This window comes from Chlamydotis macqueenii, chromosome 4 (assembly GCF_036417535.1).
Source record: "Chlamydotis macqueenii isolate bChlMac1 chromosome 4, bChlMac1.mat, whole genome shotgun sequence".
Lineage (NCBI taxonomy): Eukaryota > Metazoa > Chordata > Aves > Otidiformes > Otididae > Chlamydotis > Chlamydotis macqueenii.
Genome location: NC_141559.1, coordinates 64,567,174 through 64,631,270, shown reverse-complemented (window position 1 = coordinate 64,631,270; position 64,097 = coordinate 64,567,174). Strand labels below are relative to the sequence as shown.

At 40.4% G+C, this 64,097-nt stretch overlaps 2 protein-coding genes across 3 annotated transcripts; one reads left to right on the top strand and one right to left on the bottom strand.

Annotated features, from left to right (window-relative positions):
* Window positions 1–10,961: 10,961 nt before the first annotated feature.
* SEL1L3 (SEL1L family member 3) lies at window positions 10,962–46,877 on the bottom strand. Its single transcript, XM_086746583.1, has 24 exons — window positions 46,376–46,877; window positions 41,551–42,118; window positions 39,868–39,994; window positions 37,081–37,202; window positions 35,683–35,798; window positions 32,946–33,001; window positions 31,841–31,973; window positions 31,117–31,249; window positions 30,221–30,367; window positions 29,594–29,805; window positions 27,897–28,076; window positions 26,651–26,770; window positions 26,138–26,278; window positions 25,456–25,518; window positions 23,761–23,937; window positions 22,021–22,148; window positions 21,301–21,384; window positions 19,261–19,351; window positions 19,065–19,149; window positions 16,773–16,882; window positions 15,429–15,556; window positions 13,659–13,761; window positions 13,491–13,563; window positions 10,962–12,259 (listed from the first exon to the last, which is right to left on the bottom strand). Exons 1-24 carry the CDS (start codon window positions 46,445–46,447, stop codon window positions 12,093–12,095), a joined length of 3,336 nt encoding a protein of 1,111 aa, XP_086602709.1. The 5' UTR covers window positions 46,448–46,877; the 3' UTR covers window positions 10,962–12,092.
* Window positions 46,878–46,885: 8 nt separating this feature from the next.
* Window positions 46,886–53,226, top strand: SMIM20 (small integral membrane protein 20). Of its 2 annotated transcripts, none has more exons than XM_086746584.1 (3): window positions 46,886–47,236; window positions 51,060–51,143; window positions 52,444–53,226. In XM_086746584.1, exons 1-3 carry the CDS (start codon window positions 47,128–47,130, stop codon window positions 52,479–52,481), a joined length of 231 nt encoding a protein of 76 aa, XP_086602710.1. In that variant the 5' UTR covers window positions 46,886–47,127; the 3' UTR covers window positions 52,482–53,226. The 2 variants fall into 2 exon arrangements, with proteins under 2 accessions (XP_086602710.1, XP_086602712.1); XM_086746586.1 differs by having other exon boundaries at window positions 46,947–47,236; window positions 51,087–51,143.
* The last annotated feature ends 10,871 nt before the right edge of the window (window positions 53,227–64,097 follow it).

Sequence of the window (64,097 nt, the reverse complement as noted above, 5' to 3'; positions counted from 1 at the left end):
TGCTGAGCAGATTTTCTGTTTTTTTTTTTTCAAGATAAATTGAAGGGCAGTGGAAAGGAAGAGGCAAGTCAGGACAAGAACAGCCCCTTGTTATGTTTTTCTCGTGAAGCCAGAGAAAGCTCGGGGAATGGAGGATAAGAAATAGGGGGCAATAGCTGATCCCAGAGCTGCTGGAGCAAAGGAAGGGAAACCCGAGTACGGTTGTTTCTAGTGAAAGTACCTGGCAGTAAAGATTGGGTAGAAACCTTGTTCAGAGACCTGGATGGGGAGACTTCAGGAGCTTCTGAGTTTCTGACTCGGGTCAGGGTTGTGCAGGGCTGACGGCTGGCAGGACAGCCCACACATAGACTGGGAAAACTGCTGGCTAACAGTGGTATGAGTGAATGGCCAGAAGTAATTTGTTGACAAGAGATCAGGCCAGGTTCTGACCAAAGCATTTGAGAATCTGCTACTTACTGACAGTACTGTTCTAACCAATTACACACCAAGATAAACGTGCAGGAAATATCACCGTAGCAAAGATCTTGATGTGCTGGAGGATCATAACCTGATGTTTACTACCTGAAAGTCTTTTCATTAAAAATGTATGCAGTATATTGGATTACAGAATCAGAATGGGATTGATGAACGCTATGTTATGGTTAACTCAAGTTTGTGAGGCAATACAGGGTTTAATATAGCAAAAATCCCACCTGTTTTGCTTTGCCTTGAGCGGTAGAATTCCTGTGCTGGAAGGAAAGCTGAAGCACCCATATTTTTAGTATTACACTGCCTACCTTCAGGCATCCAAACACCTCTGTGCAAAGGAAGGAAAGTTGGGTAGCTGAGAGAGGAACAACCACAAGGCATGGGTTGCATGGCTACATGCAGAACCGTCAGCAAGCTGCTGGTTCTGCATGTAGCCACCTGTAGAAATCTTAGCCCTGTAGTGGTTTCTGCAGGACTACGTAGCAACTAAGAAAGCACTTATGAGTACAAGCAGTGACCAAAACACTGGCTTTGGGTTAGAGTAACACGAGAGTGTAAAAGAATTCTTGAGAATACTTATGAAGCGTTACAAAGCCAAGCTCCCATTCATATCTCCTATGGCACAAGTACAGGTGACGCTGACAGGACCTTCACATTTTCTCTGACTTATCAATAATTTGTTGGGGCAGGGCATTTTTCTGTGGAGTGAGAGATGTAGACATGAACCTCCTTGGACTAAGAGGCTGGTGAGTGCCGCTTCATCTTCTGTAGGTTCTCCAGTTACAAAATTATTTTCAATAATTAAAAAACTGCCTTTTTACAAAAAGACAGTAGTATAATCACACAGTCCTATTAATGTGTTAGGTATACATCTTTTATTTGTTTATCTACTAAAAAAAAAAAAAGACAGCAGTAGAGTAGCAGATTTTTGGACATGCTAGGCACTGGAACACCTTCACACAGACAAGTTTTTGGCATTGACAGTAACTAGAAGCTGTAATCACAATTAATCAGAAAGACGTACCACAAATATCTCTGAATTTTGAGTTCATTAATGCTATTTCTCTGAGTCTTAAAGAGTGCTAGAGCAAATCAAGCAAAAATACTGCAGGTATTTCACATGGTTTGGGAGGCTTGTAATTGCAGCTGTCAACAGAAATTAGGTGCCTAAGCCCAACTTGTAAGGCACAAAAAGGCTTGGACTGAGAATGTTACTATTCTGAATTCTTAAAAATCAATGACCTGAGTGTGACCTTTATGTGGAAGAAACTGTTAGAAATATTAATTTTTAATGAAGTTGGACATTAAGTTCCCAAATTTGCCCTTTAATACCTGAATACTCCCACTTGCCAAGTATAGTGGGCCTTTCTCCCATGGAAAAAGATTCCTGTAAAGGCTCATATTTACAGTCAACTCTACTAGAGTAATTCAGTTTTCTGCCATAAAATGCAAGTATAGTCATGTGATACTTATTTCTACGGTGAAGGGAACAGCTCTGGAGCATCACTTTTTATTTCTGTGGTGGTATAAAGTCCAGTCTCTATACCCAACAGTAACCCATTTCTATCACAAACTGCCCTGTTGAATGTGTACAATACTTCATCCAGAAGTCAAATGTCCAAGGGAACAATCTAATTAATTACTTTTTTACTAGGGAGATGCAAATCCTGAGGACGCGCTCTCAAGTTTGTGTCTAGCAAGCAGAAGCCTTGAAAGAGGACACTGCGGGAGTGATTCAATATTCCTTATCTGATGGGGATAAGATAAATTTGTCTTGCAGTGCACATCATGTGCCTTTTGCATTTACTTCACCTGTGCCAATAAATGTACATGGGTGTGGCCTAGCCTTAGTGGTTGAGATGTGTTGGGGCTGGTGGAACAGAAACTAGGGCAAGGCCAACAGTATGGAAAATGTACAGGGTACAAGCCTCGGATCACAATCTAGCCATGTCCTGGACCAATGAAGAGTGCTCAAACTGTGCCGCTCCCTGTGGCGTTACCAGTCAACGTCCGTGCTCTAGCATGGCTTCGACTCAAGCCACGTTCAAGTGCTATTGCTGTCCGTACCTTTGCCCAGTACTGTTGGCTGAAAAGGGACAGTTATCTCTGTGCTGAAGAGCAGGTAGAGGTGAACTTGTGATAGCATGTGGGATAGTAGAGTAGCTAATATGGGGCGATGTTTTGGATTTTTTTCTGAAAATAACGTTGCTAATACAGGGACGATTTTGTTACTGCTGAGCAGTGCTTACATAGTGTCAAGGTGCACAAGAAGTTTGGAGGGAACACAGCTGGGACAGCTGAGCCCAACTGACCAAAGGGATATTCCACATCATATGACATCATGTTCAGCAATAAAAGCTGGGGGAGGAAGGTGGGACATTTGGAGTGATGGCGTTCTTCTTCCCAAATAATCGTTACGCGTGATGAAGCCCTGCTTTCCTGGAGATGGCTGAACATCTGCCTGCCAATAGGAAGGAGAGAATGAATTCCTTGTGTCTTTTGCTTTACTTACAAACTGTCTTTGTCTCAATCCATGAGTTTTCTCACTTTTACACTTCTGATTTTGTCTCTCATCCCACCGGGGGTAAGTGACCAAGCAGCTGTGTGTTTCTGACTGGGGTTAAACCACCACAGTGCTTTTTGGCACCCAGCGTGGGGCTCAAAGGGTTCAAGATAATGATAGATTTGATTGCAATGTGCTAGATTGAATTTATAGCTGTTATTGCTCTCTAGCTATTAATTGACAGGCTTCTGTGCTTGCCATGGGCCTTGCCTCACTGTATGTTACAGTCTGCTTGTTCATGGCTGCTCTTTGCTTTCACTGCATGCTGTACTGCTTATCACCTTCCTCTGCTCTGCCTTCTGGTAACAGCAACGGAGATGCGCCTAGGCTGCCAGATGACCAAAGCACCATCGCTGTTTCTGTGCTGCTGTACTGGACAGACTGGAACTCCAGCGTGTGGATGAGTCCATGTGGGATCAGGACACTCCAAAGCGTCTGTGGCCGTGGATAAGCCCACACTAGAACAGGTGTCTGTGGCTGTGGTTATGTCTGTGCCACAGCAGCTATACCTCTGAAGGGATTGTGGCCCAACGATAAGCCCATGCTGGGGAAGGTGCACCTTGAAGCATCAGTGGCTGTGCATGAGGTCATGCTGGAGCACCTCAAAGCGTGTGGCCGTGGAGAAGACCACAATAGAGTAGGTACACCCCCGGTGGGGGCTGCAGCCATGGGTAAGGCCATATTGGAGCAGGTTTACTTCTGAAGGGGCTGTGGCTGTGGGTAAGGTCATGCTGGAGGAGATACATGTCTGAAGGCATTATGGCCTGTGGAGAAGGCCATGCTGGAATAGGTGCACCTCAATGTGACTGCAGCTGTGGATAAGTCTATGCTGCAGCAGGTAGACCCTGGAGAGACTGGCTCATCAACAAGGCTCCACTTGGAGCAGATACATCCCTAAGGCACTGCAGTCTGTGGAGAAGTCCAAGCTTATTGTTGTAACCCATTATTTGAGTTGCATGTTACAGGAATTACTATAGCAGGAACCACCTGAACCCATGGAGGACAACCCTTCCAAGAGGCAGAGCAAGTGCAGCAGGACATCAGAGCTGGCTTTGGTGCCCAATAACTCCATGCAATACACCATCTCTCCTGTCCTAAGTGACCACTGTAACAGGTGGAGCTCAAAGCTATGGACTAAACTAACTCAATAGACATTTTGTGGACATTTTACAAGGGTGGTCAATAGACTAAGGGAATGGTATCTGTTTACTATACTGAAGGATGGGAAGTGGGGGTGGGCATTAGTGAGGATATATTGAGTAGTGTGGGACTTGAGCATGATGTAATCTGAGTAAGGGGAGGAGAATGTGCTGGGTTTGGCTGGGCTAGAGAATTTTCTTCACAATAGATAGTACAGGGCAGTGTTTTGGATTTGTGCTGGAACCAGTTGATAACACAGATATTGTAGTCACTGCTGAGCAGTGCTTACACAGAGTCAAGGCCTTTTCTGCTCCTCACACCACCCCACCAGCGAGGAGGGTAGGTGGGCACAAAAAGTTGGGAGAGGACGCAGTTGGGACAACTGATCCCAACTGACCAAAGGGGTATTCCACACAATATGATGTCATCCTCAGAATGTAAAGCTGAGGGAGGAAGGAGGGGACATTTGGAGTGATGGCATTCGAATTCCCAAGTGACCATGACATGTGATGAAGCCCTGCTTTCCTGGAGATGGCTGAACATCTGCCTGCTGATGGGGAATAGTGAATGAATTCCTTGTTTTGCTTTGCTTGTGTGCATGGCTTTTACTTTTTCTTATTAAACTGTCTTGATCTCAACCCATGAATTTTCTCACTTTTACTCTTCCAATTCTCTCTCCCATCCCACTGGGCAGGAGTGAGTGAGCGGTTATGTGGGGCTTAGTTGCTGGCTGGAGTTAAGCCCCTATACATGTGGAGGAGATTGAGGGTGAGACGAATATTTAAGAGTTTTTACATGAACTACTCTTCAGATAAGCAGCATTGACATTGTGTATCTTCAGAAGTTGCATCTTATAAGCTGAACTTCTCTTTGTCCTAGGTGTGTAGTTAATGACAGCACAGTCTTTTAAATGTTTCAAAGAAAATCCTTTTACTGGATTCAGTGAAAGAATCAACTGTATGTATCTTTACGTATCTGCAGAAGGGGCCTTTATTAAACCCAGCCTCCTGTCTTCAGCCCTTCAAATAGTTCTGGAATTATGGGGCAGGTACACAAAGTGGTGGGTAGACATCTAAATTTCTGCTTTCATCTGCAAGTGGCAGTGGGGCAGGTGGATGCCTAAGAAATTACCTGTTACGGTTTTTAAAGGCTGACCATAAAAAATATTGTAACTGAAAGAGGGATTTTTTTCTTTTTCATGCACATACCCTTAACAAGAATTTAATGCATCACAAGAGAATCTATATATTCCCAGGACAATGATATCGGGGCACAAGGTACAAATAGGCACGAGGTAGATGTTTAGAGGCTAGGCCCATTCCTCCCCCCCAACCCTGCTAACTGAATTAGCACATGGGGTAATAAAGCTTTCTTGGAAATGTGGTATTTTATTGATCAAAATGCTGAACAAGGTGTTTCCTATCCCTGATATCAGCATCAGTGTAACCAGCTCCGGCATATGCTGTTCCTCTGTGCAAAGTCGTGAGGTGCTGATATTATCCAAGTGCCAGGGACCTCCTGTGCATCCTCAACCAGACATGCAAGACATGAAAGTGAAGATTTTTGTCTCCTTTTAACGCTCGAAAGGCACAGAGGGTATGTTTGCAGAGCACAATAATGCAGTGCAATGCGAGATAGAAGAGTTTGCCCTAGGAGACCCCGAGAAACAGGCCGTGCAGCAACACCGCTGCCAGACTGCCTCTGGACCCTGGCTGCAGGAGGCTCTGAGGCCACATCTGCACTTGCCACCGCTATCTCTGCATGGCTCTCGCTTCTGTTGTGGATTTTGGCCTTTCTAAGGACATCTACGTGCTTTTATTGAGTGTAAGAGACAACTTTCTATACTGTTAGTCTGAGCTGGGTATCTGAAGAACTTGGCTAGAATTCCTCTAGGCTATGGAATATTTGGATTCATGTTTCTATCTTACTGCAGCTTTTCAGGTCAGTAAATTAACTCCTAAATATTGGCCTATGGGTGCTTCTGACGGCTACTCGTGACTTTAATATATAACTTATTATTGCTCAGACACCGCTGAGCAGTAGAGATTCAGAAATCTTTCCTCTAGATACTCTAATTCTCAACATTTTCTTGTATTTGTTTGATGTAGACAACTCTAGCCACTGTCACTAGAAGGTATATCTGGGGTTCCCCTGCTGGTATTGTAACCAACTGTATTGAAATGGTTAACTAGTTTTCTGGGACTAGCATCCTGTGGTTGACTGGAAAATGAAATTGGAAGAGGTGTCCTCATGCAACTGGAGGTGGTTTGGAAGAGCAATGCGATATTGTTGAGCAGATCTGAGCCTCTAAAACTTGGCAGCTGGGTAGGACATCAGATGGAGTTGGTAGGGGACAAGGAGGCAGGGATGGTGTCATTGCCACTGACTCAACCCTGCAGAGCAGAGGGGCAAAACTACGTTTTGTTCTTCCTGGAACCAGGTAAAGCCTAAGTGGAGACTTTGATTTATCATTCCAGTCAGTTGGTACTGGCGTATTTTAGAAAGGCTGTCCTGTGGTCTACAAACACCTGCTGAGCCCACTGCTCCCAAGAAAGCAAGCCTTCAAACCAGCTCCAAACATGTTTGGAGAGCTGGAAGGCACGCATTGACAAACTAGCTGGAGAAATTGGAGGGACTGATCTTGCAGTAGTTGTTTGGGGGCGGGATGGAGCCTCACAGCCTATAACAGAAGCCAGCAGTCTCAGTTCATCTGCACAATTAACCTAAACGAGGCCTGAAGGAGAAGCTTGGGCAGTGGCTCATGATCATCTTGGCTATTTAGTGGTGTGCTTTCTGGCTTAACTTGAGCCTGTTTGAGTAGAATCCTCCTAGACAATGGTCAGGCAGCATTCAGGGAGTTTTATGGACCAGGACTGTTCCCAAAAAGCAGTACAGGAGGCAACCGGATTCCCAGGAGGAGTTTAACTAGTCACAGCCAGATAGCAGAGCCTGGCCTTCACTAGTTGATAAGGAGCAAATCTCCCTGGCTAGATTTGTATTAACTTGCACAATTAAAGATACTTGCTGTGTAAATCCATGAGTCAGACCACGCCATAATTAATCAATAGAAAATGCTGTGTCGATATCTCGGTTCCTACTTTGTCGAACTGTCATAAAATGGTGCTACGCTCTGCTAATGGGCTTGGGCTTCCTCCTGCTCACCTGACAGAATTGATAAGAGCAAATGGCAATGCTGAATATTAGGAACTATCTACAAGGTTGATGAGTGATTAAGGAGAGGTCAATGTGGACAAATGAAGGAGAACAGGAGTCAGAAAATGCGAACCAGGGAGGGAAGCAAGTTCAAGGGATATGTTAGCAGAGAGGAAAGATCACCGAACACGGAGCTATAAATGAACCCGTTGCAGCCAGCTTTCTCCCAAGGGGGTATTAAGATGCCCAATGGTGGATGAGCATCTGATAGCACTTACCAAACAATCCAGGTCCCTTAAGTCAGTAGGCACGCAGCACTGGTGCAATTCAAGTTTGGAACCTCAGTGCTTCAGAATACCTGATCTACAGCAAGTGGTTGGGTTTTTTGTTGTGTTTGGTTTGTTTGTTGTGTTTGGTTTTTTGTTTGTTTGGTTTTTTTCCCAAACAGAGCTGATGGTTACTGTAACGTAAACATGTACTGCAGTAATGCAAGTGGTCTCTTCCATTTTGGTCACTCATTACGCCTGTTCTTTTCTGGTTTTGATGCTCGCTTATCTGTACACAGCTGCTTTTAACATAGATACCTTGTATTTAGGCACAGACTCACTACTTTTATGGTAAAAAATAATTTGGCCTTCTGGCATAGTGATTAGGTCTTTTCCAAGCTGTGATGCGTTCCCAGCACATCTATATCCCAGTAGCTGCTTTTTCTTCATTTACAATGACGTTCTGTTGATTATTCAGGAATTGTTCCTGCCACCTGGATCTTAGCAGACAGCAGGGGCGATTGCTCTGCGCTCAGACTCCCCTCATTGTTCTTCAGCTTCCTTACACTTGGGCTTGTTCTTTGAAAATTACAGCTTTTTAATTTTTTTTTTCCTACTTCTGTTCTCTTTCTACATCCCAGTCTTTTAGTGGAGTTCATGCATTTATGGAAGGGAGGAGAGGGTATGTGGGGGGAATTCCTCAGCCGAAGCTTATTCAACATGTTTGTGCTGCATTTCATCCGGGAGAGAAGGGTCAACAGTCAGCCAGTGTTAAATGTCATAGTCCATTAGTCAATGGGGACAGCTTACACAGACAAGAACCTGCTATAAAACAAATCTCTTCACAGATAGTCCCACATGCTTTTAAGGACCGTCTGTGCTCTCCCAGCAGCTCAGATGGGAATACAAAAGTCCCAGCAGAGGGTATACTTACAATACATAACCAGTGTAGCAAGACTATCCCATGTAGTCGCCTTTTATTGCAAGGTAGGACTCTTCAGTGTGTATCAATACATAACTTTAAGCTCGCACTCATTCCTGTATATCGGATGTAATGGTCACCACTGTATGGACTGGGAAGCAGCATCATGCAGCGGTCACAGTCACCCACATGAGGATGCCCACATTCAGGTCTGTCCTGCTACTGCCTTGCTAGGCAATTCAGAGCTGAGCAAACTTTTCAGTGTAGCTGCAAATTTTGCATAACCAGTTTGAATTGCCTGCTACACAACTTTGAAGGCATTGACTACTCAGAACTACTCAACACTGACTTTTTAAGCTTGTATTCACCTATCTCCCTTTCCTAATCTGTAGTTGGTACCTAATTCTCACTTTTTTCATAGCACTTTGATAAATTGTATCTAATAATTTCTCTCCCTTGTCACTTGCTGTAACACGCATCTGTTTACTTGGTGTAAACTGCATTAATTTTAGATAATTTGGTACCTATTTTGTAAATAACTGCTCTGAAATTCTTTGTAGTCTCTAATTTATTTCCTAAAGATGATTCTGAGTTGAGCCAAGAAAGAAAGAGAAAAATGGTCATCACCTGTACTGCCTTAAGCACTACCTGTATGGTTCAGATGGCTGGACTTCTATGAAATGTGTATAAACAAATAGCATTTTAGCTCTGTACTTGTGATTTATTATTTCCTTACTCCCATCCTGACCACTCAGCGTGGGCTGCAGAAACTATAAGCTTCAGTGGTCTGTCTTCAATTTACAAAAAATAATTCTTGATACAGCAACTTTTTTTTTTTCTTTTTTCCCCCCCTCCTTCTTCTCCTTGTGGATGTAGCAGAACGATGTAGCTGCTTTGCTTAACTACCTGTCCTCTCTCTCACTCTGGGAATTGTTTGATTCTCTAGGTTGTCAAATAATAGCTTGCTAGATCTTACAACAAGTGAAGGATAAGAATGTAACTATTATTATTTCTGCCTTACATATTGCCAATTTATTGTGTTGAGTTGCTTATCTTAACATACTTTAAGTATGCTTTGGTAGAACTTCTGATGTAAAAGATTACAATGAACAAAGACCTAACTATTAAGTGCTGGCGCCAAGAACTGTATTGCAGCTTCAGCAATTGTCTTCTGAAATACAGATGTGAAATAATGAAAAAAATCTGGCAAACCTCCTCAAATTAGTTACTAAAGTTGAGAACATGGGTGTAATTTGGAGAGCAAAATGCAGTCAGCCTGACTGTTAACACTTAACTCTGACCCATAGGTACACAACCTAAACCACTGCTGCTCTAAGAACCCTGTGATTTCAACACACGGGTTGCAAGCATGCTGCCACTGACAAACTCCCATGGGATTAATATTTCACTAGGGGCTTCAGTTTTGCTACATATGATGTGTTTAGTAAAATATATCTTGCACACGTATCTTACTACAAGCAAGGCTTGCTACATGCATGTCAAAAAAAAAAAAATTTTACCATCTAACTGCATGTGCCATTTGGCACCTAACATCATGCCTATGGTGTGACAATTGTCAACTTGTCTCCAAAGGCTACAGTTGGCTTTCTGCAATACTTCTGGGTTTTCCATCTAAACTTGCTCCAGTTTTAATGCAAATGCAACCTGTTTTCTTTTATTAGGTGATAAAAGTAAAGTTGAGAGAATTCTTGAAACATCTATACAGTTGTGGTAGGGAATTTGATATAATCAGATGTAGCTGCCCAAGTTTTTGCAACTCAAAACAAACTAAAAAATGCTGTTGATCCATTTGCACTGGATACCAAAAGCACAGCATAACCTCTGCAAGTCATCAACAGTTCAGTATGTGAAAGCAATGCTCCTTTGTAACACTTCAAAATTCTTAAAAATAACAAAATATGTATCTACAACTGTATTAAGAACAAAAAGTATTCTCTGCATTGTTCTTGCTCAAATAAATGAAAAACTCAGTAATGTGGCACACTTAATTCACTTTCTGATTATAAGGCTGGATGGCAAGGGGGAGGTTCTTCCCCCCACCCCCTTGCTTATGCAGTGGAACTGCTGTCTTGAAGTATCAACTCTTCTCTGACCACTCCAGAATTTTCAGTTTTCTGCAAGTGAAACATATTCTGATGATGTGTACATATGTATTTATATATATAAATCTTTCTTGAAGGCTTGAGGTTTTCTCCCTTTCACTTAATTCCTTTCTTACTGAAAAGTCCTCTGTCTTGACTGAAAAATGAAACAAACTCTTCCAGGTCTGCTCTGTGAGAATGCTGCATTCCACAAGGAAAGCAATGGATGATTGTCTGATTTGAAGCTAAGAAAACTGACACCTAAATAATATTCTTGAGAATTTGCAACAGTAGGATACTATTTCATCTGACAGGTGCTTTAAAAAAAAAATCCTTCACATATGGGCTGAATTAGAAAAATATTTTTATTTACAAGAGTAAATAATGTAGTGCAAGGAGAGTGGATTTAACCCTCAATAATGCATAGATTGATGCAATTTATAGTCTGTGATCTACATCATTTTGCAGAGGTGCATGCACAACTGCTTTAAAAGTCAGACTTTTCCTACAGCCACTTACCTGACAGCATTAAATCAGACCGAAGGCATTTGCACTCCGGACTTGTTATCCATATATCCCATCTAACATTTATCAAATAAACTGTCACTTAAAACCAGGCGTCTTTAAAAGTTACTGTAGAACATGAAATAAATCCTTGCCAATGTTATCTATGGAAGAATCAAAAAAAATAAATTGTTCATTAATTTTGTGTCACACATTCACACTTTATTATTTATTTATTCATTAGAGAAGCTACTTTCTCTAATCAGTGGCTCTTGTCAGGGCAGGAAACATTTTGTTGTGTCTACCAGGGAACGGCTAACACTTGTGAAACTCTGACATTTCACAGATTAGCCAGCAGAACTACTACGTTATGATCATATTGCAAATCTTTTTGTTTTTCTTTCAAAACAAAACACATTTTGCAGCAAAGAGTTAGGACAGAATATAAAACGCCAAAAAAGTAATAGTTATCAACACATGTACCGAAGTCTCGGCAGATGTGCCAGGGAACTTGGAAAGTGTTGGTGTCTGGGCTTTACTTTTATGTAAGATCCATGCTTCCAACTTGGAAAACTTTGGTAACTTCTTCAACAGGACAATAAGCTCAAATGCAGTAAAGGCAATTTAATAAGATATTAGGTATGTGAGTAAAACAGCTTCATCAAAACTGGTGGGAGGTTTGCTCATTCTTCAATTAGGCAAAGACTTTGCATGTTTTCTCCAGTCCTTCAAAGAAATACAGCATGATCATGTGTTGGGTATAGTGAGAAAATCTGCATTATCTTCTTGGAGTGCTAAATTATAGGGATGGTTTTCCACTACAGTGGAGAAATCAGATCAGTGACTTTCCCTACAATTTTGGCTGTTGGACTGCATTATTAATGCCACTAATAGGGGTGGTTGCCAGTTCTTAGATTTGTAGTAGTTCATATCCCATCTTCCCGATGGAACATCAACCTTCAGAAATCTACACTTCAGCTCGTAACAAGAGGATTCTGAAGGTTTGACTCCCGCTGTGCTAAATCATTTGAAACAGTAGATTCATCTTGCTGTACTAGTCTGGTGGCATCCTCATTACTATTCCCTGAGGAAGAAGGTTCATCTGACGATGGTTCTGATCTTGTTCCAGGAGAATTGTAGGCTTTGGAAAAATGTCAAAAGAAATGATTAAAAAAAGACCCTACTACACCTAGGAAGTTTATTCATCAATGTTTAAACATTATGCGGATATAAAGATATAAAATCACAATATAAAGATAATACTCAAAGAATATCTATAACTTTATACACTTTGTGCATATGTAGTAGGACTCCCAAGTTACATAAATGATAGCTAGTAAGAAAAGAAAGCAGGGTTTTAGAATTACTTTCATAGTCAGCCTATTATTCACAGCTACAGGTCTTAAATGCTATCTAAGAATTACAAAATTCAAGTAATCTTTTTATATTTAATGGTTTTTGTTGTTTGTTTTTTTTTTAATACTATTCCCTATAGGTGTAGATTGTCAATGTGGAAAGTATTTTTTTTCTGTATTTTATTACAGAAATATGTCAGAAAACAGTATTTTCTACTGAGCCCACTGAGGTTAATCCACAACATAAGAAAACGTATTTAGTAGAAGAAATTATTTTTTGTAACTGGTAATGCTCATTTAACAGCTTCCCAATCAAGATCCTGTCTTGAAATCTGAAGTGAAATAGTTGAAGCTGGCAACGTGTTTTAAATGACGACTCAACGTATGTAATGGTGGGGGTTTTCTCTCTGATATGTCTTTCAATATGGTGAGAAAATAATGGGAGTTTTAAGAGACTGAAGTCTGCCATTTAGTTTTCTGTCCCTTAATGTTCTCTGTCCCATTAGGAAAGAGAACATGCAGCAAACCTTTCTAGTTTAGGACAGGAGGGGTCTGCAAGTGCTGAATGAATGTATTCACTGATTCTGCTACTGGTCTGAAGAGGCTGAACTGCCTCCTCCTAAGTTACTCCAATGTACCAGCTCTCTGAACCTCTTTTTCTCCCACCTTGTATCTCCACATATTGTAGAGACAACATATGAAATGGAAGTAATAGAACTACTCTAACAATACTGCATATTGAGAGATGGGGAAAAAATCTCTTATTTTGAATCTTATTTCCTGCAGTTAATGTTTTTATTGAGAATAAAGGGAAATTATCCAGAAATCAACCAGTTTAAAGCAATGCCTCACTTCATCCACCCCTTTACAATGATCAAAAAATTACTCGTGTGTCAAAGAAGTTGCTGTTCAGAGATAGCTCTGCCAAATCTAGAATTTCTGCTTTTATTTTTGAAGTTTCTACTGAAATAAAAAGATCACTCCTCTTTCTCCAGTTTCACTATGACAAATACTTACCAGATAAAGACTGAAAATACTGGACTGCAAAGGCAACCAGAATCGACAAAAGAAAGGTTCCCATGAAGTAGATCTGTGGCAGCAAGTTTAAAAACATACATTAGAGGAGTGCAAAGCCAAGGTAGTGCTCCAAATCAACTGTGCATGTACCAAAGGAGCAATACATACCAGTGTAGACTGTAAAATATTGTTCCAGAAAACCCTCATGTAAAAATAAAGCAATGCTAACGAGCATGGACTAATTGATTCTTGGTTACTATTATTCCAGCACCTACAACGAGAAGATTAAGACAACTAATTAGTCCTCCTCTACAATTTTGTGGCATCTGTCATCTGGGAATCTCAAGTGCGTTTGCAGCAAACCTCTGTAACCCAGAAAAAAACCCAGCAGATATTATCATCACTATCTCACAGGTGGTGAAGTAAAAATTCATGAAATACCAGATTAACCTCATTAAGCACAGAATACCTTACCCTATAAGCACATTTTTAATTTTCTTATTAGTCAACAATGGGTCTAAGCATCCACAGGCTACCCTTGCCAAGCAGTCACAGTACAAGGTCGTACCCCAGACACTTTGTTTTAACTAATGTGAGTGAACAGCACTTGATTCAAGAGTAGATGTACAAAATTTAGTTGTCTACACAGGATGCTGGTGCCTAAACTCCCTTCAGAGGCAATGGAGCACTACACAGCGCATTCAGAGCTTGATGGGTGCTTTAGCTGACCAGCTATGAGGTATCTGTGGTGAGGTGAGCTGAGCTTTCCCAGTTCCATCAGTCAGGACTTCACCTACTAGGGGAATTTAGATAGCTAAATCACAGGCAACTATTTTAAGCTACAATTGATTATTTTCTACCAAGTTGAGTAGGGAGGGGTGAGTAGGGGTGGGGTGTGTGTAGAGATAGATATATATATAATTTATATATACAAATCATATAAATTTTACATATATATATATATATACATATATGTAGACTACATGCCCTTCTGGACAAAAGTGTATGACGATGGGAAACCCCTGCAGTGCTGTCACCTCTGGAGTTAGTCTCACTGCAAAGCAGATGGGTTCAGAGCAAGTGCAGGCAGAACTCAGGCTCAAGCTTACGATCCCAGACGGACCAGGTGAACCAGAGTCCTATTTATCTGACTGGTGATTTCATGTGGAATGCAGGTAGTTTCAGGTACAAGTTCAGGCTAACTGCAGTGAAGAACAATTTCAGTGGATTGTTGGTGAATTGACAACCGAGGTTTTAATGTTGATATCATCTCCACTTTTTTGGGTCACACAAGACTCAGGAGCAAAACAGAAGATAAACCACTCATTCTTGGTTCACAGCCCTGTGCGTTAACTGTCAACTCCCCCTCAAACATCTGATAGGCAATTCCACAAATCCAACAAATATTGCGTAAGCTTTCCATTCCCACTGTGCTTTTCCAATACATGTTGGAAACCTAAGCTCTATATGGGAACTAGAGCTCTGTAGGTGGTTTGTCCATGAACAGTGCTGGCACAGGCAGTTCAGGCAGCAGACCTGTAACCTTCTCACACAGCTAATATTCTGTGCCACAACATCTGTGCCAGACTGGAACATCTTTGCAGAATAAATAGGAAGGATTGCTATTATCCCAGCTACGTACTTTTAAGTTTGTATTAAATTATGCTATACTTATCATTACTTATCCACTGTTTTGGACTGTCAGTGCCTAAATCCAGCCCCTGCTATTTCAGGTAACCACATATAATCAGGTCTCTTTAACAGGCATAAATTGAAATATATTTAGGTAATTTAAGCATTTCAACCATGTTGACCTTAACCTGCCTTAAATCATACAAGTGAACAAAGTTAATCATTACAGGAGTTGCTGTTCTCCAGAGTAAATGCTGCTCACATGGAAAAACAGAAGATGCTGAGGAAGGGGAAAAAAAGACTCACCTGTAATAAAGTTCCTGAAGAAGTGACATATTACTAGAATGCAATGTCTGATCGATTTCCAAGTGATCCAGAATGTAGGAAGGTATGGAGTTGCCCTCTTCTATGACAAGGGCCAAATTAAAGAAACCCTAACAATAAAGAAAGCATACACGCTTTTTAACCATTACATTTTCATATGCATATTTAAGATCTACTGTAAGCATCAAGTATCTAAATAATTATAACTGTCTTCTACAAATTCATGTCACATAATGTGATCTTCACTGAATAATTATCAGAGCCTTCTCTCCTAACCACATACCCAGGTAAATACTGAAAATGCAAAAGAAAGTGTTCATTTGTTGTGACACCATTTTCTCAGAAACCAACTGGAAAAAGATGTGAACTTTTGCATTTTTAGTTGCTCTTTAAACACAGTCACCATATCAAACTATAATCCGTTACTCTTTATTCCCCTCCACCCAGCTCTACAGATCAATAGCAATCTGAATAGTGAAACTGAGAGCTGAAATTTCCTCCAGACAATTTAAGTCCTTAATCTTACAGTTTTGCCTACTTGGACAAGTCTTAGGTATTCCTGTGTCTCTTCAGAGTCATGAAGATGAATACACATCAGACGTATTACAGCATTCCCCATCATTTTACTTTAAAGTAATTGTTCATACATCTCTTCTTTCCTATGCTAGTTTAGCAGTAATGTTTTGTCTCAATATCCTCAAAACAGAACCCAACTATGCTACCTCTAAGAAATTCACATACAAGATACTGTCTGGGGACATTGTCATAGGGACAGTGAGAACAGAATATTGCACCCAGGACACTTCTGGAGGGTCTGAGGGCAGGAAAGTCAGTGCATGTCTTTGGTAATGTGATATGGTGTATCTTTTAATTACAAAGCATGTTAAGATGAAGCTTTTGTTGGTGGAGTGAACAAAATTCACCCTAGGATTCATTCAATATACCAAGGGAAATGAGCCATATCCTAAAACAGCAGAGGATAGGACTGGAATACAACTCAGCAGTCTATTATTTTTTCCCCTTGCAGTAGCAAAAATACCAAGGTCACAACAGAATCAATTGGGCCAAGGTAGGGCCCTGAATTAGGCCATTCACCTTTAGCTTTCAAAACAGCCTAATTCTAGGACTGTCCATCTATGCTAGATTTACCTTCTATTATCACGAATGTGCAACTACTGACTCACAAGGTATTTTGAAATAATTATAACTTACTGTAGCAGGTTTCTTCAGTGCAGATGTAGCCAAGCAGAATAACCAGTCTCCAATGAATCCTCAGATTGTTCTAAACTCTGATGTTTTATAGACACATTACAAGTGCAGACCTACCTGTGAATCTCCCTCTAATGCAGCTTGTGCGTACATCCGCATTGAGAGCTCAAGGTCTTTGGAGTGGTTCTGGTAACCATAGTAGTAGAAATCTCCCATCTTCAAATAAGCTGTGAAAGAAACCAGGAGCAGATAATTCAAAGTATTTGAAGACATTGTATTAACTGACTATTAATGTAATGGAAAAGTTAATAGTGATTCTATTTAAAGCAGTATATAAAAAAAAAAAAAGGTACTCTTTCTCTCTGGTTGTGTCTGTGGCTACTTTACATCAGCCTGCCCATTGAAAATATTTATCCTGGAAGAAATTTCTCATGGTTTCTCTTTAATTAATTTAGTGAATGATATTGCTATTTTTAAAAAAACTGAGACTTAGAGACTTTATACTGCATTCCTTCTTCACTTACTGAATCTGGCTTTGGGCAACCCACAGCCTTATTATTCAGGTTAGCCCTACTAACTTGATCAGACTTAAAAACATGCTGTCTAAGTGTTTGTTCTGTACCTGTCACTATGATGGCTGAACTCATCCCAAAAGTTACAGAATATTGTTGACTATAATTTCTTTAGTTTCAAGTCCAACCCAACCCAGGACAACTGCATGTATGGAATTTTCCTGGTCTGGAAGGAAGCAATGCCCAGCAAATATTTTACAAACATCTTTCTGTGATACTGCACAGTAATGAAATGTGCCAACAGAGTGGGCGCTGACCCAGACAGGAGAAAGCATGACATTGCACTAATCTATACTGAAGAGTTTAAAAACTCCCATAACCATGTCCACACTTATCTGACCTAAGCTTTCCCCAAATCATCTGAAACACTTCTGCACCTTCACTTGTGTTCCAATGGCTACCTAGAAACCCCACCGGAGAGCAAAGCTCTTCCAGGAAGCAAGCTGGTCACTGACCCAACAGCAAAGGCAGAAAGACTATGTGGATAGGCTGGCACAGATGCAGAGTGGAAGACCATGAATGCTGTAGTGAATCATCAAGAAGAGAGTTTCCCTCAACCATACCAACTGTGTCATTCCAGCTCTGGCCCAGAAAGCACTCCTGCAATAGGCTGTGGCCTTGAGGTCACCCTGCGTTGCACTGATAACGTAGCCCTGGGAATCTCTGCTGCCAGAGTTAGACTCTCCGTCCTAGGCCCTACACTGGAGATTTGATCCTCTACCTCTGCAGAGAGGGGTATGAGATAAAATTCCCCTTATATTACCCATGCGAGGAAGAGATAAAATAACAAAACTTCTCCCCTGCTGAAGCCACCAAGGCTTCTCTCCTTTACTGGAATGGAATCACAGTCTCAGCCCCATGAGTCTGACAGAAGCTTCTCTAACATAAGATTGTACCAGTGGATCTGCCAAAGGGTCAATCAAACTGCACCTTGCTAAGGTGTCTACAAACTCCTCATGAAAGCTAACAGGGTTTGCCAGCTCTTGTGGCTTCAGGCTGTATCAATGTGGTACTCGGTTTCCATGCTGCTGTGTATTTAAATTAATAACTTGAATTATTTTTACACTATATTTTTCCATAGGCTTATTACAAAGCACTTAAACCTTCTTCTGAGACAATCTGATCAATGTTTTCAAATACTAAACAACTCTTTCAAAGGCACCAAATGACTTAATCACTAAAGTCACAGATGTAGTAAAATTTAAGGCTGGAGGAATGTAACTTATATGGAAATCAACCTTCTCTTCCAGAAAAGCTTTTTTTTTTTTAAAAAAAAAAAAAAACACAACAAAAAACCCCAAAGAATCCTTTAGTTCCCCAAGGTGAGCTGTGCCAATGTTGATAAACTCTGTACCCTAACAGAAAAACTCATAATAAATTAGATAAGGAAACCCTTAGCCTTCATTAGTTTCTCATGACTCAATTATGATATGGAGGTATATTTGCTTTTGGATTTTCTCTTTGATAAACTAAACAGCATGAGCTCCTAAAGTCTACTGTTTGTTTTTTTTTTTTCCTTAAACCTTAAGTGAATTGCTCAGGCTCCTAAATATCTAGCCCCTTCTCAGGGCTTAACTTTCTTACTTTATTTTATTCAAGTTTTATCTATTTTGTGCCATAAAACGTAAATTCTCAGAAAAGCTGTGCTGAAATATAACACTTTAAACACCTTTTTTTCTCCTGATACTCCTATCAAAACACTAAAAAGGAAATGTATGATAAGCAGGGATTAGTCTTCCCTTAACTTGCTCACTCACATAGAAGTTGTAACAAATGTAGTTTTTGACATTTTTAAAAAAGGTAAAATTAAAATTCATAAAGAATTCCTTACACATACCAAATGAGGGTGCATTGACTTGAGAAACAGAGAAATTGTAGTATCTCCAAACACAATCAGTTGCTAGGTATTTCCTTGCTAGGTCCTGGAAAAAAAAAATAATTGATTCATTCATATCACAGATAAGAGATTAGAATCACATTATTATTAACAAGTGTTCCTTTGAGCATAATGACTTGTGAATACATTTACTTACTGGTCTTTCTTCACAGATGTGTGCTAAATTTGACTGTGATACTTCAATCCCAGTTTCAGCCGCTAAAACGTAATGCAGTAGAGCTTCATGCCTAATGTTAGATAAAATAAATTAGTGAAAAACCTAAGAAAAATAAGATGCATTTTAGTTACAGTTAAAAAACCACTAAATAAATTGATAAAATCACCTAAGAGAAGAATTTCGGCACAAGGTTTAAAAGCAAGAGGCTGGCAAACCCATGCAACAGCTCCATCTACTGGCAACGCTCATGCTGGATCTCAAGAATTTGCAGTGTTCCCTCTCTTGCACTGAAGCTAGATTGGCTTCAGTGGGCATTTACTCTATCTGATGATAACGTTGAATTGATATTAAGCCAAATTATTTATTTAGATGTTTCAGATAAAACATTCTTAAAAGACTCTTACTTCCTTCACTTAAAAAAAAAAATTGCAATTAACTTAGCTGTGTATACACCTGTCAAATGTTCATCTGAGTACTTCATTGGTATGCTTTACTCTTTTATTTCTTTAAAATAATGTGTCTGGTTTTAAAATTACAAGATTAAAAGAAGCCACTCTTTAAAATACTAAAGCTTCTTATTAAAGGGTCATGCTTCCAGTGACTTTCTCCACAACACAAAGCTAAGACCATGGTGAGTTTCAGGGTTCAACGGTTTGTTTAACTGGAAGCAAATATGGCTAAATATGCATTTGACTTCAAGAGTAGGTGCTTAAGCAAAAAAACCTCTAAATTAAACTGTGAAATCAGTTGCTCTTAAAGAATTAGCAGGCCTAACCTCCTGCTTCCCAACTGCTTCTGCAAGATTACAAATTCTTCCTTGTACTTGCCCCGTGGCTGCTAAAACCAACTAAGGAACACATACTACCAACCAAGGAACACATACTACTTGGTCTGCTTGGCAGTGCAACAATTTACATGTGTGCAAGATACAGGAAGAAATACTTAGAAGCAAAGATTTCAACATGAACACACTCCTAAACCCAGAGATGACTTGGATCGGTATTTACAAGTAACTAGCCATACACTCCCAGTCACCTGCATCTCAGGCTGGGCTCTAGAAGATTTTTCCTCCTAGCTATTGAGACCAGACCCTCTGCAATCTTAATGCTCTACCTGTCACGGGCACAGGACTTTCATGCGACTCTATGTAGAGTAAGCTGGGTAGAGTCAAATGCTTGTGTATCAGAACATGCTACAAAAATATTAACTGAGAGTTTTTCAGTGCTGAAAAGTGAGGTCAAGTCTCAGGAGAAATGTCTATGACGGACCAAACAAAAAGAAACAACTTCTAGGAATGGGTTACTCCTGAACACTCCACTGACAGTTTCTTGTAGATCTCCTAAGCCTGAAGCACTAATTAAGTATTAGCAGGCAGAGCCTGCAGGACTAAACAAGCCATTTTCTTAATCATGTATGACAGTCTGATGCCTGCATGTGCAGTATGTGATGTGCATGCCTATAGGTCACTGCAAAAATGGAGCATTAACCTGAAGGCTACTTTGAAACCTCCTGGTTGGCTTACTGGACATTGTGGCCTCCTATTACACTCTACAGAAAACATAATGTTAACTATATACAAAAAATAACATATAATTGACATCTATACTTAATATCTATAATAAATCTAATCAAGCAGCCTGAGTTTTCATGACATGGAATTACACAGAAAAGAGAAAGCAAAATGTGGTTTTTGGAACAGAGGAAATATTAAAAGTGAAAGGCGTTCCTCTGGCTAATCCAGAGGAATTACAGGACTATGGGATTAAAATCACAGACAGCAGACACAATACTATTTCACTCTACAAACTCCCTCTTTTTCACTTGATTCTGTCAGAAGTGTTGAATTATGCTTTGGGTCAACTCCTCCTTCCCTTTGTGTCAATGGGTGTTTTGCTACTGATTTCAGCGGTGCTGCTATTCGTGCTTTTTTGAGGTGATGGCCCAATGTTAATTATCTTATCGTGCTATGAAGCAAGTGAAATTTAGAAAATGAACTTGAAGAGAACAGAACAAACATACCATGAAAGTTCCAGATAAGCATTGAGAGCTTTTCTGATGACATGACCTAAGTAGCCGTTCTTCTCTGCAATGTGTTTTGCCCAGCTGTAGAAAAGAACAAACAACAAAAAATGAAGAGCTGTGCTCCAGTAACGTTATTCCAACTCAACACTGACTCAAAGGACACAAGAGGATATGGGATCGCCTTCTGACTCCTTCCACAAGGCAAACTATGGGATTTCACAGTAATTGTTGCAGTCTTGTAACTGTTGACTGAATGAGAACATTTTGTCCATTCATCTCTATGAACATATCAGAGACATCCTATGCTTTTTCTTGGCAAAACTGCTTTCTTTTTTTTTTCTTTTTTTTTTTTCTTTTTTTTTTAAGAAAATAAATGTAAATTAATAAGTGCTATAACTAATTATCTGTCTTTTTCTTTATGCAAAATACCAGCCCACATCAGGAGCCTGATACGTCTTGAAAAAGAAACAAGCATAGATACAACCTCTACAAGCTGTTCCAGAAAAAAAGGTACTAAAAGTACTCAGCATCTCTCAAAATCTACTGGCCACTTAAATAATACACATATTCATGTGGATGAAACTTTACTCTAGAAGAACCTTTCACTGAGGAGGTAAGCACCATGAAGTACAGAACTACAGACTTCAAAAATCGCCAATAATCAAAATAATCCCACCAGAAATATATCCCCCTTTAACAAATGGTTTCATTCCTTACATTACAGCTTTTTCTGGATCTCTAGGGAAGTCTTCCATATTTCCTGTGATGTAGTACAGAGAACATCGTAAAGTCCCCTCTATATGTCCTCCTTGGGCAGCTTTATAGAAATAGCGTGCAGCAACTGTCTGTGAAGAAACAAGATACAATCGGCAACTCTGCATTATTGCTGTTTATTGAGTTTTGTTTCCCAGGACTTATCAAATTAACTAAAAGATGCAATTGGCTAATGAAAGCAAGCCAGTTTAACTACTTTTAATGTACTTAGGTGAACCGATTTACTTTCTTCTAACTTTTTAATAGTTTAGGCTAGAAAAAGGTTTTTAAAAACATAAATTCTGGTAATACATTGAATGTCAAATAGAAAAGCATCTAAATGTGTAACTATACCTGGTAGCATACAGGTCTTGTGTGCACCGACAAAAGTCAAACTAGTGATTCATTAGTAAGGAGATGAATAAGGGATCCTGGAGAAGAGACAGTGAATGGGACTTCTACACTGGTGATGCCTACGTAAAGGCCAGGGAGCAGTGGCAATGTTCAGTATGTCTACCAGTGCACAACCATGGTGCTCAAGCCTCTGAAACTGGTTTATAAAAGATGACACAGGCTGAGTGGGCAGGGCCAGAGCTGCAGAAGCAGGAGGCATGCGTGACCCACCATGCTTTACCCTCAGAAACAGCAATCCATAATGTAAACCAAAGCAGCATACAGTCTGAAATAATTTATTTCAGGAAATTTTTAACCATCGATACATGTTTTCTGTGAGTGAGCATGGACTTCAGAGTATTCATAACAGACAACAAAGTACTTCTCTTTGCCCATGGCTTTGATGAATAAAGAAACCTGGGCACTTTTAGGTGTACTCTTATAATCAGTCCACTCTGAAATGCGTATTTTGGTCCCTGGGAAAGAGTATGTGCTTGCCAGATGCACGTTTTGGCAAGCACTGCTGCTGTTGGCACCAGAAATTCTCCCTGTCTGGAGTATATCCAGATCCCAGAACTCACAGGCCACACTTTTAGCTCCAACCACAAGGTCTGCTTGCATTTCTTACAGCCTACCTCACTATGTTTGTGCTGTTGGTCATAAACTATCTAGTTAATTAAAAGAAATATAATCAAAGTAGACCCTTCCTATTACGGGAAAATTAATTTTGCATGCCCATGAGAAAAGTTAACAAATGAGCTGTGTCACAGAAAGACAAACCAAAATACTGCTGTCTACCAGGACTGTATTGAATAACTATATTTGCAAGTCTGGCTTGAAGGTCTTTCACGGGAGTTCTGCAGTTCAGAGAAGCTATGTGAATGTAGCACAGCCATTTACAAGTTCAGGGACAAGGTTCTGCTGCTTTCATCTATTGTGGAAAGCATCGTTTCCCTATATACTTTCCAAGCTAAAACTGAGAGAAACCAAAAGGATCACAGGATGTGAGAGCACATACTGTCCTAGCTGGTGCCACTGGAAGGAGGAAAGCAGAGGCAGTCCTTGGAGCTGAACCTGCACCTGCTTTGTTTCTAAATTAAAGGAACACAAACATGCACAAAAGTATGATTGAAATATCTGAGTAACATCTCTCTTTCTAAACAATCTGACCGAATTCCCCAGTAACACTCTTCTTTGTGGTAAAAGGTATTAAAATCCAACTCAGGGTGAACCCAGCAGTCTCAAGAACGAAGTAAAAACTTCTAAAGTGGGCCCTAATGTAACAAATAGCACTACTAAACATTTACTCACTTGATTTCTGCCAGGTACTCCAGGGTAAATCCCATCTAAATAAAGGACACCAAGGTTATACGATGCATCTGGATTTCCCAGTTCTTCAGCAATTAACCAGTGCTGGGCTGCTTTTCTGTAGTCTCTTTTAAAATTATGATAATACCATCCCAGTCCATTCACTGCCTGGGGCAAGCCCTTAGAGAAGGAGAAGAGCAGTCTCAGGTTACATGTTTGATTCTGCTTTGGGTCACTTCACAATTCCAACCTGCTGCTCGACTTTGGGTGCTCTCGTGACCTTGCCTAGGTTCTAGATGCCTGGCAAAAGGATCCAGCCAAAATTACACTGATCTGGGATTAAGGGATATAAATGTTTGCTGGCTTTTTTTCCCACTGTAATTCCTTGTGGCCTCATATTGAGAGCAAGGAATAAGACTCCTGTGTCACCTTATTCTATAGAGTCTGAGCTGTGTCTGCATTCAAATTTGTACCTGTTGACAAGAACAAACTATGACTGCTTTTCACCTGTTTCCTCTGCAAAGACAAAATGGGGCACCTGTTCTTGTGAACTCCCAGAACATGGTTGACAGGACTAGTAATAAAAAAATCCACTTGTTTTAAACTATAACATTTCCCTAAGAATAAATAAGAAGTAATGAACACAGAACTTTGTAATGCTGTTTTCAAAATGTATTTGGCCAACATCATACAGATCTGCTTAAGATAGTGCTGCACACTATTCCTAAGTTGCATCTTTGCATCAATAATTATGGATCAACAGGAGAAAATCTTCCTGAGACAGTTTTTGTTTTGGTTACAATGAGTCACCATCTCCTTGCATAAACTGGTGGATCATACGTTAAGTATGTCAGCAGTACAAACTACTCTGTACCAATAGACATGAACATACTCTTTACTCCTATTTCATAATGTATGTTTAATATCAACCATGCCAGAACAGTGACATAAGGTAAAAACTACCTAAAAAATATCTCTGTGCACAAGTACAAGTTATTTGCTTGCTACTTCTACACTGCACAGTCTCCTTCTGGATCTCTGCAGAAAGAACTGCATACTACTGGCACTTACAAAGGCCCTCTGGCAAAGGAGTCTTTTTCCTCTAAGACTTAAGCAGAACTAGCCATAAACCACCACAGCTCAGGGGTGGTGGCACAGGAAGCCACCATTCTTCTGCATTCAGTTCTTGTGCTGCAGGAATGTGCCACGCCTCAGTGTAGGCTGCAGAACTAAATCCAGATGTTGTTTTTTACTCTTTTCCATTCATGTTATAAGTTAAAGATGCTCTATTATTGCAAAACCTGCTGGCATGGATTTTCAAAGATGGATTTATCTCTGCCCGGCTCTGGAGATATCACCACGTACCTAGCATGGTCTAGAAGAAAATGCTTAGGAACATGAGGCAAAAACATACTTCTGGATCAACTATTCATTCTCTAAGTCCCTTAACTATCATGAAGTTCCAAAGGGTGTAAATAGAGGGAATTATTTTTCTTCCATATAAATTTTGGCTGGTTTTCAGTGGTCTAGTCTCCCAATATGGGGAAATAAGGCTTTCACCAGTCACGATGAAGACATTGGGAGAAGCAACTAGCACTTACACAGAATTATGACAATATGCATTTTATATAAATCAGAGTTCATTATTATTAGCACCTGATATAAGACTTTTACAATAAAATATTTAGTACATTTTACCTTGGCTGCTGCTTTCTTCATCAATTCCAAAGCAAATTTCGTGTTCTTTTTCACACCTTGACCCTAGGAAATGGATATGTGAAATAAATATTGTTCACAAATATAGAATATAGGCTGAGGAAAGTTCACATACATACATTCAAAATGTATATTATTTACTAGGTGTTATTCAGGTTTAAATAGCTACAACAAAAAAAAGTAGCTTTGACTCAGGTGGAGTTATGCCTGAGTTTAGCCTCTGCTGACTACTGCTTCTATCAGGAAAAAACTAACTGCATGCAAAGACTATTTAATTTCTACTAAAAAAAAAAATTCCCAGAGATCTAATAGAGGGCATTCTAAGAAAGGATCAAACTTTCACCTAGGCCTATGCCTACTAGCTGGTTAGATTTTTCAAATGACAAGCCATTAGGAAAAATTAGGATCCATAATTTAGGTGGTATTTTGATCCTAAGTCGGGCTAGGAATAAAGTGACTGAACTGCTTTTAACTTGCTCTTTTCAAAATTTTTGTGCATATCTGGTAAAAAATCAACATTAGCTTCATAAGTATTGATTTATTTTCAGAGTAAATGTAAAAGCACTTTTATACACCCTTACAGTGTGTCACTGCAAATTAACTAACAAACATCCATGTCACAGGAATGATTTTTTTACAAGTGAAAATATGAAACATGACTTACCTTAAATAACACAATAGCATAATCATATATTAACACCGGATCTTCTGTTTCTATTGCACCCTTTGCATACCATTCTATTGCAGCCTCAGGATTTTTTGCCACTCCTTGTTGGCCCCAAAACAGCATCTGAGCCAACCGTTGCTAGAAGAAAACAACATAAGCACTAATGTTATAAATGCTAGTATTGAAACTGGAATTGCAGGAGCAGACTTTTGCAGGCTTAAATGGAATGTGAAGAAACCAGTTATGTAACTAGTTATATGTCCTCAAGAGTTTGAGGACATATAAGTAACCCTTTTTCCTTGCATCCATGTTACAGCTTTTTGCATGGTCACTAGATATTATCAAACAGAAACATGGGAAACAGTTCAAGGTCATAAAAAAAGCATTTTGGGTGGAATGAGAAAATGTTTGTCTGCTTCACTCTCCTCCACAACTTTCCTACACAGTCTACAGATGTACATATATGATGTGTGTATAAAACTAAGAAAAGGGAAATGTATTACTTTATACCTGTGCAGCTGCATTTCCTCTTGTTGCTTCATGTTTTAACCACATAAAGACATCACCATTTTCTTTTGTTTGAGCTTTTAGCAGTTCATCATCCATCAACCTTATAGTTTCAACAAATGCCTGAAGAATAGGTGAACAGAAAAATACTATTACACAATTAATTCACATATCTGCCACCAAAATGACAATATTGCCCACTTCCTGTTTATTCCTAAAAATTTATGATCAATTCTGCCTTTTAAAATCCTCGCCAGTCCTCTGCTGGCCAATGCATTAAGAAACATCCTTATATCCAGTGTAAAAACCATTTACTACTTCGTTCCAGTACAAAGCTGTAAGTCCACTCTATACTAGAAAGATATGGTAAGATGTCAACAACTGGGGGAAAAAAAAAACAAAAACAACTCCACCTTTGCAGTTTTAAATGCACTTAATGGCAAAGAAGTGCTTTTCAGCTTTTTAAGACTTTTTAGTTTCTACAGAAATCTCTCTTAAAAGATCGATAAAAGGCTGGCAGAAAGCTTGATGGAAGTCCTGCTCTACAGCACTCTTATCTAGGTGGCTGTCTGCTGATTTTTAGTTCTTCAGCAATCCAAATCTATATTTTGTACAGTAATCATTCTTTGTGATAAGCCAGGATCCTAGTAGTGGCCCACCTTGAGCGTTCTTTACAAAGCTGTGTTACCTCCTGTTTAGCAGCTCATTCTAAAATCATTTTACTTTAACCCCATCTCATCAGACAGTTATTTAACAGCCAAATCTTCACATTTAATTATAGTAAAGGTGTAAGTATGGAGAGGAAAATTCATCTCTTGCATGAAAATCATGATGTTTGGTTACTGAAATAGCAGATCAGTTGCTTCAGAAACACATCCAATTATATTAATAACTAAAAATCTGAGTCAGGCATTAGGGCCCAAGAATAAGACTTAAGACTTTACTGAAAGATAGGCATGTGGACAATTCTGAGGATTTTAGCCTAACTTTACTTTGGTTTCCCCCTTGCTAAGAAACGCAGGACCTACGTATAATTTGGGAGATTTTCTAACAATCATAGAATGGTTTGGGTTAGAAGGGATCTTTAAAGATCATTTAGTTCAACACCCCTGTTGTGGGCAGGGACATTGATCAGATGAGCTAATATTCGTAAATCAAGACAAAAATGTTCTGGCCACATAATTAATATTAATATATGAAAATTCATTTGCACAGAAACCAAATTCAGACACACTTGTAACTCTTTTACCTGTTCCCCTTTTATAGTGTGTTGATCCAAGGATGTCTTTACTGCAATATTACTGTAATAAGCATAAGACAGCTCCAAATCAAGTGGATAGTTATTAATGCCTTGGTAATGTTTATAGCCAAGATTCATCACAGCAAGTCTCTCATTCCCCTGTGCGCCAACCAAACTATACAGCAGTCCCTGGTAAAAATCAACAGACATAAACAAGAATGAATTCACTGCACATCTCACAAGTTTAGCACTTTGGTGGACATTTACAAAGAATAGAGTGTTCATACTGGTAGCTTATACAGTAGCTATACCATGTAAACACAGTTACAGAATCAAGCAGAGCCCTGAAGTAGTTAAAACGTCTTCTATATGTATAGAAAGATTTGAAAGAAAAACTAGATTCTCTAAATACTTTTCAAGTATTGCACTTATTCTGCCACCACTAAGTGTGCAGCAATTTGTAATGCCACTTTATTATAGTGTTAATTATACTCTGACATTTTTAGACTCAGCAGTGACTTAACTACTCTCACTGAATTCAGTGGAAACTTATGGAAGTTAACAAACAGCACTTGAAAATCCTATCCTAAGGATCTGACAGGACTCAGAAGGATGAGACCTGTGGCTGACAAAGTTTCAGCACAAAGCTCCCTTGAGCTACATGTTAACTGGTGCTAGAAATAGCCTAGGTTTGCCAAAATCATTTTCAGTGCTACTATTATTTTTCATCTGCACATAATGAAAACAGTGGTGTCCCACCCACACTGGATATTAAATTATTTCCTACACTATCTGAAGTATATCCAATAACAAAATTACTTAGCCTCCTTAATTAGCACTAGGTATACTCCATAACTAGGGTGTATAAAAGGCTCCTGTCTAAGGTTTCTTGTGTTTGAGAAACTGGAGTGAGGCTGGTCTCAGATTGGCCTCTCAGGGGTTCTTCTGATTTAGTATCCTGTAGCTACACTGGGCAGATCTGCTATTCTTTATGAGCATTTTGTATTACACTATTGTATCACAATTAAATATCTGTGGCAATTTCAGTATAGCCTTCTTCCAGTGATATATAAACACCTCCCCTTTATTCGACCTTGCACAGGAACTGCATGGAAACATTTATTTGCAATCTGCCTAACAGGTCAGGAGCTCACATGCTCTGCAGTTGTTCAGCATGGTCAGTTTTTTTTGCAAAAGAAAACTGTTCTGCTTCAGTTACCTTTAATTATCTGACCACAATCTACTCAGTGCCATATTTTTGCACACTGTAAAATGTGACTTCTTTCCTGACTGTACTATGCAACCTTTCCACTTTAGGAGATTTGCCTGATGTGAAACTTTTTTCATACCCATCTACAAATGACTGGGTGACTCAAGGGTTATTATCTCATCCTTCCTCTTCAGTGACTGGGAAAAGCAGTATGTTCCACACTGTCCACTGTCCACTTTTTAGGTCTTACTAAATCATTGATTTCCTTGTTCTGGATGAGCAGGATAAAGACTCCCACCATCAGGACTTCACAAAGACTTCACTGCCATCAGGCTAGTTAGGAGTAGCTGTATTTTGGAATCCCTTCAACCACAGCCTGGATCTGGAGGCCGTTTCACGTATTTTAATTCAATTGATCATACATTTATCCCATTTCTAAATTGCCTTTAAAGGTAATTAATTTCACAGACATAACCAAACATATTAAACATACTACCTTCATACGATCCACAGATACACCGAGCCCCGTTTCAAATATAACTGCAAGGAAATAGGAAGCCTTATGGTATCCACAACAACTGGAATCCACCAAGAGAGGGACAGAGGAGCCTATATTACTGAGGCCATTGGAGCTGGACAGACTCTTTGCAACCTTCTCAAATATCCTCTGGCCAACTTCTAGAACTGTATCACTTCCATCTTCTAACACTAAAAATAAAAACATAGGACACACAGTTACTGCAAAAGTTAAAATCAGTAATTGATTTCCCCTCCTTAATTTCATGAGACTGAGACAGATTCTGCTATTTCTTGTGCTGAATGGTATTCTCAATGCAGGCAACCAAAATTCTTAGAGATACACTATTGAATAGGAAGGGTGAATAAAAATCCAAAGACTGTCTCAAAGTAACTAACCACTAAAAACATAAGGATATCTCTGTTTCCTTCTACATAATAAACCATCCTTCATTTGCAGCACAACATATAAGCCACATGACACTCCTTTACTCAGTTAGCTGCTATGAAAAAAAAAATATAAAACATGAACTGAAGTCAAAGTATACTAAATTACATAACATACATTCTAGAGTTACTTAAGAACAATAAAATAAAATATGATTACCATCTGAAGCACTGAAATCCATCTCTTGTAACAGTCTGAACAAAGTGTAGTATTTTTCCCTGAGCTCTTTTCCCCACATGAAGGCATCACATTTGGACTTTTCTCCATATTTGTGAATCAGCTCCAAATAGGAATTTTCATAGTAACCTAGACAAATCAATGTATTTAAGACATGAAAGCTGACTTGGCTGGTCTTTAAAACAAGCTTCTGGTAGGAAAAAAGATGTTCCTAGAGTAAACTAAAAATTCGTGGACATGATGAGCACATCCTTAACACAAAGTAGTGCTAGAAACTCATACAGCTAGCACAGGCCGCTTAAAAATACATAAGATTTCTTCTACTCTCTTCCACACTCTGGTCACAATGCATGCGACCAAATTCTAACTGGAAACACAAGCTAGTTTTCAGCACTCATTTAAGCTGTGCATTACTCTTCTTTGACTGAAGTGGTTACTTTGGTATAAACTTGTCAATTACTGCACATTAGACAACTGTGGCAGAGACATTCTAGCAAAACCCACCCATTTTTGGGAAAGGGCTTAAAATATATGTGCCTTTAGGGTCATTTGGGAATGAAACAGAAGAAAGGTAATTGAATAGCTTACATGTAAACTTGAAAGTGTTTCTTTGTCCCTTTATGAACCTGTCTTATCAGAGCAGAAATATCAAGAACATGACCGAAGTTTGTATTCCATGGCACAAAAGTCTTTGCAGGAACAAACCCACAGTTTTAGCTACCAGTAGCAAGGCTAAACTCTTCAAATTGCCTTCTTTCTTGTTGTGGCTGAATTTAAGTTTACTTTTGATTATTATTTTCCAGATTCTGGTAAAAGGAAAGAAAATAGGTCTCCAAAGACAACAGTTTAAAATTCGTATCTCATAGATCAACACTTACAATTTCTTTGCACTTTTTCGCCTTGCTTGACAATATATCTGTACTCATAAACTATTTCTTGAATGTCCATGCATCTCTCATAGTAGAGTTCAATTTGTTCCACTGTTTCTTTGTCATGAAGAGGGTTAGAAATCTATAAAAAGGCAAACGATGGATAAATGGCATCTACAGTATCTGTTTGGCTAGAAAGAAGTGGTGTAGGCAAATAGAAAGTTGTAGGCAAGAGGAAACAGATTGTTTACTATGATCAGCATATCTGGTACATCATGTTAATGTGCCAGACAATCTGATGCGGGCCACAACAGAGTATGACTTCAAACAGTCAGGATAATCCAATAAAACATGGATGAAGTTCCAAAATTGACTGAGCCTATGTGGCTCTTACCATTGATTTCAACAAAACTATAAATTAATCAAATGTGTTCAATACTGTATCATCAAAAACTCTGAGAAACAAAGCAATACTGAAAATCAGTCTTTACTTAAATACAGATTTAGGAACATTGCTTTATATTCTCACTTCTTATGTTTTAGTATTTGAAGTGGTAACTAACATCCCTAGATTTCAACAGAAAATGATCATATTTTGGTTATATATTCCAAAGTACTATTATGCTTCATAGCAAGTTTATCACTTGGTAAGAGCTTCAGTTAAAAAAAAAAAAAAATACAGCCATAGCTGGCGGCTAATATTTAAACATTTTTAAATCCTAGTTTTGTTTACCTGATCTGTTTCCAACACATTGAGACGATAGTACTTCACAGGTCCAAAGAACGCTTCAATACCATTTACATATCCACTGCCTCCAAGAACAAAGTATCCAGCAGTGTCATCATAGTAGAAATCTTCCCTAAAACTTGAGAACATGAAATAGAAGTAAGCTGGCTATCAAGAGGTACTATGAAAGAAAAGAAGAAATTTGTATCTCAGAATTTCTGTAACCAACAGCCTTAAAGTCATTGCCAGTATCTTTTTCTTTTCTCATCTGTTTATTCTCAAAATCTACTCTGCAATTTAGTGCGATAAATTTTGGAGTAAATGTAACAAATCTCTCATCTACAAACATATTAAACCAGCAAAGTGTTTTATTTTTCTGACCTGTAGGTATCTTCTGGTGTTTTACGCACTATAACACAACCTCAGAGATACCAGTTCCCTCCCTTGCATTTTTCTAAAATTGGCATATGAAAATTCAAGCTGTCTCCTAGAGTTACTATCTGCAAATTTACAATTTCTGGTTTGTAAACCATAGCAGGGAAGGAACAACACTAAAGTCTGCCATGCAATTTACTGTTACATAGTTTCCATATTAAAAGGGTTTTTTAAAAAATTATTTGCACAAGAAAGAGTCAATCTTAAATTGGAAAAGAGCAATTAAAGATCAATTTTAAAAAATAATTCAATTGCTTAAAATAAAGGATAAAGCAAGAACATTTTCAGCAGAAGTTCTGATCACCAGTGAATCCTAGCACTCTCACAGCAACAGCAAAACTTCCCTTGACTTCAGTAAGGCCAAGACTTAATTTGAAGACTGATCCTAATGCTACTGACCTTCCAATCAGTTTTTAGGGAGGGTTATCAGACTCCAGTACTAGATGATGCATCTTGTTAACTCAGCTACCTCACGGCACTAACAAAATTATTCAGCTCATGCTTAATGCGAGCACAGTAATGCTAACTGGTTTTGAAAACACAGAGTGGAAAAAGATCACAGACATCTTGAAATTAATTTGGAATCTCAGTTACAAACTTATGCTCCCCTTCTCTCATTTTCCAGTTCTGAACACAAACACACATATTATTCAGAAAAGGGGAAAATGCTGCTTACGTAAAAGACTGATGATGATGTCTTTTCAAATTCTTTCCAACACTGCTTACTTCTATCTAAAAGAACACAAAATATTAATTATAATAAACAAACATTATAAGGTACATTTATTAAGCTATTTCATCTCAAAGTTCAGAAGATTATAGCTGTTGCATCTCCTCTGCGCTAAAAAGGATGGTGTCACATATCTGATATATGTCAGAAGAGTTTAATGGAAAGCATTGGCTGCCCTGGCCAAGCATGAGCGATGGAAAACAGAAAGACAGCACAGATGTTGCCTGACAACAGATGTTGTTCAGCTATTTCATTCCTGTGCTCTGTAACAAGGCAACTGTATTTTGCTGAAGCTTTTATTCTTCCAAAGTGTGAAAGGCTGTTTTGCTTTTATATAGCCATGATGCTAAATGAAGAGAATACTGATCTTCTCAAGAAATTGTAGCTTACTGGTGAAGAATGGCCATAAAGCTAATGTAACAGACCATGATTAAAAAAACCCCAAAACTAGGTACAACTCCTACTTCTGCAGGAGATGGGCTTTCAGTAGATTTTCAGTGCCAGAATGGTTAAAGGAATTCAGATGTCTGAGAAGGAAGACAAGATAAGATTTTCATACATGTTAGTATTGTAAAATGTCACCTAAGGACTCAAAAATCAACCCTACAAAATTTTCTCAAGTGCCTAGGTAGTTTTAGGGATTCATCGGCATCTTCAGATGCTCTTAAAGTTTAGCTCTTAATTTCTAGATGTTTGAATTTCCCAACCTTACCCAATTTATATATTTTTGCCTCAGATCATGCTGGACTAAATGTATTTAAACTAATGAAGTGAAAAAGTCATAGAATTATAGAATCATTTAGGTTGAAAAAGATCTGTAAGATCATCAGGTCCAACCGTTAATGTAGCACTGCCAAGTCCACCACTAAATCATGTCTCTAAGGACCATGCCTACACACCTTTTAAATACCTCCAGGAATGGTGACTCAACCACTTCCATAGGCAGCCTGTTCCAGTGAATAATTTTTCCCTAATATCCAATCTAAACCTTCCCTGGCACAACCTGAAGCCATTTCCTCTTGTCCTATCACTTCTCGCTTGGGAGAAGAGACTGACGTCCACCTCACTACAACCTCCTTTCATCAGGTAGCTGTAGAGAGCAATAAGGTCTCCCTTGACCCTCCTTTTCTCCAGACTAAACAACTCCAGTTCCCTCAGCCACTCCTCATAAAACTTGTTCTCTAGACCCTTCATCAGCTTTGTTGCTCTTCTTTGGACATAAAGTACCTAAAAAAAGAGATTCTTACGTACCTTTTGAGGATTGTAGCATTTAAAAACGTACTACAGGAAGACACGTCAATAAGATGGAACTGAACCACAGTTTTACCTGTTCCAGAGAATGGCTCTAAGTACCAAAATGTTTTAAAGTTTGGTCCTACTTCTTTTTTTTCCACAAGAGTGCTTATTAAACTCTTCATGGCTCCCTTACTTTGTCCAGAAGTGGAAATTTATTGACCACAGGTTTTATTTCACACCTGAATAAATTCACTCTGCTCTCTGATGGAAGAATATTTTTACTTATTCTAATCATACAAGCAATCCTCAAATTTCCAACAAGTCAAGAGTAATATAACCTGTATCAATATTGACAGTAACTTTCACATTTGCACCTGAAGCTGAGCTTCAAAATCCACAGGCTCTTCCCTTTCCCATGAACTTAAATTATAACTACAGTTAAAAGAAGCAGAAAAAGACAGTTCTGATTCTATAAAACACTTTTTTTTCGCTTTTCCTTTTAACAATGTATTTTAAAGCCTATTATATTAAAAGTAAATACACATTTCTACCTGATTCACTTGCAAGACAAACAATCTGCTCACCACTTATATACTTAAAACAAGGTGAGGTGCAAAAGTAACAGTAGTTTAGCCTGTACATTGCTCTTTCAGTACAGCATTGTTTCAGCTTTATCAGTCATTTACCTCATACCTTAAATCTGCTTAGTTGCTCTTGCCATTAATTAGCAATTATTTTTACAACTCAGAATGTAATCTATTCAACCATTTTCAAGGAGAAGGAAGTGGAGAAACAGAAGACTAGGGTTTTTTATTATTTTCACACCCTAATGTCTTAATAGCTGGAGGTTCTGACAAGAACTTGGGCAGGGAGCCCAAGTTTTCAGAGCTGCTTTTGGAAGGTTTTGTGAAAAAACAATTGTGATTTCTTAAAATGTAAATTATGTATTTTGTCAAATATCCAAAACTTGGAAATTCCACGTGACTCCTATAGGCTAACACACCTAGGCAAGAGGCATGCTACTGTACAGAAGCCCAGAGACTTAAATTTTCATATCAGAATGGTAAAAATGCCTAAGCTTCCAAGTGCAAAGTCCCTCAGAGCTATTCACACTACGTAACTTAAAGTATCCAGATAAGGTGTCTAAGCCAGGAGTCCTGGTTGCCTGTACAGACAATAAAGACTGTAGAGAGCAACCGTGTGCCAAGACAGTCACTGAATACACAGTAATTCTAGGCTCTTATCTTAAGAATCTAAGTTAATTTCCCAAAGTTGGATGGTCTGAACATCCCTGGACAATTTCCAGTTTTAGATTTTTCATTCTTTTGCTATGTGAGCATGTACAAATTACAGTATTTCTCAGTCTCAGCTATTAAGGGGTTTATCAGAGGCATAATCAAACTAGACAAATCTCAGCCTTGATCCTGTAGTTCAGTAGCACGCGTACCTGTCCACCCTTAAAAGAGAGATCCAGTCGAAACCATTGCTTCAGAGGAAGGCTGAAGCTACTTTTCACTGCAAGGTCATCTCCTCTCATGAGGTGCATCTGAATATGCACATAACCTGACAGAGCAACAAAGGAAGAAAAAGGAAATAAACACCAGAGAAATATCAACATGAAGAATGGGCTTCCTAATGTACTCTTCACAGTGATTCTGCCTTCTTAATCCTTTTTATCACCAACAGAGATCTGAGTACTCGCCAAGCCATACATCAGCTCTCACAGAATCCCAGGGAAACGTGCTCCACATTTCAGTTATACATCTCAGATGTTAAAGCCCAGGCTCACTGTGATGGTTTAGCCCAAGCCACCACACAATTTCTCGCTCAGCCTCCCCCTACCCCATGAAACCACAGACTCAAAATCAACTGACGGATAAACACACAGAGGGAGGGTGCCACAGCTGATCTCAAACACCAGGAAGCAGACATGACTTGCAGTAAACAGCAGAGGGGAACAGCAGACAATGGTATCTACTCAACATTCAACTGCTAGCATGTGAGAGTGCAATGATCAAGCGCAAGATGCCTCTACCCTCCACTATTTTGACCTGCAGACTCATGGTCTGAGCTCTTAAGACCAGAACAGGCTATTATGATAATGCAGTCTAAAAGTGAGAACATAACTGGCCCTAAAACCTCTCCAAGAAAATCTTACATGAAGCCAATAGCTTCTAGTTGAGCTGCTGGTTTTGTTTGTTCTTTAAAGAAAAGCATCCAGTTTATAATGGACAGATTGGTTATTTAGATTGGTTACAAGACTGAGAAAACAGAAATAGCAAAAATAACTGAGAGGAAAAGATTAGTTGTGAAACTTGCAAAGAAGGGGAAAAAACTGTAATGTCTTATGAGAAAGCCAGGTGTGTACTTCTAAAACTCTGCACATTTATTTCCTCTGTGAGCCTATCCAGCCCCCAGCTGCTGAATTTCATTCTCTAGCAGAGATGGAAGAGCCATCTTCTGGCAGGAATGTTCCTCTACTCCAAGTGTTGCTAGACTAAGACAGAGCTACCTCTTAACTTCTTTTCAGATCAGGGAAATAAGACTGTGGTTCTTGAACACTGCAGTGCAGGCAAGACTTTGCATCATTTGGACTTTTTCTGAGTCTATTTCAAATTTTAAAAACATTTCATGTAGTAGATATATAAGAATTAAGAACAATATTAAAATAAGACTTCAATAATAATAACAAATAACTGAGATAATCCCAGTGTATGTTCCTGACCTGCAATATTCACTCTATTATCCTGACAAAGCAGACATTTTCTGAAGTTAGCTAAGACTAGATGCTATGCAACTATTATTATATTATTATATTAACTATGCTGTTAATAATATCCCTTACCTTCCTCATTTAGAAATACAGCAGGAGTACTATACATTTCTTTTGGATCAATAAAATAGAGTATACCACACAGATCCTTTTCACAGTGATGCAGTAAATACAGCCAGATTGAAACGGTGAACCTGCATGAGTAAAAATAAACAAAAAGTCCACTCCTGATGAGAAATCTCCCTACATAATTTGAAAAGTATGCATTTCACTTTAATTTAGCAAACCAGTTTCACATATGTTATCTTCAGAACAGAACACTTCCTCTGCAGAGAAAACCTTCAGAACAACAGTACTTAAGACTCTTGGATCTGTAAAGTCCTTTTAACCACACACTTTTGTGGTAACAACATGAGAGGAGAGTACAGGAGTGTTATCTGAGTCAATTCCACAACAGTGGTCAGTGCTGCTGCCAGATCAACAGGGAAGTGAAAAGACGACCAAGACAACTTTAAGCCAACCTCCCGTATGCAGGCAACAGTACAAAATCCCCAAATGTATGGTCCTGTAATCTCTGATTGTGGAAGCCAGTAAAAACTAAGCTGTGTCTTTTATACTAAATGCCAGCTGTGCTTGGAAGAACCAGTTAAAAATGAATCCAGCCTCTAGGTAGTACAGATAGGTATGGATAGTTGCTGTCACAGACCTACCACAGGATAAATAAAGGTAGAGCCTGTGCAAACTATGGAGCAGTGCAAAATAAATAAATGAAGACCCAACAATGCCATGTACTTAGAAATCTATATACAAAGCTGGCTGAGGCACTAAAAGCAGAATTTATACCACAGTATATAATTTTAAGGAGTTCCTCTGTGCCACACTAAATCTGCTTCAGTGCTTTTAAGAGAAACTTGATCACTTATTTCCATAATATTTCCACACCAGTTAGGCCAATGTAGAATGCGTTTGAAAATCCTACCTCCAATGTACAAAGTAGCAAAGTATTACGATTATTATAATCTCTGATAAACAAGTTATCTTTTCTTAGTGACTTTTAGATCTGAAAGCCTAACACTTGCTATCATGCTTAAAAAAAAAAAAAAGCAAGGGCGGTGAAGTTTTCCCCAAGAGTCTACACCATATCCTCCAGATGGTACATGGGCAAGGTAGCGGGGTTTGTAAAACACACTTACTTGTATATTGATTGTTATGACCTACAGGCAAACACTGTGCTTTCAGAAGTGCTGCTTATGCTTATATATCACTCCTTGTCATCTTTCATCTCTAGCAATATAGCAAACTTAAATGCTGCAGTCTCCATTTAATCTTTGATTGCCAGTCTGAGCACATAAGTGTTCTGGACAAATTTATTGGGACAATGCTGACTTATTTCACATCCCCAATTGCTGCATAATGCTGTACAGTGTAAGTAGTCCCTTACAGTTCCAGTCTGTCCTTGCTGCAGGTTGTCCACTGGTAGCTACCTCAAATGACAATTGTCTGTCTCCAGATTTCTTTCTTTATAAATCCCTGACCGAAGTAAAACGAGTAACTTCTGCTAGATCCATCTGCTCCTGTTGGCCTTCTGGTGCAGCAGGGAACCACCGCTTACATACAGAGAGCTGAAGGAAAACTCTTCCTCTTCTTAACAGAGCTACCCTAAGCTGTCACACAACCGCAACACACAGGCAATGTTTTATGTTAACACTGGAAACACCACCCGAAGGCAAGAGAGGGTGGAAATGTGTGGAGCAGGTAAAGAGCTGCATATATTCATGCCATATATTCCCAACCAGAGCTAGCAGTGCCTTCAGTGCCAGAAGCAGAATGCAACCATGGTGGTGAGCAAAGGGCAACAGACTGCGCAAACCAGGCTGTCATCCATCCTGAAGAGGCCAGGAGCTAAAAATTGCTCTGTGCATATGACTTCAGAGCTATAGTTCGAGGGCTAGTAATTTGTATGCAACCTGCACTATCTGGCAAGTCTTCTTTGGCACTCTTCCTGTGGTCACAGGCCAAACACAAACCAGCAGGCAAGTTCCAGTTCCTGTGATCATTTCCTATTTCTGTAGTAATGTTGCTGGGGTAACAGCATCTGGTGGAACTGTGATATATTTATATATCTCTATATATACTTTTTCCTCTAAAGTTGCAAAATATGACTGAAGACCTGTGACAATTCTGGGAAGGGGAAGAAGGGTAGAGAAAAAATCATCTTCCCAGAGTGATTCCTGTGTAACTGAATGGCATGCAGGGGCTGGGGGTATTTTACTCCTTTCCAACTCGGAGAGTTTACACAGGGATGGTGGAAGAAGACAGTATAAGCTCAAGCTGGAAGACTTATCTAGGCAGAGGACTCTATTGCTAAGGGCTTGCCAGCTGCAAAATAAACTAGAGTGTGAATTTATAGGGAATAAGCTGCTCCACACTACCTGCCCTTGCAAGTAACCTTACTCCACCCTTGGTCTGCACATGATGTTTGAAATGCAGATCTCTTCATAATGCAGAAAACCTCAGGCTAGCTAATCATGAGACAGCAGTCTGATCACAACGGCATGTAATGACTAAGTTACCCTCGTAACTGTACCTAGCCAGCTCAGTTACACCTACTATTGGTACCTCTTACACAGCACTGCACTGACACGTGGTGTGAGTATCGTTCCGAGGTTCAGCTTAACTCCCTCCAAAACTGTAATCAGAAAACAAAAGGAACAGCTAACTAGTTTTCTTTTAAGCCTTTTCTCAAACTAGTAGGTAGTATTCCTTTAATTTGTGGTATAGCCTAAGAGTTTAAGTACATTCTACAGCCTTCAATAATCAATCAGTTATAGCCCACTTCAATTATTTACCTGTACTTACATGGGATAATCAATCTGATGTTCTCTGATTGTCTCAAGTTCTCTGTTTTCAAATTGCTCAAATTTCTTCACGATTCCTGTTTTCTCCCCACTGGAAGCATATATGAAGTTGAGAATCTGGACACCATCTGCAAAATACAATCTTTCTTAATCTGCCAGAAAACAAGCATTGATAACCAATTAATTAGCTCACACTTGTTCAAACATTTTGATCACAGAACAGATCAAAATTTCAGACAAACCTTCAATAAGTCCTTAAAGACAAGTTCCCTCATTGTTATTAAATACATTACAGTCTTGGACTGAAAAACCCACAGGAAGTAAAATGCAGTCAATTTCCAGCTGACATTAGAAGCAGAGAAAGAACAGACTCATTTAAATCTAAGATATGTAAAGGACCAGTTAGTAAGTAAGACATCTTCACCTATGTTATTGTTTAAATCTCATTCTGTCTTTGGTTATGCCCATATGACATTACTCCACAGCTCCTGGACTTGGTCTCCATTTTCAGCTCTCCAGCTTATACTGTATGTACAGAAAGATACCAATTCTGTTCTTAACTCATATGCATAATACTGTAACAAATCTGATAATGCTGTCCCTGTTAAGAAACAGGAAAAAGAACTTCAAGGCCATTACATATCATCAGCTTTCCTAGAAAAACCCCCAAAGCAACACCAAAAGAACTCCAAACCCCAAGAAATTCGTTACAAGCTTATTTTAAATAATAAATTTCAATAAAATGTTATTTCCTCCTATTTTGTTTTCATCTAGAATACAATTAGATAATTCATAAGATGTTTCACACTGTTGTCAGAGATCACATGCTTTCCAACAAGTATTTTCGAAAGCCCCAGAAGGCAGCAACACCACTGCTTCCCTGCTCAGCTTCGGTGCATTTACATGCCAATGCAGTGAAAACAAATGACACAAATACCATGATGGGATTTTCTAGGAGAAAAACCTGTAGAAGCAAATAACCTTTTCGCTGTAAGTTCTGCTTGGAATATTTACTGACGACAAAGAATTGTCAGCAGATGTAAAGCTAGAGATAGGCAGACAGAAAAAAAAATCAGGAGAACTCATAAAATCTAGAAAGCAGAGTTGTTGGTTTCAGTAATTTATAAAGTTGGGCAAGACACATTTTTAAATTTAAAACTATTAATTTTTAAAACAAAACTGCTTGTCCATAATGGCTGTGGGAGGAAAAAAAAAAGTACTATAAAGTTTATTGCACTATAAAGACTTAAAAATATGTTTCTGAGTGTGTGGCCATCATCTTAAGCAGAAATAGACTCCCTGTGTAAGAATTATGTATGTAAGAATTGCAGGATTGACTCTGAAATAATGCAATAAGGGACTGAAAAACTCTCCCTGAAGACAAAGGAATCATGTCCACTGACATCACTGGGTTTTAAATAAAGTTGTTTGAATATACCTAGAAAATAGAAGGCCACACTGCTACCAATCTCCAGGCTGCCTGTGACAAAACAAGCTAGCTTTGGAAGACATGATGACTTCAGTCACTTGCAACTTCAAATCCCCCAGTTATGAAGGTTACATATCTAACAATGTTGGTCCGGTAAAACATTCTACACAACCTTTGCTATTTACTACAGCTTACCAACGCTGTTATTTGGGTCCCATTAGTTTCCTTGAGGAAAAAAAGTGACATCATACCTACCACTTTCATGAGGACACTGAGGTATCCTGTTTGCCTGGAGCATCCACAAATAGTCAGCACCCCACTGAAGACAAACTTTGTGGTCCTTATATGGGCGTTCAAAAGGTGGAACTGCTTCTAAAAAAGTGAAGTTCTTGGCAACTGCATCCTGGTAGTCTTCACTCTGCTCAACATCATAGCTGCTAACTGATTGGTGACTAATCCATGCATATAATATCACACTGTGCACTATTATTGAGTTTCTGATGATATAATCATCTCTGTAAACCATGATGCTCGGAAACTTCAAATGTATTTGCCGAGTTCTGCTAACGTAAAGGTTCTTCTCATCCTTCCATCTCCTTCTATACACTGGTACATCAGTCCTGAACTCGGAGGAAGCTACTGCTTCCAAGTTGACGATACAAGGCTTGGAACATAAATACTGAACTAAAACCTCAGAATTGTTACAAACTTTCTTTTCTAAAATGTTTAAATGAATGAAGTCCACGTAATCCATATTTTCCTTAAACTGTGAAGTAACTGCCGTTGTCCGTAATGTCTCCTTTCCAAAGGATGGCACAAAATTCTGGAAAAAAAAAACCCAAAAGACAAACTGCGTTAACCAGAGAATCTAAGTTTATGTAACTACTAATGTACTCACAGCAATAACGGAACACCGCATGAGCAGAAGGTTTATATACTGTATTCAAACTCCAAAATACCAGGATTCTTTCACACAGCAAGTAGATGGGGATTACTGGAGACCTACCATGAAGGTTTTAATGGTAACCACTCCCCCCATCAAGTTCTCAAAGGTACATATACGTCTACAAACAAACTTTATTTACAGGGTGTATCCTTCAGCCCTTCCACAAGTGGAATCCAGTCCAAGATACTGACTTACACGTCATGCTATTTACACACGCTCCTGGGATCAGGCCTAAAGAGTACACACTAAAATGTACCAGCATTTATTCATCATTTTGTTGTTCACTTGTGGTGCCACAGCCTGATGTTTCTATATCTTTTTGAAGTTAGCTAAATTTATTACCTCTCATGCAGGTACTTGAAGAGCGGAATAACAACTAAGGCAGCTCACAATAGTTTCCTGAGAATGAATTAATGTTCATAAAATATTTAGGAGCTTATTACAGAAACATTCCTGTTCTGAAGATGGACTTACAAATCTAAGCAAGAAGACCAGCAGGCAGCATTTGCTCAGTTTTTGATCTCTATTAGCTATGTACTTCATAACATACTTTGAGAGTGAGTGCTTGGACATACACCAGGATTATTTTCCATGCTGAAGTTCTTGTCTCTAAGGCTTCAAACAGCTTCTTTTCTTTCTGCTCTGCAGTCAGCGTCCGCCTTGAAGCACTGCCAAGGATATTGAGGATTACTCAGCTCAGAGGGCCAGCCCCAGCACAGCACTTCTGCCAGGTCCCCATATCCTTCTAAAATATTCAGAATTGTCATTTAGGATTACCAGGGAAGCTGGTTGTTAAGATTGTTTAAAATGAGAAGATCTGTCTTGGGTGACTTTTAACTTTGCTAAGCTTAATCAAACCAAACTGACATTTAGCTTGGATATCTACCTTGAACTGATAGCTTTTTCACTGTGATTCTCAAAATATTTAAAAGCTTCAGCCAAGTCGTTAGTACATTTCTTATTATTGGAATTATGTATCAGGCACCTGGAGGACAAGACCTTGCCCATGGTCCAATTCAGGGATCAGTAAAAACTCCCTAATGATAAACTATTTTGCTTTTTATTTCTTAAGAATATGTTTATGTTCCTTGAGAACCACACTGAAAAAAAAAAAAGGCCAGCAAAACCTGTGAAGGTGTAAATATTAGGAAAAGTCAGAACTAAGTTTACCTATACTACTACTTCCCTGTTCCTATAGATGAGGACTTTGGATTTAACTATGTGATCAAATGCTATTTTTCCCTTGGATCTCTGCCTCCTTAAACGCACAAAAAAGCTACAGCACTGTAAATGGAACACAACTGTGCATAGAGGAGACTATTTATCCGAAGACCTTGACTTTATTTAAGGCTGAAGCTGGAAGCCATAACTGAGTGAGGGAACTTTTGGATAAGAAAGCTGGATATCATTGCTAGCAGCTGGGTAACTCTAGACAGCTAGATTTAGTTAGTGTTCCTAGGTCTTTCTGAACTTGTCACTTAAAACCACTTTCCACAAGAAGAACCGAATGCTCTTTATCTTCTTGTGTTCAACAACAGACATTGGAAACCAGATGTGCAGCAATGCAATGCTCCTAAACACATGCATAAGCACCAAGATATACACTTTGAACAAATAAAATGCTATAAAAATGCAAAACACTCTACAATGTCAGTATCTAGGCTTCCTACAATAGGGAGTTTCAGAGTGCCAGCCTTGTTTCCCATTCTCTGCCTCATTTCCCATTCTATAAAATGGGTATTGTAAAAATTACGCACACTGAAGCGGCTAAAAAAGGTATAGCAACAAGAGGCTAGTGTCCATTGGAAAAGTTACCAACACATGATGTAATAATATAAATGCACAAATACTGATATAAAAGTTGATGAGAGAACCTGAATTTTAATACTAATTTGAATGTCTTTCAGAGCTTGACTTGACAAAGATACTATTATTTTACGTTTTCTACATAATTATTCTTTGGTTACAGATACCTCTAAAAGCATTAAAAGCACACAGCAGCAACCACTAATTATTCTAAACCTCTTTTACTTGAAGGTTATCATTTACATTTCTTATATTCTTTTTAATCTTACAATAAAGAGTACTCGTGTTACGGGGGCTGTGTCATGAGGAAGATGGCAACATATTATGAAAGTAATGCCACGCGGTTATTACAAAATGTAGAAGTCTACCAGGTGGACACTACAAAGCACTGTGTACCACTGTGTGCTTACCACACATACACGTGTACTGTCAAAATACATGCGGCCAGCTCTCAATTTTCTCAGGGGTTTATCCAATACAGAGATATGGGAGCTGGCCCCCAGCAAAGACAGCTTGGGTCTGCCACAGTTCATGAACAAAGATGAAGCAGCATACCAAAGTGGCCATATGACTTACATGAATGGCAGCAATTGTGCTGCTTTTTGTGGTGGGAATCCCAAAACAGTAAGCTCTGCAACCCGAGGCCAGTTCCTTATAGAACAAACTCCATGATGTTCCTAGTGCACTTAAGCATGATGTACCATGACTGCTGATGCATAAGGTCAGCTTCAGCCCTGCTGCTCTTACTGCCTTTCCCTTAGTGCCTGTTCTGCTAAACGGCTCACACAGAGTTACTCAATAAACTCTTATTTGTATTTTTTTGGTGCCTGGGTATTAGTAGAGATATGTGCTGGAAAAATGCATGAAGCATTTTTGGATCTGCTAGTACACCACACCTTACAAACCCTTGAGGAGGCTAACCCAGTAAGGAGCATGCTGCAAAGACCCCTGAGCGACCCCACACTGATGCAGCTGTGGCAGAGACCGCAGATTGTCAACTCTTCCAGACTATGGCTGAGTCTCTGTTACCACTTGGTTGCCTCTACACAGTGCTCCCCAGTGCATTGCACAGCATGTGTATTATCTGAATGTTCCTATCAGTGAGGAACCCCAGTTCTTCCCTGCCCATTATCTCAGACAAGGCAGAGTTAATTATGCATAATCTCTGGCTACAGAGAGTGATGATGAAAGGATTACACAAGGAGTGTGATTATGAGATTTAAATATAAAAGTTTCCCAGGACAGTAAAGAGACTAGCTATGCTGGATTCAAAATGTTACCATAAACTGGGCAGAGTTCAACAAGAAAGACATAGAGGCTTTGTGTGGGGCAACCCAGCCACAAAAGCTAGAAAAGTTTTTTCTTGATCTTTTTCTTAAACCCTGCTGAATCTGAAGGAGTTGGCCCAAGTCATCCCATCAGATGTTGAGATAAAAATCACGGTGGGAGGTAATCACAATTGGTAGGAAAGTGGAAATTCTCAGTAGTGAAAGAAAATTACGAGAAATGATGAGAAATGGTTCTTTCACTTCCCTGGAATAAAATCTCAGAAGGATCCTCCCCGAGTTCACCCCTGCAGAAATTCCACATAACCCTACAAAACTGCACCTGTTTGCACAGCTTGAAGATAACTGCAGCCCTTCAGCTGTGAACGCCTGCCACGTCATGCTAGATCTTAAGATGTTGTTCTGGTTTTATGGGGGGGGGGGCGGGGGGGGGGGTGCTACAGTGGTAGAATAAGAATAGTTGAAAAGGAGAAATGCCAACATGTTGATCTGCTCCCAATTGGCATCAGTATCATACAGGCATACAAACACTTTAACCGGACTTTGTGTTTAGCAGAATAAAAGAGGAAAAAGTAGTTTGGTAGATGCCCCTAAATACAGCTGTTTCCATAAGCCGGTGCAGCTCCATACTCACACGTGCCTCTATAACTAGACGTCAAAAGCACCCCCCTTCTGTCCAACTCAGATATTTAATGTCACCTAGGACGGAAAGCTTTTTAACGGTTCGACTTAACGACCTGACATTTCCCAGCTCGGTCAGGCAGCGTCACCCCGGAGTCTGGACAGCGGGGAGCCCGGTCAGGCCGGACAACGGCCGGGCTGTCTCCCGCAGGCGGCCCCGGGCCAGGGCCCGAGCCCCTCGGACACCCAGGGGCTGCGCCCCCCTCTGCGCCGCAGGCTGACAACCTGCGGCCCGGCCCGGCCCGGCGCGGAGCACCGCCTCAAAAGCCGCCCCCACCCGCGAGGCTCGACCCGGGCCCTCGCCGCGGCCACCATCTTCGGCCCGGGCCCGGGGGCAGGTGCGGGGCCGGCGGCCACTCACCGTGAGAAGGAGGAGGAGGAGGAGCCGAGGGGGGCGGCGGGGCGCAGCGAAGGGCTCAGCCGGGGGCTGCATGCTGCCGCGGAGGCGACGGCGGCGCTGGCGCTGCCCAGCGAGGCCGGGAGTTTGCGGGCAGCCCCGCCGACAAGGATGCGGTAGATCCGGCTTCCTGGAGGAGGGGCCGCCGCCTGGGCAGGGCCGGGCCGGGCAGGGCCGCGCCTGGCTCCGCGCCGCCGCCGCTGCAGGTGCGGAGGGGAGCGCGGGGCGCGGCGGGGCCGGGCCGGGCGGCAGCCGGGGGCCGAGCCGCCCCCCCAGGCCGTGCTATGGGGCACCTCAAGCACCCCCCCGCGCACCCCAATAACAGAGGCACCAGGCGGCGTCCGCCCTGGTTGTCCCCGTCCCCCGCCTCACGCCCCGGCAGCTCCCCGATCCCGCAGGCGGGCGGCCGCGGGGTGGCCTAGGGCGGTGAGGCGGGGCAAGGGCCTCCTCACAGCGGCCGCATGAGGGGCCGCCGTTCGCCTGGCCACGCGTGACACGGCGAAAGCCGGCGCGGGGGGGGACGGGGAGGGCTTGTAACGGCACTGCCCCCACCTCACCGCGGGGCGCCGGCACCGCGCTGAGCGGCACCGGTCCGCGCGGGGGCACTGCTCGCCGCCGCGCCTGGCCGGAGGGGGCGGAGTCTACAGGTGCCGCACTGCTCCGCTTCCGCTGTGTCCCGGGAGCGGGAGCCGCACGGTTTCCGGGTCGTGGCGGAGATGGCGAGGCTGTCCCGGACGCTCGGTATCTTCGGCGGCTTCGTGCTGGTGGTGGGGGCGGCTTTTTACCCCATCTACTTCCGACCGCTGCTGCTGCCGGAGGAGTACAGTGAGTCCCCGCGCGGGGGGCGAGGCGGGGAGCGGGTTTGCGCCCCGGCTGGGCTGCGGGAGGAGAAGTGTGGTGGGGGCTGCCGGGGGCTGTCAGGGGGTGAGTGGTTCCCGAGAGGTTTTCTTTTCGCCTGAAAAATCCTTAAAAAAAAAAACAAACCCAAACCTCGTAGTACCCTTTTTTCTAAGTTATTGGCCAGTGTGGGATTAAGAACGTCCTTCAGCTGTTCCCTGAAGTGACTGAGGATTTGGATGCAGTTACAGAAGTCATGGTCAGAGGGCTGGAGCTCCTCTCCTGTGAGGACAGGCTGAGAGAGCTGGGGCTGTTCAGCCTGGAGAAGAGGAGGCTCCGGGGACACCTTATTGCGGCCTTCCGGTACCTCAGGGGGGCCTACAGGAAAGCTGTAGACCGAGTTTTGACAAGGGCATGTAGTGATAGGACATGGGGTAATGGTTTTAAACTAGAAGTAGGTAGATTCAGACCGGATATAAGGCAGAATTTTTTTTTTTTACAGTGAGAGTGGTGGAACACTGGAACAGGTTGCCCAGAGAGGTGGTTGATGCCCCATCCCTGGAAACACTTGAGGCCAGATTCAATGGGGCCCTGAGCACCCTGATCTGGTTGGAGATGTCCCTGCTCCTTGCGGGGGGGTTGGACTGGATGACCTTTAAAGATCCCTTCCAACCCCAATAATTAATGAGATATTTTTCAGACACAATTGAAAAGTTTAACTTAAAATGTGGTAACAGATTATTTACTGATTGCGATGATTTGTTATAGGTCGTCTCAGTCTGCACAGTTTTCTCTGAAACTGACTGCTGAGAAAAGCCTCACTTTCCTGCCAGAAATACAGAAAGCTTGCCAAAGCCTGTGACTGACTGTGTAACCGGGGAGCTCTTGAGCACTCGGAGGCACCTGGAGCTTTGAGTGTGAAGCCTCAGCGGCTCCAGTTGGGTGCTCTGTGCTGCCGGAGTGGTAGGGGGAGCACCTGTTACTCCTAAACTTCTGTTAACTACCACCAAAGGAAGCAGGGGGAAAAGTTCTGGGTAACCAGCCTCATCCTCTCACTTAAACGTTTATAAAACTAAGCAAGCTGTTGGCAATAGCGTGAGGATGCATGTGGTTAATCTGCTGAGACAACAAGGGATTTCTAGGAAGACAAAAAAAAAAGGGTAACAAACTTATTGATCTTCTCAGAGGGACTTTAGCCTTGCGTCAAAGGTGAAGTAAAATTTAACTTGCAAGCAAGTTTTTATTTAAGGAAGCTATATTTGTGGAGTTGGAAACTGCCCACAAAGATAGGTTTTCTAATCTGTGTTGCTGTTTAAAAACTTTATTCTTAACTCATTTTTGCTTGTGGTGCACTTTCCAAAAATACAATATTAGAAGTGTGACTCAGCATTAAGGAAAGAACAGAAATAATGGACATCAGCCTCTTTTGTACTTGTGAATTACGTGAGCAAATGTTCCCCAGCAGGTTAGGGACTTTTTTAATCTCCATTTAGCACATAAGGTGGGCGATGCATGATTAGTAAATGCTTAAACTTGCTATTTTATACCTGATTCTAAACTTTACTTATTGCATGCTGCTCAAACTCTCCTTTGATTGCACCTTTATTAATTTCCTCTGTGCTTTTCTTGATGCTCATCGCTGCAGCATGAGAAGCACAAGCATTCATTGTCATAGTACTTTAGACCAGAACATGGAATTTCACAGTTGTGGTACTTGAGTTGGAAGTATTTTAACCTTTGAGGCACAAAGGATTTGATTTTCTGGAGTACAGTGTAGTAAGCTGTATGACTACAAAATTTCTGTAGAAGCTCACACCACCCTGTTGGCTTGAGCTATGGTGACTGCTTAGTGTTTTGGCATATGGGGACACTGGGTCTGAAGTCGGACGTATAGATTAGCACATAGTAATCCTGCAAAAGGCAGGAATTAATTTTTAGTTTTCTAGAGTGACATTCAACTATGCAAACATCAAATGCTATCTTTTCTTTCTTCAGTCTTGTTTTTCTTGCCTATCTCCCACATTCTACACAAATGAGGTGCAATACATTCACAAAGAGGACTTTTCTGCACAATCCTCACATGTCTTCAGAGGAGTTCCTAGCCTTTTAACAAATCAAATGGAAGATACTTGGAAAAACTGTGTGTAATCAAGTTGTTAATATGTACCTTAACTCACATGCACAGGGATTTGACTTAATTTCATAGAGAAGTGCTATCATTTTATAGGTTTTAAGTACCTCAGCTTGAGGCCTTGATGTTTCTTCCTGTCTGTAGCTTTAAAAGCATCTGTTTCCTCATGTGAAAACATAGCTTAGTGGCTGTGTGGAAACCTTGAGATCTTCAGCACAGACCTCTTGCACTTGGATTAATTAAAACAGTGGGTTGGCAGGTTTGGCTTGATACTGGGGCATTGTCACAGCAGATTTTATGATTTTGCTGGACTGTGAGACTCGGCTCCTTTCCCATCCTATGAGGTGGTTGTCCTCTCATCAAGACTGGCTCTTCCTCATTGTCCTTTTCTTCGCTTACCTGTTTTCCAAGTTGTTTCCAGGCCCCACCCCAGTCTCCTTTATGACTGTTCTGTGTCCTATGTCCGTATTTCTCGTCTGCTACTTCTCTTCACTGGTTTCTTTGCCTGACCAGTTAAAAACTCTTTCTGTTCACCCCATGCGTGTTCCCGGACCCCTCAGGTTGATTCCCATTTTGGTTTCTGCCTCTCTTCCGATCTTAGCCTCCATCTAAGACTAAGTATCTTTCTCCTCCCTGTCCTAGAATAAGTCTGATTCCTTCCCCTACTTTATTCTGTTTTCTCTGTCTGGGTTTTGTATTTTTTCCTTTGAAATTAGACAGTTCCCAGAGATTTTGTCTGCTAAAAAGGATTGTATGGCAGTTACCATGCTCAGTGAACAGAACTGGAGGAGCTGGATCTGCCTCTAGTGCCTGCCCCCTTGCAGGTAGAATGAATTGTTGTGATACACTTGCTAGGGTCCAGTAGCATTAGACTTTTACCTAGAGAGCCTAATAATATGTAGTGCCTGTGCATTCTTAGTGCGATAGGATGCTGAAAAGTTTCGGTTTTAAGGTGAGCTCAGTTCTGAGTTTCCATGGAGAATGTGCACCCTACAGTTTTTAAAGGCTTATAAAGTTCAGTGGTATGGGTGAAAGGCTAATCCAGCCGAGCTTCGACTTCCTGCTGCGAAATTCCACAGTGGTAAGGCGCTTAACTGGAAGGGGAAAAAAAGAGGGGGCATTTAATAAGGGGAAATCATATAGTTTTGTCCGTTTCTTTTCTTGGAAGTGGTTGAATCTTTCAAACAAAAAACAAACGCCCAAGACAGGAACATTGTATGAAAAATATCCCCCCAATACTTAATTTTACAAAGTTTACAACCACTAATTTTGTAGATACTGTCATGACATCTACTTGTGATAAGATGGAGGATCTTTCGGGGCCTGAAAATGAGGATCACTGATTCTGGAAAGAATAAATCTTTTGAAGAGTTTTATGTTGAGTATATGAGTGATAGCTCCTAAAAGTACTAGTCATTCTTTAAGTGATGGGATCATGGCAGCTATTTTGGCATCTTTTATTAAACAGTAGTCATTACTTTAAGATTATTATCTTACTGTTTGTAACCTCTCAAAACAGACTAGCTATTGGTTTCTCAGTGATGTGTGAATACTGCATTCACATTGTGTAGGTGAATACTCACCAGAATTTCACCATGTAGCATCCAGAATGAATAACATTTTAAATTTTATTTTATTGGGTGCAGTCAAGATGCCTGGTATTTTTTTTTTTTTTTTTAGCAGTGTCCTCTCTGTTCTGTTTTCCAGAGAAAGAACAGTCAATAAACCGAGCTGGTATTGTTCAAGAGGATATTCAGCCTGCAGGTATACCTGATTCATGTGTTTGCATTGATTGTTTTAAAGATCTTCTTGAAGTAAGATCTGAATATTAATGTGGATTTAAATAATACAGTAAAGAATACATTCAATGAATACATATATAATAAACTTACCATGAAAATATATATTTTTTTCTGGCTAATTCTACACAAAGGTTATAGATTTAATAAAGCTTGTTTTAAATTGACCTAACTAGCTAAATAAGTTGTAGAGATTCTGTTATCTTCATGCTTAAATAGACGCCAGTTTCCACACCAGAAATTAACTTCTGAACCAGTTCAGAGCAAACAAGAACCATGGGTGGGCTGAGCTCTAGCTGTAAAAAAAAATACATTGCTGCACCCTGGTTTTGTGGAATACTGCTTTACAACTCAGCTGAAACACAGTTTGAGTGCTTTGTCAGTACCTTCCAGCCTCATGGGAGAGGTAAGGCAGAAATCCGCTACACATAAAGGAAGATTTGGAATTTTGATCCCTGCTGTTGCCAGAAGAAGGTGTACAAAAGCATATGAGGGGAACAAAAATTAAAGTATAGCAGACCATCCTTGATAGTTCATTGTTTCATAATTAGCGGAACTGGTTATTCATTATGCAAGGTTGGCACTTGCCGTTTAAAGACATGAGAGTGCTTGTCTTGATGAAACAATTAATGTCTGAGTACGTTAAAGGGTAACTTACTCCTATTTTTGGAAAAGCCTAGCAGCAGCAGCAGCAGGGGAAAACCAAATAGGATTAATGCCATGTCCTTACTACACATATCAGTTAAATCATCAGTGCAGGAATTACTTTCCAGAAAAGTGGTGAAATGCTGAAGAAACGTAGGAAGGGTATTGTGAAATAGAAATCTGGTAAACCCGCTGGTTTTTATTAAACATTAAAGAGGACTGGACTGGCTCATTTATCTAAGATACAGGTACTTGATGACCAGTTCTCCTCAGTATAATTCTTCATCTACATTTAGCTGCTGATGAGAAGTTAATGAGAACTGCTAGTTGAAAGTGAACTCTAGACAAATTCAAGTGCAAGGTGCAATAATATTGTTCCAACAATATTAGAACACCTTACTTATGGGTGTGATAGATTTTTCCAGTATCTGAAGCTTAAGATCAAGGTGAGGTTGTCTTTCTAAATATTTTTGCCAACTTAAGCAGAGTTGTGAGTTCAGTGCAGAAATTGTTAGGTTCTTTTATTGTTTTGTACACAAGGCTGGAGTAGCAGACCAATTGTCTTTTTTTCTCCAACAATCTAGTTATGAGCTGCTGGTATTCTCATATTTGTTTTGTAGGATTAAAAGTGTGGTCTGATCCATTTGGAAGAAAGTAATGTTGGCGGCTGGGTATATTGCAAGGCAGAACTGAAGATGGACATCTTCAGCTGTTTCTTCTTTCACTGAAGTGTGTCTTTGGGTGTCGCTGGAGAAGAATTCTGAATATGCTGTGTGGGCACGTGAGGAGCAGCAGACACTACTGGTTGGAATCTCGAGATGTTTTTACATGCTAGTTTTGACGGAGGATGCTGAGGCGTAGTGCACAGACTATTAGAGAGCTGAATGATTCTTGAGTTTAGAAGTGAAATATTTATTTCCTTGAGAAAAGGGAAGAGGAATTACTTTTGTGGTTAATCTGTAAACACTTGTAGACTAAATTATGAATAGAATAAATCATGCAGACCGCTGCAGTTTCCTCCCTAGTTTGGGAATTACTTATTGTGGTTTTATTATGAAAACGTAATAGAAGTATATACTGAGAGAGATCAGTGCAGAGAATATGACATTGTGAGTGTGAATTTGTACATTAAAATGTCTTCCTTTTAAACCAGTGTGCATTTTTTTTTCATTTGTTTTGCAAGCAATTGTGGCTGGTTAACCTTGGTGAGCTGCCAGGTGCCCACCCAGCCACTCTCTCACTCCCACGCCTCAACAAGACAGAGGGAGAAAATAGGATGACAGAGCTTGTGGGTCTGGATAAACACAGGGAGACTGCTTACCAGTTACACTTGCAGGCAAAACAGACTCAACTTGGGGAAAATTTGTGTAGTTTATTGCCAATTAAAACAAAATTTAAAATAACACCTTCCCCCTGCCTCCTTCTTTCCAGGATCAACTTCACTCCTGGGTCCTGTTTCTTACCCCCTGGTCCTCTCTGCAGTGGATGGGGGGTTACATTGAGTTTGTAACAGTAGTTCCGCTCTTTCCTCCTCACATTTCTCCCCTGCTGCTGTATGGGCTCTTCATGAGCTGCAGTTCCCTCAGGAAATACCCAGCCATTCTGGTGTGGGCTCCTCTCCAGGCTGTGGTGTGGATATGTGCTCCAATGTGGTTTTCTCTGCAGGTTGCAGGAGAACATCTGCTCTGGTGTCTGGAAAGAAGGTGTTTGTACTACTGTTCCTCGCTTTTTTTCCCCTCATTCCTCTGCCTGTATGGTGTTTTCACAAAGGGACCACCCACTTGGCTGCTGGGGTGAGCTGTGTCTTGCAGTGGGTCCTTGGTGGAGCCATCAGGAACTGTCTGTGGCCAGCATGGGACAACTCCTGCAACCAGCCTTCCTTGCTGCCAAAACCTTGACCAGTACACCTGATCACACAGGAGGTTAACACCAAATGTTGGAGTGAAAAAGCAGATACTTTAAAGAATCTTTTAAAATCTTTTTTTTCATGGTGAACATACTGATGATTAGAACAGGCAAGTAAAGGATTGCCTCTACTGAAAGTCTTTACCCAAACTGTATGTCTTTGTTAATAATAGGTTCTGAATAAACTGTGTGTTTTTTAGATTTCAAAAGAAATAAACAGTTTATAACCTATACTTAGTGATCTAACCTAACCAATATTGTTGTTGAGTACAGGTGTAGCATGTACATTTAATTTGAATATACTGTCATCTTTTCTTGATTTATTTTAGCACTTCATTATTGGACACAACATTTTAAAGACCTTTATAGGATCATATATGTTATGAGGAACGTGTATGCTGTGAGTGTTATTTATAAAGTTGGCAGATGTTAGTTTGTTATTTTTTCAGACATCACACAGTTTTATTGAGACAGATGAAAGTCTTGGTGTGCACAGTGTTCTTTTTCAAACTGCCATTCTGTTACTTGCTATTCGTTTTCTACCTGTCATCATCATTCCTCTCCAACTCAGACATGCATTTCCTCTTCTCAATTTTTTTTTTTTTTTTTTTTTTTTTTTTACTTTGCTATTATCCCTATAAGCATTGCAGTTTGGGGTTTTTTTGCTTGCTGGCTTGCTGGGAAAATGTGACCATATTTGATTCTTTTATGTTCTGAGGTGATTTCACATGACGGCTGAAGCCGGAATGAGTGTACATGTTTACTGTACTGTTGACAGAAATTTCACTCCACAGCAGAGTGCAACACTGACAGCGCTAATGCAGTGTTTGCTAGGAAAAGAAGAATTAATTAAACTGAAGAACAATGAGGTTTTTATCACGTAAACCTTTCTTCAATAAGACTGTGGAAATAAGTGAGTCTTGTTTTTTTTTTTTTTTTTTGAACAAAATATACTGATGCATCAGACAGTTTCAGCAAATTTGTTTCTTCTAAAATACCTTTTCAGCAGAAATACAGCATTGCTTAAATGCAGATAGTGCATCTGTAACTGACTAGCTGCAAAATAAAGTGTTTTAGAAAAAACTGGGAATTTTTCAGTAATGCTGCTTCTGTCAATTGATGACACAAATGCTTAAAAAACATACATCGTGATAGTATGAAACAATTATTAAACCACTCTTTCAGGATAAATGATGCGACACAGGATATTAAATTACTTACTTTGGAATTAGGAGATAAAACAATCTCTGCTACTTGTTTACTTTGTGAAGTCGAGCAATTTGCTGAGTCTGGATCTTGCCTAGAAAAATGTCAGATGGTTTCAGAACAGTAGCTGTTGCTTGGAAGTGCTGAGCCTTTTGCCTTTGTATTACTTAAACATTGCGAAACATTAGAGTACCTGAACTCAGTTATTTAGCATTTATAGAACAATACATGTCTGTGGGTCATGATCTCTAGTTCATTCCAGTGCAAACATGAGATATGCAAATAAGCTTGGTAAGTTTTGTAATTACCTGTATAGAATTTGCAGCAGTGCATATCTGTTGAATACTACTGAAGTGAATCTCAGCTGTGAAAATGGTGTACATTGGTTTTAACGATCATCACTTCTCATTTGCCGTATTCCACTTACTTAATTGGGCTGATTGGCCGTGTCTTTGAAGTGTTAGGATAGGGAATGTATTTTTCAAATCGTTGGTATTCCCTCTGGCTAAAACTAAGTACTCTTCTTGGAAACCAACACAAAATAAAACTGGTAAGTCAACAAGGAACATACTGTAATAATTCTCCAGAATTTACACTGAAATTGTCTATTATTGCTCTGGCATTTGCCAGTTGCCTGGAGACTTGCCCAAGACTCACGTGGGAAGTCCTAATCCTGCAACTGGCTTTCTGGGCTTAGTGACAACACTTTGTTCTTCTCGTGAGCGCTGGACGTAAGCCTCTCCTGCTAACTACTCCGTAAAGGCGAAGTTGGATGGATAGCAAATTGTGCTCCCCAGGACTTTCCTTATCTTGCTCTGGAAATAAGAGTTTTTCCTACTTTTGTAGCTTGTAAGAACTATAATTTTTCAACACAACCACACAAAGCAGTTAGATGTTATTATAATAATAATTTTATATAATTATTGGTACTTGGGAGGGACTAGTCTGCCTTTTGCAGAGGAACTGATTTGCTAGTTTTGCTCCGCTTGTTCTGATTGTTGTGATAGAAAGTTTGGAACAAAACACTTGATAAAAATGTCTTCTGATAATGTTTTAAAAACTGTTATCCTGTAATACAAATGTATTTTGCTTATTTATTCTAGCTGGAATATGAACAGCAAATATAACTGGCCTTTGGAGGACTGGAGAAGCTTCAAACAATGCTTTGACATCGCAACAGAAACCTCTGGTTGTACTAAGTCTGGGCCTGCTGTTGTGTGCTAAGAAGTTTTGAAATTATTAAAACTTGTGCCATGAAGAGCAAGGCTGGCATCTTGGTCTAAATGCAGCTTAGTTTTGAAGCATTATAGACTGTTGGTAATGCAAGGAAACGCTCAAACTCAGACGCTTCAGGAGGAGTAAATACAACAAAAGATAACTGGCAAGCTGCCAGGTTATACACATCAGCAAGAAAAAAAATGGGATTTTTCTTGCTGAATATTGCACTTCACTTACTGAGGTTGTTCGCACTGGTGAAAGGTTTTTTTTTTTTTTGTTTTCCTGTAATACTCAAGGTACATTGAATAACCTCAACTAATAGTCCCAAATTTTTCTGTACATATGCTCTCCAACAAAAAACAGTCCAGAAAAAGAAGCAGTTCTCATGATTTGTGGTTTTCTAAACCAAAATAAATCATGTATTTTCCCTTTTTGCAGTCTAGCAATAATTAACTATTCATTTTCTCGGTACTGTGTACACTCCTACTGACCCTCTTCGTGTTAACATGCAGACACAGCAGTAAATGAGAAGCTGCATTGGCTTTTTCTGTGGTGCCACACAGCCCAAATCGTGTGTTTGCTTGTGGAAAGAAATGATTTTCTAGCTTCTGAGAAAGTGCTGCAGAATAGACACTGTTTCCATCTGGACAGTGTATAACAGGGAGAGCAAAAAACCAAAGTGCAGGTCAAAACATACGAAAGCTCTCATTTTCACATATTGGCCTATGATCCGAGGGGTATTTGTGCATAGTGCAGACTTTTTTTCAAGAAAAATGGTGCAATGTTTTAAAACACTATGTGGGAAATTAGGACTGTTGTGGTCAGTTCCCTGTTCCACCATGCTTTTGTCTGGCAGTAGGTAAGTAATTTAGCCTCTAAGCTTCAGTTTCATCTGTAAAATAGTAATAATAGCACTCCCCTTCCTTGCAAGGCATGATGAAGGTAAATACCGGGTTGGGGTTTTTTTTGTTGCTCTAGAAAACATTTTGGGTTCTTATCAGAGAAGTTTTATTCATGGTTAGGAAAAATAGGTGTGGATTTGTGTAGGAATCAAATATTTGGTTCCAAGAACTTAAAAATGTTTTGAAGAATCTTTTCCAAGAGGAAACAACTTTCCTGAAATTTCCCAGGACTTCATACTGCTGAAATATTATGCTCTGGGTATGGAAATGTTATATTTTGAGAGTCAAATGGAAAACTCACCTGCTTTTCATATAAGATTTCCAAATTTAAGTGTAAACATCTATGTGTAAGTTGAAATGCAACCCAATATGAATGTTACTACAGTTGCACCAAAAAGCAGAAGATTGTCCAGCTTTTGTTACTGGCCCAGGTTCCTCAGCAATTTTCAGTATTTTCATGTGCTATTTCCCTTGTCTTCTGTAACAATGGGTTCTCCCTTCTGTCCTTTGCATGCCAAAAAAGTAGCTAAAAGTCTCTCGAGAGCTACAAGTACTGAGCAAGGGAAACTGGGTGACAGTTAAAGGACGTGAGGAAGAAGAGGAGATAACTGCAGGGAAAAGTGTTCTTCCTGTAGTCCTGGAAGAACGCCTTGGAGGTAGGAGACAGGGCATACTGGTCAGTTGAATGGGCAGGAGCATGAATACAGCCTTCATAGGCACTGCTGCTCACAGAGCAAATTGAGGTACCTCTTTCCCTCTTTTCTGTTTCCTCCCCAGCAGATCAGACATTTCTAAAGAAAGTTCCTAGTCAAAACAAGGAGGTTATCATGAGAAGAAAGCATCTAAGAAGAAATGATGTGACTGTCCTTCACTCTAGCCTACCTTGAGAGGTCAGAAATCGAAGAATAACTAGGGTTGGAAAGGACCTCATGCTTCAAAGTATCTTTCAGGCCCCAGGTGACAGGGAAAGGTGCCTCCTTTGCTGTCAACTTCTTCCTGTAATTCAGGACGGTGAATATCAGCAATACCAATCAGGGTAGAGGAGGAAGGTACTCCCATTGCTTCAGCAGAAATTCCTGTAGGAGGAGTCCTTCTCCTCAGCCACCCATTCACTCCCAGAACTGGATGGCTCAGCACAGTTTAGGAAGGTGTTTATTCTTCCACCTTGGAAGAAGCAAAACTACTGTGGATATTAGCCAGAAGCATTTGCTTTCTGGTCTATTATCTGTGACTTTTGGGGTGCCAGTGATCGTCGCAGGCCAGCTCTAGATGCAGATCTCCCATCTACAGATAAGGGGAAGGTTCATACAAGAACTCTCATTTGTGCCATTACTGGCTGAACAGCACCATTAGGAGTCCTCTGAAGCCTGGAAAGCAGGTAATCTTGGTAATGAAATATTCACTTTCTGCTTCCTCTGAGATGAGCTCCATTCCCTTGGTCTTTCTTATAGTCATCCTGTGTGTGGCTAACACAGGCTTGCTGAATGTCCCGTGTGACAAAGAATTTCTCATAGTTCAGTCCAAAATCCCATGCCCCACATTAAGAACTTGTGGGGTATTACTTCTCCCTGCGTATTCTGTGTGGCTTTAATATGGGTTATGTGATTTTGTGGCCTCTGCTCCCTGCCTATTTCTCTTTGCTTCTGGATCAAAGCAACGATGCCAGCAGCACTACTAGCTGAAGGAGCCTGTAAGGAGCTGTGAAGTCTGGCAATTCTACTAATATGTCCCAGAATTTCCCCTAGTCGTTTTCAGCTGACACGCTTTTGGTTCGTAGCAAAAACTTGTTATTATTCCCTGTTGCACTGAACACAGTTAAATTTTGTCCCATAGCTACCATTCCAGCTACTCTTTTGCACTGACAGTGCCTCCCAAGTTGTTTAATCGGAACATTTCAATAGTATACTGCAGGTTTTGTGCCAAACAATTATGTTGCATTTGTCCCAGGACAGTTCTTTGAGGAACACCACCAGTGAAATCCCTCCAGGCCAATGACTTCCCGTTTGTCATTTCCGCTTTAGCTATTTCCATACTTGGCTTACAACTCTTGCATCTACTAATTGTTTCCCACATCACATAATTCCAAATGCTTTGCTGAAGTCCAGATGGAATATATCTCCTGAGTTTTTGTTACGTTGACAAGCTGGTTACTCGATTAAGTAGCAAGATTGTTACTCTGACATGTTCTGCTTTGGGAATTTTCATTTGTATCTTCACTTTCATTACTTCAGAGTTTGCCATGATTCTTGTGTGCTCTTCTGGAAAGAATAACAGTTAGGTAGATATTTTCCAAAAGAAGTCTCAGAAGCACCCAGACATCCTCATACTGTTTCTGTCTGGATGCATTGTAATGCATAGAAAATGAAAGACTGGGTCTGTTAGAACTGCCTAAACACTGTGAGAGTGACCTGTCTCTCCAGCCCAGGCAGAAAGGAGAGATGTTTGCAGCTGTTGGTTCCTTTTAAAAGCTCTGAGGTTTATATTAATCCTATCTCTGTGTCACTGATTATCGGCTCATAAGAACCAGGCCCAGCTAATAGAAAATGGCTGTAAACATAGTACAAGAACACAAGGCTGGTTTTATTTACTCAGAAAACCCATCACTCATCAAACTTGCAGAAGTGTAAGGGCAGTCAGCAAGCCGTGTTGTCAAAATGTGATTAAGTGAATTGTCACATCTGCATTCATCAGCAAAATTATTCAGGGGGTGCAAAAGTGTTTACATGTGGTTCTGGTTTCCACAGGTCATGGCGTGGATATCACTTAGAAAGGCTCCTGACAAGGCAGGCATGACATCCAGATAATGACTGCTTTGAAGAAGAAAAGAAGTTTCCCTTTGCTTCTATCCTTTGAAATCACAGAAGAGACACAGATGAAGGTAAAAATACAATATTTCAATTGTGCCAGTGATTTTAGTGGAATTATACAGATGGCACTTTGTGATTCATTTGTGAACTGTCACATCCTTTGGGAACTACGTGGAATATAATCTGTATAAATTACTTAATTTATCCAATTTCATGCCCTATTTACAGTCAGGCATTTTGCCCCACCCTTTTCCAGAAATCTTCCCATGATGGCACATTCCAGCTAAAGTTCTGATCACCTCTGAGTCTCAGAAGAGGGAAAGATATTTTGTTCCTGTTATTTTCTGTCTTCCAAGATAAAATAAGTTTGCATGCTACTCTCTGTTGAGACTATGATGAATCTTCAAGACCAGGTTCTAATTCTGTCCCTTAAACCTCTGGAAGATTTCTCACCTTCTAGATTATTTTTCCTATCCACATTTGCGGGCAGACAGCTCCAATACTAGAAGTGTACAAGTTAGGTATTCTGCTGGTAGTACAGAAATGATTAACCACAAACAGTTTCATTCTGAAGAAGTGTTTAGGATTACCTTGCTTAGGAACCTGGGTATGAGGCTCCTTACCAGTTAATTCTTTCAGGATTCAGCAATTTTGTCTCCTCTGCTGGTTTTGAGATAAATCAAGGGAAATATTGTGGTTCCTATTTATGGTATGGGGACCTTCTTCACTCGTGGTCTATCTGTCCTGAAATAGATCCTGAGCAGGATTTTCAGACCCCAACTATCTGAAAATATCTTCTAATACTTTCAAGAGCGTGTTCTGGTTGAATAGCCTTCCCCTGATAGGGGAATTAGTATGTTTATTACAGTGTTGCTCCATATATTTGCTGTTGTAGGAAGTGACAGGGAGCTTTTGAAGAGGAATGATGCATAGGAAAGGACCCAAGACATTCCTTGTGGCAGAAACACATGCCATTGACTGGATTTGTCTGTCTTACCAGGAGGCTTCATTCAGCCTGCAGTATTTTTAGGAAGTGGAGAAACATAGTGAATGCACTCTTTACGTGTCCAGAGTGCAAAGAAAATCTAGAGAGCTGCATTTGCTTTTCCCACCACAGATGAGGGAGCAGTAACCAGCAGTTACTGCCTAGTGAGAGTATGGATGGAACAGGCTTTCAAAGAGGTGTTTGCACTGCCAGCCGAGGTGAGGAGCTATTCCTGGGCAAATTGGCCAGCCATGCTCCCTTGTGAAGTCTCACTGGCAGGAGGGCTTTGGCAGCTGGAAGGCAGCCATGCAGTGGGGCACGAGTGATAATCACACCTCTCTCCACCCAGCAAAGCAAGAGCCACAGTCATGTATGTGCAAACTCCTTTTACTCACCAGCAAAAGAATGGGGGCTGCTCAGCCCAGTCCAAGATAAGAAGAGAACCATCCTTCCAACACACCTCAGAAAGTCCAAACCATCTATTGATCTTCAGCCTAGGCAGTGTTCCTATTTCGCTAAAGGAGGGCTACTACCATTTGGAAGCCCTCTACACAAGCGCTTTCCAAACACTCCTCTCTCATTTCCCTTGGGCTGGAAGTCATTTTAGATTTGCCAGCTGGGACTCGGCCCCTGGGCTGGTTCCAGCACCTGAGCCTGGTTTTATGTCAGAGTGAGCTGGCTGAGCCTGTGGGACGTTACAGCATGTCCTGACGCAGGTGGTGCTTGGAAAGGTGCTGCTGGACTTCTGCGAGGAGGTGGAAAGTGACAGTGTCAAAGCTGAATGGTGGCAAAGCAGTGATTTCCAGCTCCTTCTGATGTTTGTTTCCTGGTGAGTAAGTGGCATCTTTAAGAATATTATTTATGGTTGTGGTGGTAGCAAGAAGTGATATACTAGTTGTTTTGCCTGTTCTTTTTGTTCTGAATTTTAGTAGATATGAGACTAAAGATATAGTTACCCCTGCATCCTAGAAGAACCCCCAAAAGAGAGACTAATCAGCTGGATAATTGCCCACTTCTAAGTGTCTGAATGTAAAATGAAACTTCTGGTTTGGTATTTTCTGTGCTGCTTATTTTCCAGTGAAAGCAAATTACCTTTTGATATAAAATGTATGGTTCAGTCTCTAGGGAACCTTGTCTTTGTATTCTTCTTGTGCATTATTATTTAAAAAAAAAAACAACAACAAAAAAATGTTGAACGAAAACAACCATTAGCCTGAGTGATCACTGCTGAAGAATGTAGACTTTGTTCCCAGGAAAAAGATATAAAGGAAGAAAAATTGCATTCAATTCTGTTAAGTAACCACTAAAATAAATTATTTCAGAGAAGAATACTGCTAGATTTTCCCCCTCAAAGATATTGTATATAACGAACATTATTAATTATAAAATTATTCACAACCAGGAACAAGGATGTTTGATTCACCATGTTTGCTTTTTTTTTAAAAAGGGTCCTCAATCTGTTGAGTGCCATGCAAATAGCAATTGAAGATTGTTTCTGAACAAAGGTAGTGGGGCAGAGACTGGGGAGTTATGAGATGAGGAGGATTGTCTCACGTACATGGATGGCAACAGAAAAAGAAAGACTGAATGGTTTATCTGCAGTTATGGTTGTAGCTTTCAGTTAAAGTCTGGTTTATATTCAGAGCTCTCGCCAAACATTTCCTTTTGCTAGTTTCTGGATTATTTATCAGCTTGGATTGACATAATAAGCTTTGGGCCCATGATGTAAGTCAGATGTCTAAATCTGGCCTCATATAGAGAACAGAGTGGGTTTTCCCAGCCTAACAAGCTAAAACTTTGCCTGTCAAGGGTGTCTGCCATGAGGAACTAGAGAATTAAAGGAGTCCGATGCTTTTCTGTGGAGGCCGCTTTTGAGAGTGATACTACTTCGTGGCTAATAAAACTGGGCTGGTGTCCTTTCAGCATCTTTCTTCAGAAGGGTCACCTCTTTCACAACTACATGTTACAGCTCCTTTTCCAGCAGCTTCCACTCAACCAGTTTCCATCCAACCACCCCCAGAAGCTTTTGCTCTGGGGGTGGTTGCTTGGGGAGCTAAGTGCTGTGCATCCTCACGGCAGGAAGAAAGCCCAAGCTGTTGGGATGTACGTTTTTCTGGGTGGGTCTTCATGCATGGGGAGTTGTGCGTGAATTCACAAGTCCACACACAGTTGGTACCTGTTTTCTCAGATGTGAATTCTTGCCCCTCTTCCATCACTTGGTATTTTATAGGCTGAAGACCTGAAATGCTCTTTAAGTTGTGCTACCGGTCCCATGCAGCTGAAGAGTTACAGAGGAAGCCAGGCGTGCTTAGCTACAGGGCTCCCAAAGCACCTGCCCTTGAGGAAGTCAGCTTATGCTGCCGGCAGTTCTGGGCACTGCCCGTAGTTCACATCCCTCGCCATGCACCGTCCTGGGTGACACCTGAGCCGTCAGCCGTTTGCTTCCCCTGCTTTCTAGTGCCACTATGCCAGGTAGTTGCGTGCCTGCCTGGAGGGTCCCAGCAGGCTCGTGATACTCAGAGGACTTGGGAGGTAGCCCTCAGGGCCTGTCTTCACTGGACTTTCCTTGCAGACACTTCTGGACTCAGAGTGTTTCTGCTATCACAGTCCCTGGGTAACTGCGGTACTAGCTATTACATGCCTCAGGTGAGAAATCTCTTGGCCGTTTTTGTGACATCTCTAGGGATGTCAGCTAGAAATGCTGGATCCCAGCTTACACTGCAGTTGTGAGGCTGTGCAAACATTTGCTACAAGACATTATCATCTATTGCTTTTTCCATTATAGAGTCTTGGACTCTAGTGATTTTGGAAACATTTGACCATACGCTTAAGACAAATAACTCAGCCCAAAATATCCTTCTGGGAGAAGGCTAAGCAAACCTTTTGTGATGATCTGCAGAGCAGCGCATGTGCTTTATGAACTCTCATGCACACCACATCACTTAGTATACCTGGAGGTCTAGACCCATTGCCCCTGACTTCTTTCCTTGCCTGCTATAGGGATGATATATTTAAAAGTAGTCGTGATTGCTTCTCAGGTTTATCACCTGAGATGAATCAGACTCACTGGGGATGCTGTTCTTCCTCTACAGTCTCTTCTCTGCTGTGGCCAGTTTATTCTCACAGAGTTTGCTGGGTAAGTAGAGTCATAGCTCCTTAAGATAGGTGGTCACACTTGTGCTTTACCACCTGAGCTTCCTGAAGACAATGTTGGGCTCTGCTTGCTGAGAAGGATGGTTCATCATTCTCTG

Bases quoted from the DNA above. Each gene is read 5' to 3' on its own strand.
- SEL1L3 (XM_086746583.1), bottom strand. From the start codon at position 46,447: ATGCAGCCCCCGGCTGAGCCCTTCGCTGCGCCCCGCCGCCCCCCTCGG. The intron at 28,077-29,593 runs GTAGTATGTTTA...GATTTTTACCAG, and splicing joins TATCTGTGGATCGTATGAAG to GGACTGCTGTATAGTTTGGT. The intron at 25,519-26,137 runs GTAAGTCATGTT...TCCATTTCCTAG, and splicing joins ATGCTATTGTGTTATTTAAG to GGTCAAGGTGTGAAAAAGAA.
- SMIM20 (XM_086746584.1), top strand. From the start codon at position 47,128: ATGGCGAGGCTGTCCCGGACGCTCGGTATCTTCGGCGGCTTCGTGCTG. The intron at 47,237-51,059 runs GTGAGTCCCCGC...TTTTTTTTTTAG, and splicing joins GCTGCTGCCGGAGGAGTACA to CAGTGTCCTCTCTGTTCTGT. The intron at 51,144-52,443 runs GTATACCTGATT...TTTGTTTTGTAG, and splicing joins AGAGGATATTCAGCCTGCAG to GATTAAAAGTGTGGTCTGAT.